General features: G+C 46.1%; 1 long non-coding RNA gene across 1 annotated transcript; it reads right to left on the reverse strand.

The window, feature by feature from the left end:
* Window positions 1–10,003: 10,003 nt before the first annotated feature.
* On the reverse strand, window positions 10,004–30,271 carry LOC144248276 (uncharacterized). The gene is made up of 2 exons (XR_014951649.1): window positions 29,406–30,271; window positions 10,004–29,032 (listed from the first exon to the last, which is right to left on the reverse strand). It is a non-coding gene; the product is annotated as an uncharacterized LOC144248276 (long non-coding RNA).
* Between the last annotated feature and the right edge of the window lie 41,818 nt (window positions 30,272–72,089).

Here is a 72,089-nt window from a genome sequence, read left to right on the forward strand (position 1 = left end):
AGAACAAGTTTGGGGTTTTTTTAAATCTCATTTTTTCTACTTTGGATAGCTTTACCTCAGCAGTCCATAAATTATTTTTGCTGTATTAAACTAGTGAAACAAGGATATTTAGTCTAGATTTTTAAATTCCAGAAGGAAGTATTATGCAGTGTTACAAATGAAAAGCTACGTTAGATTCCTAATTTATCAGTAAAATACCTAACTGCAGAATGATATCAGCAAGAAATTCTATTATTTTGGAAGAGCAGGGTAGTATGTTAGAGAACTCTACCTTTCCAGACACTGGAGAAGAAGGAGTAGCACAGGGGCTGGAATAGCTACTGCTGTCTGCAGGTTTCACTGAGGATTGAGCTGATCTGTCATCTGAGCATTGTCCGGAGAGCAAAATGTCTTTTTCTTTGTACTTCTTTGGCTGGTGGAGTGCAGGAGAAGAAGATTTCACTGAAATCCTACAAAGGACATACCTTGAGTTTCACAAGCAGTCACTGAACAATTTACATCGACCTGTCCACCTACAGCATGACCACATGTATTACAGCAACTACAACATCTATTAAACCTAACTAAAAACTCATACTGACCATTCATTGCTTTTTAATGCTACTGTTAAACTTCTTCTGCTACTTCTCAAACATCACAATTCATGGACAATATTCCTGACTGCTCTCTCAAACAGCAGCCCCAGGTATGAAATACTTCTCTTTGGGATTACAATGCAGCATACAACAGTATAACACCTTCCAAATGTACTTCCACTGTTTTCACCTCCTATTACTAGCAGAAACTTAAGTGATACTCGTATACATAAACTGCAACCTACAGTAAGCAGAAGACCTCAGCATCTTACTTTTCAGCATGAGAGGAGTCAGATAATTCTGTTTCTGTTGAGCTTTTTCTGCTGCTGGTTGACTTCCATGTAGATGCCAAAGGAAGTTCTTCACAAGTCACAGGCCTTGGTCTCTGGCCAATTCCTGAAGGCTGCTGCAGATCTGCAGACTGTTCTTCAGCACTCAGAACAGCTGTAATTGCTCTTACAGTTGTTTCATCAACCTGAGACCACAGCTTAGAAGGAGCTCGCATACGACGCAGAAACAAGCTGTGCCACTTCTGCCTGAGCTGCAGCAGCATACCAGCAGCCTGCAATGAATTCCAATTCTGTTAAATACTGATGAAAATTAGATCACACAGGTAAGAGAACCCTGTCTTTTCCCTATCAAGCAACACCTGGCATTCCAATATAAACAGAGCCCAGAATTGAAGGCAAGACTAAGGTCTTGGGGAAGGGGAATAATCCATATTTAAACTATGATGTTAATTTGCTTTCTTTTCCTTGGGTACAAGGTCATTTTGGAAACATTTCATTTAGCTCTGTACTAAACTTAGCTTTGTATTGTAATTCCACAGACTTTTTTTTTCCTTCTTATCTTTCAAGAAAACTCAATCCTTTCATGCTTTATGCCCTTCCTCTCAAATCAGTCTCTACTCATGCATTCTTCAGTATCGTTGATGGAAAAGAGCTCTAAGTGATATTTTTCTTACATAGACACCTGGTCAAATGTGATGACTAAATTCAGAAGACTATTGTCTAATTCTGCTACTAGAAACGCTTCCATTACAATAAATTTTTAAAAATCACTCTTCTGGACATGACTAGGAGAGAGAGTATTATTATTAGAGTTGGTAAAGTTGTGTGTTTCATGACCCATAAACTGCAGCCACAGCTCCTCAATGACATAAAGACTTCTATTTCAAAGAGGATTTGAAATGTATCCTTCCAAAATCTGACAGCAACTTTCTCTCAGCAACTTCAGCTTCAAGTGCTCCTTTTTTGATCTGATTTTGGTTATCCTCTCAGAGAAAGAAGAACACAATATGCCAATGTGACTGTTCTCTCAGCTCCTGTCCAGATTTTAGCTTATCCCAGCTTGTGCTATGGCCTGATGGAGCACCATGCAGGCAGGACAGGAGGCCAGAAGGAGCAGAAGGGCCCTTATGCTGTCACTGTCACCTGCAGCTTGCTGTCCCTTGCAGTCATCATTTTTTGTCTGCCAGTTTCTTCAGAATCTGCTGACTTGTGGAAAGGGACAAAACTGCCAAGCTCAGATATAAAACATCATATTGCCCAGAAAGTTTTTGAAACAGACCCAACAGAATCTGGATTGCTGAGGCTTTCCTGCTCCCTTTTGTGAGAGACAGGACACCCACACCAATATGGAGGAAGAGGGATGAGCACTCTCACTGTTGACTTAGGTGACTATTCTCTTTCTTTCTGCTGACAGGTAAAAGAAGAGAAAGGTATGGGTGATAGGTGATCAAACACTGCAACTTGGATTTTGAATACACAAATTTATGCAACAGACAACTCTGTGCCAAAGGGGATTGAAGCCGTTTAATTCTTAATGAACTTGTGAAGTAAAGGTTAAATCACAGAGTACCTAGTTGGAGAGACCCAAATGGACCATGATATTCTTGGAGAAAATTCTTGGCTACTCAAATGTTACAAAAACCTTTTCACATCTTTTTACAATTCCTCTACATGAAGCAAACCCAGGAGTAATTTCTTACTTACTTCAGGGTCCAGTTTAAGATGGAGCCATTCATCCAGCTTCAGCAGTGCCAGATCAGCAGACGTCCTGTCCTCCATCTCACTGTCGCTGCTATCATTAGACACCCCTCCCCCTGAATTAAAGACAAAAGGTTCATCAGAATTTCCATATTTTTTCTACTATTATTTCTATACAAAAACCCGCATACTACTGTATTACCAGCAATATTTTTCCTTCTAAAATTGACTTTAAATGTAAACATTTGTAAAACTACCTCTTCTTTTCTGCAAATACACTGCAAAGTCTTTGCTCCAGATAGCAGCAATCAAGTAGCCAGGCCTGCTGAAGGTCCTACTATGTAAAAATGTGGATTGATATGATGTGACCCAACTCATGTACCTTCACCAGTTTTCACAGGCCACTATACAACTTTTGCCTAAAGCTGTTGGCAAAATCACACATGCCTCTATTTCCTAGTAAAACAGCAGATTTAAAGACCTAGTAAGAAAAAAAAAATATGTATGACTACTAATTAGGATTCTTTATTTTTCTTAAGTGCAATTCAGTCAGCATGAGCACTACTCTAAGGTTCACAGTTTAAAAGCAAGACAGGAAAGCTTTAGAAATAAGTTGGACTTTTAGTTTGATTCAAACTATGACAACTAGAAGCAGTTATTTTTGCTTCCATTCCAACAGGACTCAATTTAAATGAGAAAAAAAGAAGGAAATGTAAATATATTCTCTATTACTTATAGTTAATAGTACAGTTAACTGAAATTAAAAATTATCAGTAGAACATATCTTGAAAATGTATGTGTTAGCTAGAAGCAACATAACTTGTTTGCCATACTGATTGTTTCTAAATTATTCTGTTTGAATAATCTGGTTCAATGTATCAAATAAAGTAGTCTGCAGAAAGAGAACATGCATACTACACTTCTCAGTACCAGTACTACAGTTCTCATTAGATATTGTGGCTGCATTCTTTCCTTACAAACTATACTGCAGTTTCTGAGACCCTACGACTGTGTAATTTATGGACTTGAATAGGTAAGGAATTCCAAAATGGAGAGATTTGTTACAGAACCAACAAACTCTTCCTGAATAGCTACAGGAATTATAACAGCGCTGTTTCCAGAATCAGCCAATATATTTATTAAATATTACTGAAAAATAAGCTCTGCATGTCACACGCTGATGTATACCAACGGAAACATCCCAAATCCAGACTCCAGTGTACCTTGAAAGGATGAAGATGCCTGCAAGGCATTACTTTGCAGTCTGGCTGGTCCACAGAAGAGGGCCACGGTGACAGGTGTCACAACAGAGCAGCACCTGATGTTTGCTGTCTTGTGAGCTCTCGTCATTTCATCATATATAAGCCAGTCTGTAGGGAGGGCCTGGATGGCTGCAGCTTGTCCATTTGCTGGGGCAATCTGTGGAAGAGCAGGTAAAACCAGGCTATTGTACCCTCTACCTGTAATTAATGTAAATTTGAACGTATTTCTCATTTTATCCAGAGACACTGTGGGTGCCTCAACCTGGCAGTGCCCAAGGCCAGGCTGGATGGAGCTCTGAGCAACCTGGACTAGTGGAAGGTGTCCCTGCCCATGGCAGGGGCTGGAATGAGATAAGCTTTAAGGTCCCTTCCAACACAAACCATTCTATGATTCTGTATTTTGAGAATTAAATACATGTACAATTATATACATATAAAAATATACATGCATGTTGCTATCATGCTGGCATGGTAGTGTGGAGGATTTGTTTTAGAAAGGCCTTGGAAATGAGAAACTGAGGGAAAAGATACATTTATGTATGCTCCATTGTTTCAGGAAAGTCCCGCTTCAGCATTCCTCTGTAAACCCCCTTTCTCCCCACCCCTGAGCAGTTCCTATTGGACCTGGCCCTTGGGGTGGTTCTGATGTGCCTAAGCTGGACACTGTCTCTATTGTTTAGACCTTAACTCTTAATTTTGCTGTATAAAACTGTATCTGGGCAATAGCCCGGGGCCTTTGGTCCCTGCAATGCTTCAGGCAATACAATCTCTCTGGACAAGCATACCATTGGTCTCTCTTGGTCTCTTTATCTCGAATCCTAGTGGCGACCGAGGCAGCGCCGCAGCTCGGACCGTGCTAACCCAGCCGCTGCCTGGTGAGCCCAGGGCAGTGGGACCGCGGAAAACCCCGGCCCCGAGAGGGGACAGCTAGCCAGAGGGTCCCGGGGGGCCAGGGAGGGACGGGGGACAGCGGCGAGAAACCCCCGAAAGCCGCACATGCACATAAAAAAGTGTGAGAGAATTCAACCAGATTCATCAATTATCCTACCATGGTAAAACAAAATATGTTGCTTTAAAAAGAAATGTTAAAAATAAGTTTCAGAGAAAAACTTGCTTTTAAGAATAGGGATCATTATATCTTTAAAACAATTTTATAGCAGGGCAGTTTTTTTGCCTTTTTGCCTTTTCCATCTAGAGAAAGGACTAATTGAAACGATAGAAAAATGAATCAACTCCAATTCTATCAGCTGGGTAGAACAGTATTTTCTAAAGCTGTAGTGTTAAATGCCTATACTGCTTTTGAAGTACTGACAAATAGGAAAAGACATTTCTAAAACACGAGACAGATTTTAGTACCCTTTTTTTTGAACTATGAATTCAAAGTGTCTTTACCTTTTTATACTGAGACTGACCAAGAACAGAGGTAGGATGAAATCGCACTTTCTTCTCTTTTGGTTCCGTCAACACCAGGCTGTCTCTGTCTACATGCACAAGATTGGGATACATCCCAGCCACTAAGGCACCTTTAATTACAGCCCAGTTCTCAGAGTTAGCATTAACATCTCTAATATCAGCTCCTCCTCTGGCTCTCACAAAACCTGACAAATGAAAGAGACAAAACAGTGCCATGTTACCTTGTGTTTGGCTCTCAAAAGGAGTCAGAAACTAAAGGTGAAATAAATGACTTCTTTGTTGCATTTTTCACCACTGCCAACCTTAACAGCACCAAGAAGAAACCATTACACTGAAATCCTTCCTGATAAGGGGTTTCATACTGACACAGGATACCACTATTTTCTGCAATATAAAGACATTTCCTATGGGAATAATTCATTAAAACATGAAATGCAGTGGCATGTGGAGATGAGGGTGCTTTCAGTTTGATCAGCCACAATTCCTCATCTGCACCATACCCTGCATGAATGTGTGCATGACAGTGTATTTCAAATTAAGGAAAATTACACCAGTGAACATGATTTTTGTTACAATTTCTATATGCTTGACTTTAAAACAACGTTAAAATTGTTTCCAACTTCTCTACCTGAGGCTCTAAGCTGGCCAAGCACCTGTGTTCTCATTCCTGTAATGATTTCCATTGTGGCTCGGGATAGGAAGTTCTTTTCACAGAAGGCTCTCTCCCAGCCGTCACTGCGTGCCTTCTGCCATGCCTGAAAATGTTTTTACATTTGCCTATTAATTTGAAGGACTTAAACTAAAAACTGCAGGTGTTTTTTTAAAGATTACATTTATGTCAATAAAATGAATGCAAAACCCACTCTAAAAGTTAATGTATCAAACCAGATTATTTTTTCTGTTCAACAATTAGATTCTCTTTATGTGCTCACTCCAGTGATGATTATGTCAAATTAAAACAATAAATAAAGATCATTACATTAAGATCATGATTCAAAGTTCAGTGTAGTAGGATGCAAAGAGGCACATTGTTGAAACATTCAAAATTTTCTAGGGTTTGAAACAAAACATACTACAAAAAGGGCTCCCTCACAAATTTATGAGTCCAATACACAGGAAAGGCACTAGGCAAAAAGAAAGTCTTCTCTGAGGACTTAATCACAGTCCGCCACTCTACATCCAACTGGTACATCTGCATTTTGCTTGGGTGATGTGCTGTGATTAGTACTTTCTGAAATGAAAGACTACCTGGAAAGCCCTGAGCAGGGCCATGTGGTCACTGAATGTCCCGGCAGCAAAGCGCTTCCTGCACAGCACGGCTGCACGCTTTTGGGAGGCCAGCGTGGGCAGCACAAAAGGGTCTTGGCAGGCAAGAGCACAGGCAATGGTCAGAACAGGATCCAGGCACTTCAGAACTACAGCATACAACACCATTTTACCGAGGTGTGGCTCTACAGGTAATTCAGTCAGCTGATAACCAAGCTCAGTGAGATCTTCCCAAGGGTCCATGGCATCTATGGTCTGTTCATAAACAAGCAAACAAACAAATAAAGGAGAGGAGGATGGGTACAGTGGACAAAATCAATTTACAGTGAAAGCAAAAAGGATGTGAATAATGGACATTAACTAGACTTGTTTCCAAACACTGAAGAAGCAAGTCAGACTATTAACAGAGACAAGACTTTGAAGCACTCTCTTCCCTTGACATGGAAAAACACATCCCCACACACAAAATGAAAACAGACAACAAGCAAAACTTCAAAACATCCTTAAGTAATTAAAAACAGCTTCAGTACAAACTGAAGTCAGTAAACTGCTACACCACAAATTTGGGATCAAACACAATTACCATCTAAACCTGTTCCTTTTCTGACCTTAAGCATATGCACAGCATTTCTCACAGTTACAGCAGGCGGAGGATCAGGAGCTTTCATAAGAAAGTCTACAATTGGACAATTAATTGGAGCCAGAAGTTTTGTGTACAAACAGATCTCCTGCAAGGTAAAAGGCAGAACAAAAAAAGATTACCAAGATTTGGAAGCAGCTGCCAAACACATGATTTGTTGCAATTAGTAGTATGGTTTGAGGACATTGTATTTTTTAAAGTTATCGTTTCTAACTGAACATGCACCTGAAGCGGCAGTCTTAGAAGTTCTGGAGATTGAAATTCCAACATATTCTGAAATCGGAGCCTGCTGAAGAGACGAAAGCAGACCCCAGGCTTACAGCGCCCAGCCCTTGAAAATAAAATATGGGAAGTTGTGAAAATGAGGATTTCTTTCTAAAAACAAAACCAAAAGCCAACAAACAGACACAGAAACTCAGAATGGAAAAGAAGAGGCACTACCATGAAGAAAGTGTTGTTAGGTCACATGCAACATGAGAATTTCCTAATCATTAATTATTTTTGAGAGTGTGGCAATTTTTTACTGTAATTTTAACCCAACACTGAGAAATCTGGAGAAAGAAAAACAAGGCTTTTCTAATGTAAAGTGCTGTGGGTTTTTTGCTAACCTAAGACCAGTCCAAATCTCAATCATCCATTGTTGTAAGGAACCAGTTGCAAACTTTCTTGCTTCCCCTCACATCCCCTAAACAGAAGTGATGCTTGGAGTAAAAGGTAGAATAAAGATGAAGTAACTTGTGAGTGAATGAGGGAGGAATGAGCAAATTCTCTCAGTCATATACATCTATGTGCATACATGCAGCTTAATGCCAATATGATTGATTAAACAGGCATTTGTTGCTACATAAACTTCTGAGCCCTCCCCCACAGTGCTGGGAAGAATATAATCATGGCCTGTTAAGTCATGGATAGCTTGGAGAAAGTGAAATAGGCAGTCCTCTGCCCATAGACATGATGTGAAAACATCCCACTGGACATTGTGACTGCGGGTGCTACGTGGGAGAAAGAGGAAGGAGAACAAATTAATGGGGGGAAAACAACCCAGACCTTTGGGAAATGCCTGAGCATCACTTTTCTACAACTTGGGAGATTATTCCAAGGAAATACATGCTGACGCCTACTCGTCTGCAGAGAACCAGTGTTGGCCTCTATGCAACACAACACCAGAATAGGCCAGAAACAATTACTGTGTTGTGTGGTTTATTCTAAACATAAAGGACTGTGCATATCTGCAAAATGGGAACCGCTATGAGGCATTTATTACCTGCCTTTTCTCTGGATAGCACTGGCTTTTGAAATCCACCCCATTTTTAGCACTGTAGCACAACTCAGTGCATCAAAAGACTTCTAGAAAAACAAAGAAAGGAATACAAACTGAAAACTTAATAGGGTACATGAAATACAAGTTACTAGTTAGTTAGATTACCAACAGGAGTTTTCTAAAAAGTATGAAATAGTAATATATACAGCAGCTTCTGAGACAAAGCTACCTTCTCAATTTCAAGTGAATTAATGAGGGTATCTCCTTTCTAGTATCTCAATGCTCCGCAATTTTTGAAATTCAAGATTTTCAAGGTTTTTTAGACGGATAGTTTACAGTATTTGTCTTAAAACAAATGCATGTTGAAGCCTTTCAGAAAGGACTGTTGCCTGACAGGCACTAGGTCTCAGCTAGTAAAAGCTTTTTCTCACTTTACTGTAAAGTAATAAAAAAAAAAAAAAAGTTCTCCAAAATTTATACACTGTGTGTTTTAGAATCACACTAGGAAAATTTAAGGCAGTCCTACCTCTTTCACCTTGCCTGAGTCAATGACAAACACCACATCATTGACTGTTATGCTGGTTTCTGCAATATTAGTAGAAAGAATCTGCAAAGAAAAAACCCAAAACCACCAAAACTATAATAACTGCAAAAGCAATGGCAAAATAGGTCATTGTGGCATTGGAAAAAGTCCTCTAATACTTGCAATTTTGCGGATGCCAAAAGGTGGACTTTCAAGCACTTTCTTCTGGTCCAAAGTCTGCATACTTGAATGAAGCACGAAAACTTGGTATCTAATGCAAGACAAAATGAACATTTTAAGGATCCTTAAAAGAAGCAATGAAAAGCCACAGTAACTAAAGGTTTTACCTGTGAGCATTATCAGAAAATCTCTTGTCATCCAAAACAATGCGGTCCCTCAGGCTCACTATCTCATCATACCCAGGAAGAAATATTAAAATTGCTCCTAAAAAAGGAAGTGGGTTTGCAAAGTTAAACAGAAAATTCAAATACATGCCGAATAGCACTCAGAAGGTTTTAACGTCTGTGGATTGCTGAAAAAAGAGCATGATTATCAGAAGTCAAATCCACAACCACTGGTTAGGTATTTACCTACCTGCATCAGAACTATGACAGATGCTGTGAAGTAAGTGCATTATCAGATCCAGATCCACTTTTTCATCATCAAAACTGTGATGGTAAGCTGTCAGTAGCTCTCTGTCCTCTGCACTAAGGTCACTAGCACTTTTTTGGACCAGGGAACTGGAACTTTCATCCATGTTTCCAAATCCGAATGAAGCGCTGTAACAGGAAAATACACCAGAATCAAGGCTGCCCCTTCGGGTTTGCATTGAGCCATCAACTCAAACTTAGATCAAGACCAACATGACTATTGGTCTTGAATTCTGATGTTTAAGTGTAGCAGAAGGGAATCACCATACTATTACTGTTTACTGATTCCAATGTTAACCCAATGAAGGATGCCACTTTATTTATTAGTGGTAACTTTAGTTTTCTTCAACTTCATTGAAACACAACCATAAGCAAAGGAAAGTATAAAGATACTTCTCGTTTATCTGTTCAAGTAAAAATATTTGAGAGATACGTCTTCTCCAAAAATTTCCCACTAGCAGAAACTACACTAAAAGAAATTATAGTAGAGATAATCTTTACAAAACACTACCACAAGTATGATAACTGTAAGTTAATCAGAAAATCATTCTTGAATGGCCTAGTGTACACATTACTTCTGCAAATTTTCTTTAATATGCCTATTGCATATAAAAAATATAGATAAAAACACATTACAGATTTGTTTCCAAAATAAGCATGTGAAAAGAAAATGGTACATAGTATAGAATTAGCAAGTTGTGCAAGCATAAACAATATGCTATTGAGTATAAACTTTTTTGCTGTTTATTTTTTGAAATACTCCTATTCTTAAAAAAAGGTATTGCTATTAAGTCCAGATTTTAGAGCATGAAAAGCTAAAACCTGTTCTGATTAGAAGAACACAAATCTCAAATTTCCCATCACAACTCTATGTATATCATATACAACTCATTCTGCAAAACAGTTACAGCTTACCTGTAGGATTCCAACAGATGAACAACCTCTGTCTGTCCAAAGTGCCTAGCCCAGTCCACAGCCATCCTGAAATAGTTGCACAAGTATTTTTATTAGACTTTTCACTTCAAAAGATGCATATGAAGAGCACATCAGGAGAGGCAATTGACATCAGACTTTTGTACCCATTTCTGTATTGACATCAGTACTGTTATTGCTGGATCTGCAACTTCCCATTTGAAAGTGCTTCATAGGTGTTAACAGCTGACTTTTAGGTGACTACAGTTCTTTACCACAATAGAATGTCAGTTTTACACAGGAGCAAACATGTACAAGGAAGTGAGGAGGAAGAAGGTGCCATTCCTTTAAAAATGGTGCAGAGATCAGACCTGCCTGTTTGCAGTATCCTTGAAGTCATCTCAAAAAGTCACACCCCAGGCATAACATCTGGCTATTTCATGTCTTTCAGAAGCTGTCCTTCTCACTATGCAGTTCACTCTTTTATCTTTAAATTGCATTTCTTCCCCAAGTTATTCAAATGTTAGTACCAAATATCAGACCCCTGGAATCCTAATTCTTATCATTCCATACTACAATTATTTACTGTACTTCCCTGTTTATATGAAGACATACTCCATGACCACAAAACCTGAGTTTCTACAGATTCACAAATATTTTTACATGCTACAATATATTTAGAAACATAACAGAAAGATCTTCTGATATGTGTAACTCCATGAAAATAGCAATTGCCAAATATTTTGGTCCAATTCAGTAGATTACAGTTGTTCTACTAACCAGTATCTTAAATAAGACCTACTGAAGCAAAGTTTATAGCTCACAATCAAGACCATGTAATTAAGAATTCAATTTAGAATTTACAGAAAACAATGTGATTATCAGGAGTTAGAAATTGTTGAGGCTGTCAAAATCTATAGTTCTTACAGCAGTGTGATAAGTTAGCAAATTAATTTAGATGATAAAAAATTTTCTTCCTCTCTCCTATATTGACAAATAAATCTATCTTTTGGTTTCTCTGTTTTTACCAGCCATTAGATGATTTGCAGTGGATACTTGCTCCCATGCTGATCAACTGTTCTACTTGACTCAAAAAGCCTCTCCCTGAAGAAATCATCAGAGCAGTCGCACCAGTTTCACTGTGCCGATAATCAACTGAGAAATAAAAAAAAAAAAAAAATCCAGCAAACCCAGTAGAAATGTTATTTTTTCATCTAAATATAGTACAAATATTGCTTTCAAATTCCAGCCCAAAGAGAATTTGTTTCCTCACTTTATCTCTGAAGTTAGTTCATATGAATTCTACACTGTTTTAGAAACACACTTCTGTCAATACTTCAAAACAACAACTAACTAAACAACTCATTATTTCTGCTAGCCCTATCATTTTTTCAGTCAGCATCAGAATGCAAAGGTTAACACCATTTGAAACTGGAGATAAAAGTAGCCATAAAAATCTAAGTACATCTGAGGTTGCTTTTTTCTTATGTAATAACACATGAAACTTACCACTGACATTTTCAGTTAAAATAAGATTTAACAGCTGAGCAAACGAATCAATATCTTTATGCAACCAGATGTCAGAAAGACAGGAATCCATTTCTTTTACTATCCACGGTTCAAGGCAATTCACATCTTTTTCAGTCTGAAGATAAAAAACAATATTGAAAGTTTAATCTTTTCCAAGAGTTGTCTTTATTCTCATACATTACCCACAAAGAATTGCAATGGTTATTTTTCCCAGCAGCAACAGAAACCCAGCACTCAGGTATCAGTTCATGCATTGATTTTGTCATACGCAAGTACGAACACAATGGCAGTCGAGCCATTTGATCTGAGGAAAAGCTGTGTGCAACCACCCGAACTGAAGAGCACACTTCAGCTAGAGCCGTTCATCCTCATCAAGTAATCTTTAAAATACGTTAATGTCCTGAAAGACTCGACAGAACTTTAGAAAACAGATTTTAAATGGCTAGTAATACAACACAAATATAAACACCTGTAACATCTCTTCCGACTAAAGAAAAAACTTACCAGTTGATTAAATACTGTGTCACCGCCATCATCCAACCGTTTGTACTCCTCATTTGTCCTTGGAACCGATTTTTGTCTCCGAGATGTCCCTTTGTTAGTGTTATCTTGAGCTGAACACCACTCAGCAAGAGTGTTCTTCTGTTTCTCTTCTAGAATGCAAAGTATTCCCCAAGAAAGTTTTAGAGTCATATTTATTATCCATTGTCTTCTACTAAAAAAGTTAGTCACAGCAGGTTTTACCAAGTTTTACCCATTCAACATCTTTTTTTAGTCTAGAATGCTCCTACCAGTCCAACATAAATGACATGTTTAAGGGTACCCACTGCACCCGGGCTATAAAAACAAGGTAAAACCCAACACTTTGCTGTTTAACCCCCCAAACCTCCATTATTCCAAACTACTGCATTCAAAGTATCTTCCTTAAGTAATCACCTTCTACACAATCTCAGGCCAGATCTTTTTCCACAAATGGAATTCTGAAGACAAGTGATATAGTCCCTGCATGTAACAACTTACTTTTCTACACTAGTGGAAGAAACATCAGAAAACACCAGTGTCCTAACTGAACTTTTCTGACCCCAGTGATCAGAGATGAGCACTGTGATCAATATCCAGTTAGGACTGAATATTGAATGTTATAGCTTTGGGGTTTGCATTTTCTACTTTTTCTTTAAATAATCACTGGGATCATTACTTTCAGTTGCCAGGAAAACTTCTGAAGCAGTATCTACTTAATTTAAAACCAATGATGTTTAGCTCAAGAGTGTTAACACTTAAAAAAATGCATCCATGCCTGAAGAAAGCAGTGAAAAATGTTACTGAAGGGAATACCTTGTCCATTTAGTGCAAGATGTACAAAATCATGCCTGCTTTAATAGCTGCACTTTAATTTGCACCCAAAGGTACAGACATCCTATGCTTCTTTAGTATTCATGTGGGCAGAGCCCCCAGTTATATATAACTCTACAGCATAATAATTAGAAAAAAGATGACATTTATCAACTGAGTGAAAACAGAATGCAACCACTGAATCAAAGTGATTTTTTTTTCTTTAATTGCATAAACTATTTCCATAATGTAAATATTGAGAGCTTAAAGATACTTGCTGTCATCTAAATTACACTCATTTAATCTCCTGACTCTGGAATTTCAACAGAAAATATCCTGTTAATTGTTTGTTCAATCGATGATTCTCATTGCCAACCCTTAGAATTAACAAGTCCGCTGACCTTGCTGCTTCTTTTCTTTGTACTTCACCATCTCTTTGTTTGTATACCCAGTGCTTCGTAAAATGTCCTCCAGAAACATCTCTTTAACTTCAAAAGGTCTCCCTTGGACTAAAATAGAAAAAATCCGTAAAAGATCATATATTCACCAGCTTCACTTACAGAATTAATTTTTTAAAAAACTACCTTCACTGGAGTTTATTTTTCTCAAAACTGTACAAAACAAAACATTTCCAAAATCAAATGCCACCTTGTTTCTCCATAACCTCTTCCATTTTATGAAGTGTTCCAGCAGGAGATGTTCGGAAGATTGACAGTTATTAACTACAATTTTTTTTTAAACGAGAAAAAGAAAACAGCTGTTTTTGTTTAGGCTTACAAACAAGAACTTGCCATGTAAATCTGCCATCTGGATTAAAAATGTAATTAATTAATAAGCAATTAATACAGCTTTTTGCAAGGTTCCACACAGAGACAGTACATCTTTGTACTGAACTACTTTCTTTTCATGAGAATCATGTGAGAAGGCAGCCTTATATCCATGTCCTCTACTAATTCAGCAAAGCTGAGCTTTCTTTACTGAATACTTCTTGACAGATGAGACATCCCAGTGGCCTTTACCTTCTGATAATTTATCCTGATTTCTTTTTCAACAGGACTGTTTTTTAGACCTTATCTGTCAACATTGCAGGATGCTTTTTGCATGAAGATTAAAATCTCTACATTTTGATTTCTTGTTCCTTAACCTCACTCAGGAACACTCAGGATTTTCCTTCAGAAAGAACAATCCACAATTCACATACTTTTAGGAGCTGGTCACAGAGGAAGCCTTCCAACACTGATCACAAACTCTGTGTACTACAGCGATCCACAGCTACAAGATGTGGTTTCTGTGGTCAGGATTTTGTCAGCTGTATTGCTGAAGGAGACTCAAACCTTGTATATTACATTAACAGAAAAAGCTACTTCTTTTAATTCTTAAATTAACAAAAAAAAAAAAAAAAACAACGGGAAAAAAACATCTTTTGAATTGTTATTGGCCTGTTACATAACCAGCACAAACACTGTGGTAAACTGGAAAGATTGGGAGAGATTGCCAGCAGATTTTCCAACACAAATTGACCGATCTGAAAGAACAGGAAGCTGCAAAAAGACTAAACTGGAAAGTCATACAACAATCACAACTGAGGCACTCCCTTGCAAAAAAAATTCAGAGAACATGAAATCACGTGTAATTTCCAGATTCCTGTCTCCAACAAGCTGCAAACCTTATTCAACTGGGCAAAAATTCGAAACTGAGAACTAAACAGTTCCATCTGCAAAAAAAGGAAGGAAAAAAAGGTTTCCTCCTCACAAACATTTGCTAAAATAAACCAGTAAGCAATCCCATTTCCTAAAACCATTGAGATTTTTTTTTAAAAAGGCTGACATGCAGAGAGTCTACCTGATTGCCAGATAAAGCATTTCTCTTAAAAGCTACCTTTCAAAACACATTAAAGTTGGACATTACTGTTGAAAAAGTAAGAGGATTGCAAGGTGCCAGAGGAGGTCACCCATGCAGAAAACCTGCAAGCCAAGAGGGTGGGGCAAAAACCGCAAACCCACAAAAACCCCCCATCTCCCACGCATTTACATTTTGCCTTTACTTAAGATCAGTCAAATGAAATTAAACCAGCAAATAATGGTAACTTTTCTTTGCATTTGAATGTAGTCTAACTGCAGGTAACTGAGTCTGCAAACAAACTAAGCAAAACTGGATGTCTTTTCTGAATATTTACCTAGATGAACAACTACTAATTTTCCTTAAATCAGAGAATCATGTGATTCTTTTTTCATGTGAAACCCAATCTGCCTAAGCCTGTATTTCTGAACTGAACTGGTACAGTTATTTGTGTTTTATCCAGTAACCAGTAACAACCTTCAAAAAGCCTGAACAGTAAGATCCTACTGGAATGCACTGATATATATCACACTCATGTAGCTCCTAAGTCCTGTATCAGCATGAAGACAGAACTTCAATGACCTCTTCCTCCTTCTTCAATTAAGAGTGGAGGGGGGCAGGATGTACCTGCATTTACAGAACTCCCAGTGACTAAAACACTTCACTTTGAATGAGGTGCAAACAGTCAAGAAACAAGAAACCTGCATACAGAAAGAACAAGGATTCCTGGAATTCTCAGTGTATTAATCATGTGCCTTTACTCAGAATAATTTGCTACAGTTTAGTAAGATCTGTGAGTCTCAGGGCAGGTATACTCAGACTTAAGAGTTAAGATCAAGACTTACTATGTATTACTGGGCAGCTTCCAAAATACCTAATAAAGAGATTTGCATCTAGAGCAGCACTAGAGAGAATTAGTTTTAAATTATTCTGGTTTTGCAGCACATCTCTCAGTTTTATTAGCAAGAAGTCGCTGAACCTATCCCTCTCATGTACTTCATCCTGTAACAAAAGGGGAAAAAAAGAGATAAAAAACCATCACAGATTCACAACTTCTAACAAAAACAAACTTCTCTAAAAAAAAATACATGTTTTGGTGGCACATTACAGAGGCCTTAATATGTGTGAGTCTAGTTTAAGTAATAGGTTTTTTTAAAAAAACTATCCATAAAGAAACAAAAATGCCTCAAAAAGTTTTTATCAGCGCTGAGTGCATTACAATGCTGAAGCTGTAAGCACCTTAACTTTAGAGGCTAAAGTGAGTATCTGAAACCTCTCTGATTTTGTATTTGAAGCCAAATTTCAAGAAAACACCACAAACTACAAATCTTATTTTAATAAATTCTCACTTCACCACTGATAAGCATTTAAAAAAATGTATGACACCACATAATCAGAAAAACAGACAAATTGCTTAGACAAGTCATACACAAAGCCTGTAAGTTAAGGCACATAACTGATTAATCATCTTTTTCATTCTTCTGTTTTGATTTATATTATGAATGAAGGAAACAAGGACTCAAAATACAAAGTTTGTAGGCTGACATCAAGAATGTATAAATCATTCTCATGCTTTTTTAACTCTGATAAACAGGCAGGCACCTAAACTTACCTTTTCATCTTCAGTACTTAAGTCTTGCCAAAAACATTCTAGTTCCCTTTACTTATTCAATTCCATCATAGGAATATTGACATAATCACAAATGAACAATCTGAATACTTTGCTAGCAATTAGACTCCACATTATCTAGAAAACTCTGGGCAAACAAATGGACTGAAAACCTGTATTGCTAAAACAAATGGTAAGAGAAAATCTGACACAATCACATTGAACCACATCAAGGTAAGCCTCCCTAAGGATTTTCTGCTGACCATGGAAGTTCAGAAATATTTACACTTCTGTCCCTCTCCACTCCTCCTGATTCCACACTTAACCATTGGCATGAAAATAAGATATTTTCACAGGAAAAACGCAAACACACAGAAAAACACCAAACTGCACAAAACATGCATTCTACTCTGAGGACTCAGAAAGTCTTTGAAGTTGATTCAGATTCTACCAAACAAAAACACCTAAAGTGCTCAGCAAATTTAAGTAAAACAAATGAAGACCTCATTTTCCAAAGCAATACATATTGCTCCACCCCACATGAAAGACCACAGGATGCTCACCACAATAACATGGGTCACGGTGGAGAGAGTGCTGTCTCCTGCCATCAGCGTGCCAAGGAGCATGTCATTAGTGCAGAATGTTACCAGCGTCTTTGGAGAAACCCTATGGATCACATCACAGAGACAACTCAGGGGTTTGCACCATTTAAAGCTTTCCATGGATCAAAAATTAATGCAGCTGCTGACCAGAAGAGAAATTACAGTTCCCTCCTCAAAAGATTAATGCACACCACTTGTTTTTAAACTATGCCTTTTCCCAGACATTTCCTAACAATTTGTAGTGCTTGCATCTCAAAACTCTGGACAATGTATTAAATGAAAGAATAAGATTCAATTTTAATAAATAAGGAAGTAAAAGAAAACTGTGAAGAAACCCTGCATGTCATTCATTTTACTAGAAAATTCCATGTGGAAAACCAGGTTCCAATTCCTCAGCCTGTGCTTGGATATAGCCTTTGTACTTGTCTACATGTGGTGGGATGAGCCAGGTGCCTACCCAAGCCACTCTATCTGTCCTCTCCACAGGCAAGGGAGAGGAAACATAAAAAAAAGACTCCCAGGCCCCAGAGAAAGATAAGGAGAATGTGGGTCTCTCCCACGGGAAAGTGGGCTCTCCACGAGTTTCTCCAATATGGGTCCTTCCCATCGGCTGCAGTTCTCCAGGAACTGCTGCAGCACAGGTCCTTTTCCACAGGGTGCAGTACTTCAGGAACAGTTTGCTCCAGTGTGAGACCCCACAGGGTCACAATCCTGACAGCAAACCTGCTTCTGTGTGGCTCCCTCCCTGGGGCCACAGCTTCTGCCAGGAGCCTGTTTCAGCACAGACTTCCCAGAGGATCACAATCTCCTTCAAGCATCTACCTGCTCCAACACAGAATCCTTCACAGGAGGATCCCTGCTGCACCACGGACCTCCACGGCCTGCTGGGCCACAGCTGCCTCACCATGGGCTGCACCATGGGCTGCTCTGGCACCTGGAGAATCTCCTCCCCTCCTGCACTGACCTTCCTGTGTGCAGAGCTGCTTCTCTCACATGCTTTCACTGCTCTTCCGGAACCGCTGCCTCTGTTGTGCAGGTTTTCCTCCCCCATTCCCCACTGTCCCAGAGGCACTATCACCATCGCAGATAGGCTCAGCCTTGGCCAGAGGCAGGTCTGCCTTGGCTGGCACCGGCTCTGTCACACACGGGAGAGGCTTCTGGCACCTCCTCACAGAAGCCTCCCCACAGCCTTGCCTTGAAGACACAATTCATTACAGCTGACTAAATCACAGAGGCATCTGCTTGATCCTCTGGTTTTTCAGGAGGTGAAAATACTGAAACGTTACAATTCTATACCTGGGGCACAGTTAGCTGTCCCAATAACAACAGCAATTCTCACTACTCCCTCTGCTACTGCCATCCTAAAAGAGCTGAAAAGTTCCTCTGTACTGTACTCTACAGCTTTTCTCTGGAGGACAGTTAAGAAAACCTTAAAAATTACGTTTCTGTGTTACTAGAAACACCTCTCAACATCTCCACTCCAAATTTCTTTTGTCCACAGCTCAAAATATTGTTATCTCCCCCTTTCAGTGTTTCCCTGGAGTAATTGTATTGATTTTTCTCAAGCTGGATTTTCTGCACTGCTTCCAGTAATTCTACCATTTTCACCTGACTTTGCTCTTCTTCTGCCAGCATAGTACTTCCATATATTAATCATCCAGCTTATTTGTAACACATCTTCACCAGCTCTTCTAATCTCCTAATATCTATGGAGAGTTTTGTGGATGAATGGCTTCGTGAGAAAGGACATGACTACATGCAGTTAGTGAAGCAGTAGCTGAAAATTGCACAGTGCAGCAATAGCAGATGTAGCAATAATATCTTATGTCCTTGGCTAAGCTGGTTCCCAACAGTAGAATGTTCAGCAAAAGATAAATGTAAGGGAAAACAAAGCAAGCTTAGAAAGCTCCAAAGGCGGGATTGACCTGTTTTTCATACACCAATGATGAGCTTAAATTTTGCAATATGCATAAGCTTCATTATAACGGGTATAACTGTACATGTGTGCTTGAAATAAACTGAGACTTGTTGACATTATAGAATGGACTTGTCTCCCATCATTTTTTCCACAAAATGGTGACCCGATCGACGTGATAGGCACCACGGTGGAGTGACGAAAAAGGGTTCGGGTCCCGATGCAGCCAGGACGGCAAAAGTGCTGAATTGAAATAGAGTGCACCGTGTCCCAGGTGACTGCAGAGGCAAGCCTGGCCGATATGTGCTGCCGACGACCTCGGAGGGCTGCAACAGCGCTGACAATATAGGTATGGAGAGGCAAGCAGCATATGATTTATTTACTGCATTCTTGCAGAGAAGGCAGATTAAAGGCATTGATTTGCAAAAAGATCTGCCAGGGTTATTAACATATGGGTATTCTAAGGGGTTCTTTGTAAATCCTCATACAGTACATGAGTTGTCTGAGTGGCGTAAGTTCAGGGATAAACTGTGGGAGGAAGTTTTAGATGATGATAAGACAGCTAAAAAGTTGGGAAAGTGGTGGAAGGTAGTTCACAATGAGTTATTATAACATCAGGCAGAAAAGAAAGCTGCCGGGCAGAGAACTTCAGCACTAGAGAAAAATAGAGGTTTTAGCGGGGAGGATTGGTTGCCTGGTGTTTCCATGCCACCTGCTGTGTCTACAGTGGAGTTACCTCCATTGCGACCTGTGCCTGAGGACACGGAAACAGAGTCACGTTGTGAGCCCACGGCTCCTCCAGCCCCCTCAGAACAGAAATCGACAGTTTGTCAAAGTTTGTCTGTCAGTAAGCCGACCCCTAGGGCAGAGTCTGACCTAACGGAGGCTCTGGCCAGGGAACGGAGGGAAGTTTGGGCGACTTTGGCAAGAGAGGAGCTGGACAAAGGAGATGGGCAGGCTTTGGAACTAGCAGCAGAACTGGCTTGTCCTGTAATTTTTCAGCAGCAGGCAGGCGGAGGGTTAACAGGTCAGATTACACCGTTTAGATTGGAAGTTGTTGTCACAGTTGCGAGCTACAGTGAGTCAATTTGGAGTTACTAGTGAACCGGCTAGGCAGATATTGGATTATGTTTGGAGTACTAATATATTGCTACCAGGAGATTGTAGAAGTCTTGCTAAGCTGATTTTCTCGACACATCAGAGGCTTTTGTTTGGTGCACACTGGCAGGCAGAAGTTAATGAAGCTGTAGCTATACAAAGACAGCCTGGAGATCCCCTTCATGGAGTAACTGTAGATTAATTAATGGGCTTAGGACCATATTTTCACACTGAGGCACAAGCTATGCTAGGACCTGAGAAGTGTCGAGAGGCAATGCGACTAGCTCGAAGGGCTATAGATAAGGTGAAAGACCCAGGAGGTTTGCCAGCGTATATGGGAATTAAACAAGGAAGGGATGAGACTTTTGGAGCGTTTATTGATAAGGCAGCGGCAGCAATAGAGAGAGCTGGAGTGCCTGAGTTTATGCATGGATCATTGTTGAAGCAGTGTGCTTTGCAAAATTGTAATGCTTCTACAAGAAGTGTGTTAAACACATTAGGAGCTAATTGGACTATAGAAGATGCACTAGAGAGGATGGCTACTATACCAACGGGGCAGCAGGCATTTTTAGTTGAGGCTATTAAAGAGCTGGGGGAGGGATTAAAAGAGCAGGCAAAAGCTTCACAGACACAAGTGTTAGCTGCTCTTGCACCCCTCCAAGCGTCAGTAGCAACCCAGGGAAATGTTTACAGCAGCCGTATGAGATGTTTCCGATGTGGAGGGACAGGACACGTTCGGCGAGAATGCTCTGCTGCTGGAGTATGGTGTCCTAAGTGCAAATCGGATACTCATAACATTGCTGCCTGTAAGAGGAGACCGGGAAACGCCCGAAACAGCGCGAACAAGAGCAGCCGCGCTCCGACACAAATAGCTGCTCCAGCCTTTCCAACAGCGACACCTTGCGTCCAGCCACAAGAGGGAGCCTCGGGATGGACTTGGCAGCCGCAGTAGAAGTGACTTTAATGACACCACAGCCGCAGAAGGTCCCCACTGGAGTTAATGGACCTATTATAACAGAGGGCAGGACAATGGGAGCTTTGTTATTGGGAAGATCATCGGCCTCTATGCTTGGATTATTTGTGCTGCCTGGTGCATTGATGCAGACTATACTGGTGAAATTATAATTATGGTTCACACTCCATTTCCTCCTATTCGGATTAATAAAGGACAAAGGATCGCTCAATTGGTTCCTCTGGAGCAAGTTACTAAGGCTGTATCCTCACGGAAAAGCCGTGGAGGAGATGGATTTGGATCTACAGGAGGCTTGACTCTATTAACTTTGGATCTGAATGACAGACCAAGAAAAGAGGTTTTGTTGGAGTATAAGGGACAAAATGCATGCTTACAGGTTTGCTGGACATGGGTGCTGATTCAAGTATTATTGCACCACAGTGTTGGCCTGCACATTGGCCCTTACAGCCAGCTGCTACAGCAGTAACAGGAGTTGGAGGTTTAACTCTTGCAAGTCGCTCGCCACCTCTTACTGTCTCAATAGATGGTAAAGTCATAAAGGCAATATTTTCTGTTGTTCAGTTACCACCTACGGTGCAATGCCTAGTTGGGCGAGACATTTTAACACAGTTAGGGGTTGTCCTGACAAAGGAGCACCCTTTGGGATAATAGCCATTGCTTGGACTTTCCCAATTCCCATAATTTGGAAAAGTGATGAGCCTATATGGGTAAAGCAATGGCCTTTAAAAAGGGAAAGTCTGCAACATGCTCATGCCTTGGTCACTGAACAATATCAACAAGGGCATCTGAAATTGTCTACAAGTCCTTGGAATACCCCTATCTTTGTAATCAAGAAAAAGTCAGGGAAATACCGCTTGTTACATGACTTGCGGGAGGTTAATAAACAGATGGAGCCAATGGGTGCACTACAGCCAGGTCTGCCTAATCCAGCAATGCTACCTGAAGGATGGCCTCTATTGATAATAGACCTCAAAGATTGCTTTTTTACAATAGCTTTGCATGACAGGGATACAAAGCGCTTTGCATTTACTTTGCCAGCTCTGAACAGAGAAGGTCCAGATCAAAGATTTGAATGGACGGTTTTGCCTCAGGGTATGCGTAACAGCCCTACTTTATGTCAACTTTACGTAGATTCTGCATTACAACCATTGAGGCAACAGTGGCCACAAGCTATCATTTATCACTATATGGATGATATTTTGATTGCTCAGCCTAAATCATTTACGAGTCAACAGGTTAAACATGTACAAAACTTGCTGGGACGTTTTAAGCTTGTTGTGGCCCCAGAGAAAATACAGTTATCTCCTCCTTGGAAATACTTGGGATGGATATTGTCTCAAAGCTTGGTAACGCCTCAGAAATTAGAACTGAAAACTCAGATTGTTACTTTAAATGATGCTCAGAAATTACTAGGTGATTTACAATGGCTTAAACCTATAGTGGGCCTTCCAAATGAACTGTTAGATTCTCTTAGACCCTTAGTGAAGGGCACAGACCCAACAGCACCAGTGACCCTTAATCCTCAGCAGAAAAGAACTCTTCAGCAAATTACAGACTGTGTGGTTCAGGGTCTAGTACATCGGCGAATACTGGGAATCCCGCTTAATCTCACTATATGGTGTGGTGAAAAACATTTGCTGGAAGCTTTAACCCAGCTAGAAACAAAAACGGGGGAGATAAGGGTGTTGGAATGGCTATCCCCTCCACTTCAGCAAACAAAGACTTTAATTCAAAAAATTGAACTGTTAGCAGCTTTGATAAAACGAGGTCGTGAGAGAATTTTGCAGGTTGATGGGCGAGAGCTTGAACTAATACAGATTCCTATGAAAAAGGACTCTTTACAATGGTATTTGGTTAATAGTGAAGAACTGCAGGAAGCTCTGCTAGGAATAGGAGGTGCTGTCATAACTGAAAGTATTAAAAATCCTCCATTACAGTGGATTGGAAAATTGAGTTGGATGGTTCGGCCACAGAGAGAAAAGGAGCCGATTCCTGGTGCAATAACAGCATACACAGATGCAGGGAAGAGGTCAAGAACAGCAGCAATTACATGGCAGGAGCAGGGAGTCTGGAATCATGAAATTCTTACTGCAAATGACTCAGATACCCTTCAGACCTTGGAGTTAGCAGCTGTGGTTTGGGCTCTAACAGTCCTGAAGGGGCCTTTGAATATTGTTACAGATTCCTTGTATGTAGTTGGTGTTGTGGAAAGAATAGAGGATGCTGCTATCAAGGAAGTACAAAATCAGAGACTATTTGAACTGTTCATACAACTTCAAAAAGCAGTAAAAATCCGAGAACATCCTTATGCTATCATTCATATAAGAAGTCACAAATGGGAAATTGGCTTAGGAGAGGGTAATGCCCGGGCAGATAAGCTCGTCACAGTGACTCAAACTTCTCCTTTATCAGGGCAAATGCTTGCCAGGGAGGCACATTCTATGTTTCATCAGAACGCAAAAGGGTTACAACGGGAGTTTGGAATATCCCATGCAGATGCCACTGCTATAGTGAGAGCTTGTCCTATCTGTAGTCATCATAATGGGGGTCATGGCATGGGATGGGGAGTTAACCCACGAGGTCTTTCATCTAATGAACTCTGGCAGATGGATGTTACTCATGTAAATAGTTTTGGTCGCTTGAAATATGTTCACGTTACTATAGATACATATAGTAAATACATCTGGGCAACAGCTCAAGCTGGAGAAAAAGCATTACATGTTATAAGGCATTTGTGTAGTTGTTTTGCAGTAATGGGAGTGCCAAAGCAGATTAAGACAGACAATGGTCCTGCATACATTGGTGGCAACGTGAATAGATTTTTAAAATCATGGGGAATTAAGCACATTACAGGAATAGCACCTTCTCCCACTGGACAAGCAATTGTAGAAAGGCAAATGGAACTTTGAAGAGATATCTGGAAAAACATAGAGAGATTGGAGATGTTCAGGAAAGATTAATGAAAGTGCTCTTTGTTCTTAATCATTTGTGTGTATTTGGGGATTCAGAGGCACCACCTGCAATGAGACATTATGGACAAAAAGAAATAAGCAAAAAGGGCAAAGAAGTATGGGTCAGGTATAGGGACCCTAAAACAGGTAATAGTGGCAACCCTGTTACCAGGAGAAGCTGCCAGAAAGGCTATGGTGTTAGCTGAACAATTGGGATGCTGGACTAAAGATGAACTTAACAAAACATCAGAGGTTTTAGCTATGCTTGCTATGGATGTACAAAGTGTAAATCATGCTGTACTACAGAACAGAGCAGCAATTGATTTTTTGTTGTTAGCCCAGGGACATGGATGTGAGGAATTTGAAGGAATGTGTTGCATGAATCTCTCTGATCATTCTGTATCAATACATGCTAAGATTAAAGAACTACAACAGGGCCTTCATCAATTAAAAGAAGAAGATGGTCTGGGGATAGAAGAATGGCTTAAAAGTTTAGGGATCGGTCCTTGGCTAAGAACTTTTATCATGTATGTAGTAGGAATCTTGATTGTTGTTTTACTACTCTTGCTGATTTTGCCCTGCCTGTTTAACTGTCTTCAGAAGCTGGTAGAACGCATGGTTCAAAAGATGTGGACAACTAACTTAATGGTCCAAAACAAAAACGGAGGAAATATGGAGAGTTTTGTGGATGAATGGCTTCGTGAGAAAGGACATGACTACATGCAGTTAGTGAAGCAGTAGCTGAAAATTGCACAGTGCAGCAATAGCAGATGTAGCAATAATATCTTATGTCCTTGGCTAAGCTGGTTCCCAACAGTAGAATGTTCAGCAAAAGATAAATGTAAGGGAAAACAAAGCAAGCTTAGAAAGCTCCAAAGGCGGGATTGACCTGTTTTTCATACACCAATGATGAGCTTAAATTTTGCAATATGCATAAGCTTCATTATAACAGGTATAACTATACATGTGTGCTTGAAATAAACTGAGACTTGTTGACATTATAGAATGGACTTGTCTCCCGTCATTTTTTCTGGATTTTCTGCACTGCTTCCAGTAATTCTACCATTTTCACCTGACTTTGCTCTTCTTCTGCCAGCATAGTACTTCCATATATTAATCATCCAGCTTACTTGTGACACATCTTCACCAGCTCTTCTAATCTCTTAATATCCTTGTGAGCTTTCATACACATATTTGAATTCTTATTGTGGCTTCATTGTTCAAGTGCATTCATTTTCACCAGCTATGTGTTATCTTTGTTCACTCAAGCAACACAACCTTTAGCCATCTTCTGGTCACTCATTATCTCAACTGCTGGCCTTTCCCTTAAATGTCATTTCGCTACACGGTGCAAAGATGTAAAAACCCCAAACAATCCATTCATGCTCTGCTTTACAGACAAATTCATCAAGTGATACTGAAATCTCTACTTTTACATCACTTCATGTTTTAAACACAGCAGCTGAAGAAGAATACATTTAATCCAGACTAGACTGATAAATAATGCTCAGCTTCATCAGTCACATTCCAATTTTTTTGTTTTCCCTTTTATGGCCCCTATCAACTCTCACTACATAACATTTGTTACAGCATGCTGGTTTTCACACCTACCTTCAAAGCTTGCAGACCTTTTGAATCCACACATGTTAAAAGCAGAGGGGGGGGGAAAGAAGAAAGTGTAGACTTGATCTGAAAATCAGACAAGGATTTCCATGCAGAAGAAATCAACAGAAAATACCTGAGATTCAGTTCTGTAAGACAGCCTTCTACATCAAACTGCAAAACACAGGAAGAAAGCCATCCTTTTCACCCTTACGTATTCCTTACCTGCAGTAACATATCCCACCTGTGAGGCTGCAGTTTCAATGTACACAAGATTCATAAGACCAATACAAGATCAACCGACACTTAGAAATATCATTGGTACCTGCTCTCTAACCGGATCTGGTAACCAATTGTCTGGCCAATCTTCTCTCTTCTTTCTGCTGCCACTCTTTCAGCCACTGCAACAGCTGCTAAACGTCTTGGCTGAGTACAAAACACACGACAGGGAGTTCCATTCTTGTAGCAGTCATCAAGGATAAATTGAGGGATCTGTAAAGAAGTGGTTCAAATTTGCTTTTTGAGAAAGTCACAGCTTTGTTAGCACAGGGAAACCATTAACTGCATATCAATATTGCACATTGCAAAAGACTTTTCATTACAATTATCATAGCAAGCATATCTGAATCAGCAGAAAGTAAATTTCTAAGTATAACCTATTTAGGTTTTTTTTAAAGAAAAACCTTACAGTTCCTCCCTCCTTCTTCAGAGAAATCTAAAAAAAAAACCAAAGCCCTGCAGATAATCTCACATTTTAACACAAAAAATAGATTACTCTGGATACTAAGAACAGAACTAGCCTTAGAAGAAAAAGGGTTATACAAACATCACAGCTACTTTCCCTTCAATATTTTGTATTATTTTAATGAAAAAATGGTATCTACCAGAAAATTGTAAGGAATCATTTTTGCTTCTAGTACCTATCTAGAGGCTTAGTGTTTCAAAAGCAAGAAAATAAATTGGAACAACATTTTCAATCACACAGGAAAAGGAAAGCCTTGAAATAGCATCAAAGTACCCCATATCACAAATGTTACACAATTGGCATTAGTTTAGAATAAATACTGTTATAGTTTTTATTTCATTGAAGCAACATACCTGCGTCGTTTTTCCTGATCCAGTCTCTCCTATAATCAAAACAATTTTATTGTCCTTTATGGTTTGGACAATTTCTTCCTGTTTTTCAAGAACTGGTAGTGACTGCCTGAAGGAATCAAACTCTGATTCCCCTCTTTTCCCTGGGACCTGGGGGATACCATCATTAAGTCGACCACTTGTCTTGTTTACTTCTTTCTTTTCTGTGAAGACAAGTTAAAAGGTCATTTATGCAGACACAGAGGAAGGTCACAAAAACACTGCTCAAAAATTGTACTTAAAAATTAACATTGCTGGCTTTTTATGCATCCCTGTGGGTAAAGTGACAAACCCATCACACATTTAGACGTCATATTTATAGCATGTCCTGCAGTGCTTGCAATAGATATTTTTCAAAACAGATATTACTTTCATAGGTATTTTGAAGAAAACCAGACTCTTCCAGAGCATTGCTCCAAGTCAAAAAAGCCTACAAAGAGCAAAAGGAGAAACAAACTAAACCAGAGAATATCAGCCTGGCGTATTTTGGTGGCCTTTGTATCTGCGCCCACATTTCACACCTGCAGTTCCCCCTAGAAATACACACTGACAGAGTTAAACCTTTAAGCTATTCCACACATTTGCCTGAAATCATACCAATGCAAGCATGCTGTATCAAGAGCCCTGGCCCCCACGCAGCAGTGCGATGTGTTAGAAAGCAGTGCATAAGTAGCCAAAAAACAGGCACATCTTCTGAGGGAGCTACTTCACATCCATCATTGCAAGTGCTACTCTATAATTCCTTGAGAATTATTCTCTGGCAGAATGAAAAGTTTGCTGTAAACTCAGTTATACATATGTAATGCCATTAACAGATTCATATTCTAAATTTCAAGCTCTGTTGTACCAAGACAAACAGACTAAAAGATCAGGAGAACTAAAAATACATTCTTGAGATGCAGAGAAAGGCAAATATTAGACTGTTCATTAACTTATCCCTTACATTCCTAAGACATTGCATTTCAGTACTTTTATTACAGATTCCCTCTGGTTCATATAACAATCCTATTAAACAACTAAAACAATTGGAAATAACAGCAAAGAAAGCGCTTCAAGAAGAGACACCACGTATCAAAAACATGCAATTAAACAAGGCATACCGGTACAAATGTTTTCTGTTCACTACACCCATCTCTGCACACAGAAACACAGTGCAACTCTTCCACTTGTAGCTGCTAAAGCAATAATCTAGATGAAAACCTTGCTTTTAAAAAAAACCCCAACATTTCGACAGAAGTTTGTCTTTCCGTGAACTCTTCCATATTCAAGAAATCAAGAAGTCTGGACAGTAGTCTCTTAAGGACCAAATCTATTTTGTAGAGATGAAGAAGTAAAAACTGAAATTTTTGATTTATCAAGGACATTAATTTCTATAAGCAGAACAGACAACCTCATTTTCTAATATAGGCATTCTTATGGCATCACAGTAACACTGACTCTTCAACCCCACCTCATAGTTACTTCTGTGAAGCCACATTTCAAAATGTGCTTCCAAAAAGATTTGGCTGGAACTGGCTCAAAGATTCTAAATTAACACAACACAAGGTGGACATCTCAATGTGCATGATATGACTTCCCAAGTTCCTCACAGCACCAGTTATAAAAGACCTTAAAAGTAAGGAAAATTAATGCATTTGTTTGAAGGTGTCTGTTAGGACACCAGAGCGGACAGAGCAGGAAGAGGTTTGTTTTGTCACTGGGTTGCAGGTAGTTTCGAGTGGTGTCGATGGACAAGTCCAAATCAGAACACATGCTGAACGTACCAGATTCAACAGCACAGGCACTTCCTCGCTCTGTCCTTGGCAGGAGCTCCGCGCGTTCCTTATTTGTGACGGGAAAGCGCTGAATTAGGCTCCGAACGGCGTGTTTCGTACAGAGAGCCAAGTCACAAGTCATGACTGCGTGTGCCTCTGACACATCCTTCTTCCTTACAGTCAGGTATCGATTGGCTCCTTTTCTGTCGGGGGGAGGGGAAACTTATTTTAGGAAAAAGGAACCTACTCTAGGTTAACTTTTATCTGTCAGGGTATGAGATGCTAAGCAAAATCTTTGGAAAAAAAAACAGAAATCACAGTGAGAACCTTTTTTAACGGAGCCATTAAATCCACAGAGTATAAAATCAAGCTGTCCCAAAATGCATGTCACAAGTTTTTTCAAGCATGCATACAGCAATGAACAAAGATGCTCATATGTGTAGCTACTTTTACACTTTTTTCTCTAACACTATTCCTTGTAGCAAGTTGAGGATGTTGAAAACATCAATCAGGTTATCATTAGTCTTGAAATTCTATCATCTGCACCAAAGAACTGAAAACTGTACCCCGACTCACCCTTTGCTTTTAGATACCAGTCCAAGAGACTGACAGAGCCGGTGAACAAATGCTCTTTCAGTACTAGTGAAACTAGAAGGAAATTCCATCTCTAGAATGATAAATAATAATGAAAAGACAGTAACAATGCAACAGGCAGTAATCTTGACAACTCAATGTTACAGAACCACAGAATTCTTAGGATTGGAAGGGAGACCACCCAGTGTAACCCCCCTGCAGGGTCACCTGGAGCAGGTGACAGAGGAACACATCTAGGGTTTGGGATGTTTCCAGAGGGGGAAATTCAATGCTTTCTCTGGGCAGCAGTTTCAGTGCTCTGCCACTCTCAAAGGAAAGAAGCTCTCCCTCATGTTCAGGTGGAACTTCTCTTTGAATTTATGGCCATTGCTCCTTGTCCTGTCACCAAAAAGCCTGCACCGCCTTCCTGGGACTCATCTTGGAGATATTCATATGCATTAGTGAGATCCCCTCTCAGTCCTCTCTGGGCCAAACAGGACCAACTCCCACAGCTCTCCTGATGAGAGACCTCTCATCTCAGTGGTCTCTGCCAGACCCGCTCTATCAGCTCCCTGTCTCCGTGCTGGGAAGCCCAGAGATGGACACAGCACCCCAGCCGTGCCTCACCAGGGCCGGGCAGAGGGGCAGGATCCCCTCCCTGACCCGCTGCCAGCGCCCTCCCCACACCCGCAGCTGCCCCCGGGCCGGGCCGTGCCGCGCACCCGCCTCGTCCCCGCTCCGGAACCGCTCCAGGGCCAGCTGCGCCGCTATTGCCACCACCTCGTCCACGCCGGCGGCCCCGAGGGGCTCGGCCCGGGCGCGCACCGCGGCGGCGGCAGCCCCGTCCCCCGCAGCCCCGCCGGGCTGCCGCCGCGGGACCCGCCTGTGTCGCGACATGGCCCCGACACGGCCCCGACACCGCCCGGACCCGGGGCCGCAGCCGCTCGGCCCGAGGGGCGCCGCCGGGGCGGGGCGGGGCCGGCTGGAGCCGCCCGCAGCCGAGCCGGCCCCGGCGGGAGGAAATTGGCGCTTTTCCCGCCGCTCGGGGGGCACGGCTGCCCGAGCACCGCGCTGCGCGTGTGGCTACGGGCAGAACGCGGCCCTGCTCCCTGTCCCGTCATAAATTACCTGCTTTCATGGCATGGTGTGAAACGTAGCTGCGGCGAGGGTCATCTCGGGCCTCAGCCTCCTCGCTCGGTAAAGTGTTACTTGCCCTGCTTTTCCTGCTGTCCTTTGACTCCACGCTGAAGACACGAGCTAGAAACTTAACCAAATCCACTTGGGCCTGACACAGGCCTCGGTACTGAAGGCTGCTGCTTCGGAAACATCATTAGGTCAGAAGGAGAGTACTTGGAAGAAGAATAAGCTACTACTCCTCAGTTGAAATGGGCAATTAAATAAATAGAAAATAAACACTGTCTGATGTAGCTAGCTGAAAAATAGCTCTTAAGCAACCTCCAGCAAGGCTTTTACAAAGCTAACTTCAGCATAATTCTGCACTGAGAGATTACACTGGAGCGGAACAATTGATCTGTTCTAAGGTTACTTTAATTTTTTTTTTCAGTTTTTCAGTTCAGGTATCTGACTATGTATCTTCAATCAAAGTACAAAATGCTAGTTCCTCATAGCTGTTCCTGAGACATTCAGTACTGCCACCTCAAAGCACATCACAGGGAAAATTAAACACGTCAGCTGAATAAGATGAGCATTCCTCTTATCATCCTTGGTATCAACAAGGAAAAATGAGAGTTCATAACTAATTTGAAAGAGTCACATCTTTACTTAAGAACCCAGATCTCTTAACAGTTTCTACCTCTTAACAGCATCAGCTTGCCTTCCTACAGACAAAAAGCCCCATGATTCTGAAAAAAGATTCCTCGGCTCAATTCTGCTCTCAGTTTGCAATCCTGTAAATACAGCAGTGCACAGAGATAACTGTTGGGTTAGGGCTCATCTGTATGGCTAAATGGTGTGAAGCCTGAGTGCATCCTGCATAACAACTTCCTTAATACATGCCCTTCTCTTTTCATTGCTTTTTTGACTCTCCAATGCTATTAGAAGGGTGAAAAAATAGGAGAGTGTGGTCAGGCATGCACTGCCTGCTGCAGCCCTGCTGAATACTGAGTCGCAGTCTGCACTCAGCATATGAATGAGCAAAGAATTGTGCCTGACCAAGCTCTTAGACATGGAGATTGTATTCTTTATACGTATTCTCCTAGTAAAAATTACTAGCTGTGGATTTTCGTATTAGAAATAACAACCTGTAAGTATTTAAAAATTCTGCTTTCATGATTGGCCTCAGAAATACCTTCTGGCTAATGTTTACTCAAAACAAATAACCCCTGGAATAAGAATTATTTTCTTGTATTAACATACGTCAAATGCCCATGTATTTTTTATAAGAAGAATTAAGAGGCAGCACAGTTTTACGCAAAAAATACATCTGCATGTTTAAATACAATTAGGCATTCTTATTTTACCTTCCCTAGAGTCACTTTTGCTGACTTCTTTTCAGTTTGCAGAACATTTTATCTCTTGTAAACACTCTTATGTTCCACAAAATATGCCAGTTCTAAGAGAAAAAGAACTGCAAAGGATGTTGGTGAAAAAGTAGTATCTATTATGCACTGTGTTAGACTGTGTCAGGTTTGACTGTAAAATAATTAGTCTTTCTGGTTTTTGTTTGTTTGGGATTTTTAAAATATTTTAAGTGGTGTAAGACTTGCTAGCTGTTGAAATATGATGCAAGGATCACTGGTAAGCCAATTCTTCAAGATCAAGTTAATGAAAGAGCACAAGATATATTTATCTTTTCAGTTCCTTGAATAATAAAAAAAAAACCCAAAAAACAAAAAGAAGCAGAAAACCCATAAAAAACCCAAAACAAACAAACAAACAAAACCCCCAAACAACCCAAACAAAAAAGGAATTCCAGTATGCAGGTGTTATGAGTGAGCACAAGAGGCCATCTGATCTGATTAATAGAATTTATTTAATTCATTTAATAGAGTATATGAGAGTAAAGTAAAAAGCAGCGCTGCGGCGACAGAGGGGAGCAACCGCTCTGCCAAACTGCCGCGCCTGTGATCCCCTAGTTCGCTCTTTTATCTTCCTCCTTAGTTCACTCGTTTTCTTCTGCGCAGTCGCATTCTGTTGCTAGGTGGTCGTTTTCTGCCTTTTAGTGGTCGTGGGATGAAGGCTGGTTGTCTTCCTCACAGGTGTCTTTTGATCTGGGAATTCTCACAGTCTTAAGTATACGTGTTATCTTAGAAATGCGTGTTATCAGTTAAGCAATGCAAAGCCTATTGCTTACTACCGCTGTAAAAGCTTAGGAATGCGTGTTATCAGCAATTTACAGCTTGTTGCCTATTACCGCTGTAAAAAACAAACTTCCTTGAAACAAATTACTATCTGCAGCTGCATCGAACAAAAAGGTCACCCTTCTCTTACAATTTCCCCCCTTTTCTTTTATCCTTCTTTTTGTTCATTGAACTGCATTAATTCTTTTCTATTAAGTTTTAGATAGTTTTTGGCTTTTACTTGAGTGAGTGATTCATATTTTGATTTTACTATCATTAAATGAGCGGCCTCTAACTTACTTTTTACTATAGCAATAAGCTTATTAAAGATGCAGGGTCCGAAAGTTAGCACTAAGATGAGCAGAATTGCTGGTCTTGCAATGGTAGACAAAAGAGTTGTTAACTAAGGGGAATGAGTAAACTATGATTCATACCAGTTTTGCTGAGCTTCTTGCTTTTTTTTTCTTTGCTCTATTTGTTTGCGTAATTCAGTCATAGTATCAACCACAATTTTTGTGTGGTTTGCATAAGTGCAACATTCTTTTCGTAAGGCAACGCAGAGCCCCCCTTGTTGTAAAAATAATAGATCAAGTCCCCGTCTATTTTGTAACACAACCTTAGAGAGGGATCTGACTGATTTTACTAACCCATCTATGGCTTTTTCGATTTTGCTTAAGTCTTTATCTACAGATATTCGTAAATTTTTCATACCTTGTTGTTGATTTACTAGGGAGGCTACCCCCGTTCTTACTCTAACTCCACCCACATTAAGTAAGACTGCTACTGTTAATACTGTGAGTGGTTCTCTTTTGACTAGATGGTGTTTGGGAGTTATTTGATGCTCTAGTATATATTCCTTTGGGTGATATGATATGTGAGGGACAATTAACACCTGTATACAATAATCTGAACTTTCATTGAAAAGCCTTATGGATAAGCAAGGGGTGGTTTTGAGTGTATTATATACTCATTTGGTGTTGGGCGCTGGCAGGAGCCATTCTGCTAGTTTATCTTTTCTCTTGATGCTGATTGTCGTCTCACACAAGTGTTGCATTATTGCGGGTACCTTTCCCACACATTTCCCTTTCCCTCTTACTTGTGCTAGGGTTATTCTTGGGGTGCTATTTTTTCTCTGTTTCTACAGACATTCTCTTGGGTTTGTCCCATTAATTCTTCTGGTTTTGGCAGAGGATCTTATCGCCTCATAAAAGGGTGGATTCATCATGTAACAGAGCCAGCAACCCTCTGTTAGATTTGGGTATGTATAATTTAAAATGCCAAATGTGGCTTGCATTATTTTCTACAAGGTGGCATGCTCGGGTTTAGGAACACTTGACTTATCTATGTTAATATGGCTGGTAATAACCTCTGTCTCTGTGTAGTTAATTGTTTTAGTTTTAATGTCACTTATTACTTTGTTGGGTCCAATTGGTGCAGGGTCATAGGGAATAGGTTTTTTCTTAATAAGTATTAGGTTTCTCAAATTGTGTCCCTTTATTTAATGCCTAATTCCTCATGTCTTTCTCAATAGCCACCCTGGGTCATTTGAATGAGTAACATTGAGGTATATGAAAGTACAGTTCTTCAGTAAATCTTTCCCTGTCCATGGCTATTCTTGTGGCTTTACACATTTAGCTGGTCCATATCCTACCCTTAGGTATTTATCCGACCCTCCTCCTGGGGCCCATGCTGATGCTATTGTCTCACAACCCCAATAACCACAGTAGTAATGCCCGGGGAGGTTGCAATATGACCTCCCTAAATTTGAAGCAGGGCACATATAGAAACTTGTCAAATTTAACAGCCGCCTACAGCTTGGATTCTTGGTTATGTTACATACTCCAGCTTTAAAGCTTGGTGCCCCAGAGGTTATCACAGTCTGCAGGTTATAATGAGTATTATGATTTTCCCACTTACTTATTGTCCATTTAAAGGGTTCATGGGTTTCAGTAGCAACACTTTGGAGAGGAAAGCATATCATCACAAATGTAAGAATCTTTAGGGCTGAGTAGTACACACTGCAGGGGATGTTGCTTATCATACCTAATTTTACATTCCTACTTTTTTTTATTCTATTGTCATCATTCTTGTGCCTATGGTGGTCAGGGTTTTTTCTTACGATTTGGGAGGGTCTTTCATCCCCACTAGCTACCTCTCTGTCTCGCCTGTCAACTTGGTTGCTATAAGCTATAGGGTAGGCCATCTTCTTGACAGCAGAGATATTCTTTAGGGGCGGGATTATTTCCTCTCTCCCACTTTGACCTCCGGGAGTTCTAATTTTTCTCATTTAATTGTGGGGTGTCGCACCTAAGTCTCTTGACTAGCCTGCGACACTTGACCTGGACTATGTCCGTAAGAAATGGACTTGAAAGCTCGTTGGAGTGGTAGCAATGGAATTCAGGGTTTATTCCCTTTACAAAAATTTCCCACCACTCGGGAGATTCTTTAGTCAATTCCCGAGTGGCGACCTTATAATTCAATATTTCAGAGGTTAACTTGCGTTGCTCTAGCCAGCAGCGCTGACACACACTTTTTGGAGCCCTCCCCTTTCTATAGTGAGCCCACTACAGCTTTTTACAAATTTTACAAGAAAAGCAAGCAAAAGGGAAACAATCACAATTTAACCAGCTACATTTTATTCTAATATCTTCATGCTTGGCATGACCCTCCCCTTCTCAAGGTCTCTGCTCCCTTTCGAGTCGGATGGGCCGATAATAGGGCTGCTGAGCTAAGTCTTCTAAATGCTTACAGTATCCTGGGGGTTTTGTTTCTCCTATCAGTTGTGTTTGCAATCCCCAGTCATTCCCGACCCAAATGTCCCCGGAACTGGCAGTGTCCATTAAGATTACTTGAGGGTTCTCTTTACTGTTAGCTTCAAATCTCCCGGCTTCCCATCAATCTTCCAGCTCGTCTTTCTGGAAGTTGCATGGAATCGAGTCGGGTCCACTGGCCCCTTTATTCTGCTAGCATGGGTCCATCCATTTTCTGCCGTACGAACTGCGGAATCAGTGGTGATTAAAACCAGATACGGTCCGTCCCACCTTGGGGTGATTGAATCTTTCTTCCAGCTTCGGATGAGAACCCAGTCGCCGGGTTGTACCTGGTGTAATACAAGATCTAATGGTGGTCTTTGGGCCCACATCCCCTTTTCCCATAACTGTTTCTTGTATTTCATTAAAACAGTTAAAATATTTGTTAATACTTTGGTCAGTGATATTAGGATTAGATTGAACTTTCTCTAGGGAGTAGGGCATCCTATATAACATTTCAAATGGGGAAAGCCCTATGTCTGATCGTGGTTGAGTCTGAATATTTAATAATGCTAGTGGCAGACATTTTATCCAAGATAACTTAGTTTCTAGTACCAATTTAGTGAGTTGTTTTTTAATTTCTTCATTTATTCTTTCTACCTTCCCGGAACTCTGGGGGTGCCAGGGAGTATGTTGTTCTTATTTTATGCCCAGGGCTTCTGCCAGCAGCTGTGTTATTTTTGAAGTGAAGTGGGGGCCTTTATCGGAGTCTATTGTTTCTGGGACCCCATACCTGGGTATTATTTCCTCTAGCAGGGCCTTTGTCACCATTCGGGCTGTCTCCCTAGCGGTGGGGATTGCTTCCACATAATGTGTTAGATGATCTATTATAACTAAAAGATATTTTATCCTCCCCACTTTGGGAAGCTCTGTAAAGTCTACTTGTAAATTTGTAAAAGGCCTCTTTGTCACGGGTCTCCCTCCCAAGGGTGGCTTCCTTAAATTCTTCCTATTTACACGTAAACAGGTTGGGCAACCCTTAGTAATACTTTTTGTTAGATCATGGAGACCCACAGTCATATAATGGGTGGCAAAGCGGTCTACCAGCCCTTGAGCGCCCCAGTGTGTTTTCTGGTGTAATTTAGTAAGCATTTGCTGGGCTACGGCCCTAGGCAGAACTTCCCTCCCATCCGTTAACAGCCACTTCCCCGATTCTTCTTTTATCCCCAATTTTGCAAGTTTCTCCCGCTCTTCTACAGTAAATACAAATTTATCCTGGGTGGTTAACCCAGGATTCTCTGGGGTATTTGTAGGATCCCTCCTGGCTCTCTCGCTCAAGGTCAGTGCCTTGATAATTGCAGCCTTCTTCGCTTCATGGTCTGCCGCGTTGTTACCCCTACTCCGGTAATCCATTCCCCGCTGATGCCCTTTTAAATGAACTACAGCTATCTTTGCAGGGCCTCTCAAGGCCTTCAGGAGGGCTACTATTAATCTCTGATGCACTAGGTTCTTTCCTTGTGAATTCACAAGGCCCCTTTCCTCCCATAATTTTTCAAATGTATGTACTATTCCGTACCCATATTTAGAGTCTGTATAAATGGTTCCTTCTTTTCCCTTTAATAATTCTAAGGCTCTTAGGATGGCGTATATTTCACAGGCTTGGGCTGACCATGTTTTCTTTAGGGCTCTGGACTCAATTACTTCTAGGTCAGGTCCCCCTACTATGGCATACTTTGATTTTCTTTGGCCCTCTACTATTCTGGATGATCCATCTACAAACAGCTTTTTTCTAGTCTCTAACTCCTCTTCTTCTAAGTCAGGTCTAATTTTAGTTTGCTCTTCTATAGTGATCACACAGTCGTGAGTCAGTGGGTTAGTCTCTGGCTCTCTGAAGAGGAAGGAGGCTGGATTTTGCAATGAGGTGGTTTCTAAAGTGAAATTAGGGTTTCTAATAGAATCCCCTCATACTTTAGGAGCCTGGCATCAGATATCCATTTGTCTGCTTTTTGCTGCATCACACTCCGTATGTTATGTGGAGTTAACACCTTCAGAGTGGCATTAAAGGTGATTTTCTTTGTTTCTTCTACTCACTCTGCACAGCCTGCAATTATTTGTAAACAGCCCGGCCATGCCCTACTTACAGGGTCTAGAATTTTAGATAGATATGCAATAGGTTTCTTTTTCCCCGCCCAGTCCTGGGTAAGTACTCCATAAGTTACCCCATCTGTAATATTGACAAATAAAAAGAAGGGCTTCTTTAAATCTGGGAGGCTTAGGACTGGAGCATGGAACAGAGTTTCTTTTAATTCTTGGAATTTAGATTTTTCCTCCTCTGTCCACTTAAGGTGCCCATCTTGGGTAAGTTTTTGATACAGAAATCTTGCCTTTCCGCTATAGTTTTCAATCTACTGCCTATAATACCCTGTAAGTCCTAATATCTGACGAATTTGTCGTTTATTTTGCGGTGAAGGCAGGGATAGGATTGCTTGTACTCTATCTGGATCAATTTTCTTTTCTCCCTTTTTCAAATAATGTCCTAGGTATCTAACTTCTTCTTTTACAAATTGTAGTTTTGCTTTAGAAACTTTTAATCTTTTCAGTCCCAGGAAATTTAATAGTTTGATACTTTCTTTCCGGACTTTGTCTTCTTTTTTACCTGCTATTAACAAATCATCCACATACTGAACTAGCTTTACCTCTGGGTCTGTTTTATAATTTTGCAAAATTTGTTCTAGGGCTTGCCCGAATAAATTGGGAGATTCCGTAAATCCTTGAGGTAATACCGCCCACCTGAGTTGCTGTCGCCTCCCCGTGTCAGGGTCTTCCCATTCAAAGGCAAAATAATCTCGACTGGATTCGTCCAGAGGGCAGGCCCAAAAGGCATCTTTCAGGTCTATGACACTATACCACTCGTTTTCAGGTCCTAATTTACTCAAAAGGGTATAGGGGTTTGCCACTACTGGGAACCGAGCCACGGTTCGCTTATTAATTTCCCTAAGGTCATGCACCAGCCGATAGGATCCGTCTGCCTTTTTAACTGGGAGTATGGGGGTGTTAAAAGGCGACATACATGGTTCCAATAATCCTTTATTTAGTAATCTTTCAATTTCGGGTTTCAATCCTTTCCTTCCCTCTAGTGAAATAGGGTACTGTTTTATTCTCACCGGGACCTCAGGGTTTCTGATCTTTACCGCGAATGGAGTCATATTCAATTTGCCTACGGTTCCCGGATTGTACCATACTTCAGGATTTATTTTCTCTTCATCTTCCAATCGTAGAGGGCAAAGCCTGATTTTCAATTCTTTTTCTACTACTTCGATTTGAATTCCCAATTCAACAATTAAATCTCTCCCCAATAGGTTGTAGTCTGTTTCAGGGACTAATAAGAAGTCACCCACCCCCATTTTAGTTTCTGATTCTACCATTACCTCTTTAATAATTTGTACTTCAAATGGTTCCCCTTTTGCCCCTACTACCATAGCTGTCTGTTTTGACAGGGTACAGCCTTGGGGCAGGAATTGAATGGTAGATCTTTCCGCCCCTGTATCGACTAAGAATTCTATTTCCTGGCTTTGGGGACCTACCTTTAATTTTATCAAGGGCTCTTTTTGATGTCTCCGGGTCCCCATAAAGTAGAGCCCCTGACCCCCCTAGTCGGCCTTGAATTCTTTCTCATCTCTAAGCCGCACTCTGCACTCTCTCTTGAAATGTCCCTTTTTGCCACAATAATAACAAGTCTTTTCTTCTGTTCTCCCCCCCCTTTCTTTATTACCCGCTTTGTCTCGAGTAGACTTCTTCTGTCCTGTCTCTATGTTCCTACTTTCCCTTACCGCAGCAACTATCATTTTAACTTGCCTCTTCTGACTCTCTTCCTCTCTCCGGACGTACACTTTCTGCGCCTCCCGCAGCAGCTCTGCCAAATCCCTATCCTGCCAATCCTCCATCTTTTGTATCTTTTTTCTAATATTGTCCCAAGACTTGGATACAAAATGCACTTTTAATATTGCCTGCCCCATTGGATCATTCGGTCTTAATCCTGAATATAATTGGAAGTTCTTTCGCAGCCTCTCTAGCCACTCAGTGGGTGTTTCATCTTCCCTCTGTCTGTCATTGAATGCCTTATTGATATTTTGACCCCTGGGGACTGATTCCTGAATACTATTAATTAATATGGTTCGGAAGTCCCGCATATTGACCCTATGATCTTGGTCTTGGTTATTCCAATTAGGATTTTGAAGAGGCCACTTAGTGTCAGCTGGGTGTTGAGCATGTGCCGGCTGGGCATCCCAGACCCGCATCCCAGCTGCCCTAATTATGTTCTTTTCTTCAACCGTAAATAGGATATTCAGTATGGACTGCAGTTCTTCCTAAGTGTATATATTGGGGCCCAAAAATTGATCCACTCTTTCTGCCACACCTAAAGGATCTTCTAATAAGTTTCCCATCTCCTTCTTGAAATCTCTCACATCTCCCGAGCTCAAGGGAACAGAAATGAATCCTATTCCTGGTTGTGGCCCTCCCATGGGCATTTCCCTCAGGGGAAACAGTTTGCCTTTTGCCCTGCTCCGGGTGACTGGGCCAGGCTGTTCAGAATCTGAGTCAGACTCATCATCCGATGAGGGGAGAGGGGGTGCTCGTGGTACAGGAGGAACATAAGGGGGTGGGGCTACTATTAGTTCCTCTGGTCATCCCTTTCTTTTCCCCTTAGGTTTTTCGGAAAGTTTGAACACAAGCACCTCTGGTCGACTCACCCAGGTCTTAGCATAGTCACTCTCCTCTGGGTCAGGGGGTTGTTTAGTGCTCACCCAGATGTTTAGAGCTTGTCTAACCTATTCTTCTGAGGACCCGAATATGGGCCAGAATGTATTTTTGGAAACTTCCTTCCCTCCTTACACTTCTATACAGTAATGTATCATTTTTGCTTTATCCTTTCCCCTCGTTCTTGGGAAGTGTTCCCAATTGGTCAACATGAATCCTAGGGGACTGTCCTTAGGAATCGAAGGGAGTTTTACCCCCACTGGGGAGGGGGATTTACTCTTCCCCTGCCCCATTCCTCCAGAGTGCCTTCTAACACACACAAATAATCAAAGAATCACAATCACTTCCCCTGGTTTGTGGCCCAGGCCCTCGCGGGCTTTGGGAACCGCACTACTGAGGGTCTGCGTTCACTTGGGGAGTCCGGCTGCCGGCTCCCCTCTCATGCAACTCACACACTCGCCACACTCCGGGATCCCGACCCCGCCCGAACGGAACCCTTATACTTACGCGTCCTGCGTCTTCGTTCGGATTTGTGCACAAAATTTAAGGGGTATCTTGGGCCCGCTTCCCTTTTTTTGCTTTCCTCTCAAGGCTTTTGGGTTCGTCGGTCGGGATGAGGACAAGACCCCCAGTCTGAGTCCGCTCGAAAGAGCGGAGTTGTGGCGCCTCTCCCAGAGAGGGGTCCTCCAAATCCGCAATCCGAGTCACGGCACCAAATTGTTATGAGTGAGCACAAGAGGCCATCTGATCCGATTAATAGAATTTATTTAATTCATTTAATAGAGTATATGAGAGCAAAGTAAAAAGCAGCGCTGCGGCGACAGAGGGGAGCAACCGCTCCGCCGAACTGCCGCGCCTGTGATCCCCTAGTTCGCTCTTTTTATCTTCTTCCTTAGTTCACTCGTTTCTTCTGCGCAGTCGCATTCTGTTGCTAGGTGGTCGTTTTCTGCCTTCTAGTGGTCGTGGGATGAAGGCTGGTTGTCTTCCTCACAGGTGTCCTTTGATCTGGGGATTCTCACAGTCTCAAGTATACGTGTTATCTTAGAAATGCGTGTTATCAGTTAAGCAATGCAAAGCCTATTGCCTACTACTGCTGTAAAAGCTTAGGAATGCGTGTTATCAGCAATTCACAGCCTGTTGCCTATTACCGCTGTAAAAAACAAACTTCCTTGAAACAAATTACTATCTGCAGCTGCATCGAACAAAAAGGTCACCCTTCTCTTACACAGGGGTTTAAGCATTATGGTACATTTGTAACCAGACAGCTGTTTGCTGCTGTGATCATTAATGATCCCATGAATTAAGTTATGTATTTATACACATTTAGGGAAGTAAGGCTGATGTCAAATTATATTGAGAGATATTTGTTTAATAAATTAACTGCAGTGAAAATGGGCATTTCTTGCTTTACTGACATTGATAGTTCCCCAGACCTTTGGCTGCTGATCCGGGTGATTGCCACTGCCCCCTTTCTGTAACCTCTCCTATCATCTGCTGACGCATCATTTCTTACTTTTCTGTCTTTTCCACTTCCACTTCCCTTACTTCAGTTCTATTTATTTTTGAGACATCAAAGAAAAGGCCTTTTGATCAGTTCTGTCTTTGTAAAACAATCTCTCTCACGTCCTCACTTGCCATGGTCCAGAACTTGGGCTTTGTCTCTACAAATCCATTTCCCACATCACTGTTGAACTGAACTGAACTGCAGCCCTTCAGTGCCCTCAAGGCATCCATAGTATTCAGCAATTAATCCAGAATGAAGGCTGGGAAGAGCACGATTCCAACAGACATTGTGTCTCTCACTGCTTCCATTCAGGCATTGGCAGAGCCACTCTGGCTGCAGCCTGAACTCTACTGAGCGAGAGGTCACGGCCGAGAGGATCAAGCCAGGCCTCTCTGGTGCTGGGCACAGCCTGTTCCTGGCAGACCTTGGTGCCAGGCACGGAGAGGATGTGACTTGTGCACTGCTTTGTCACCACCACTTCTGCCTGGGCTGCATCCAGCAGTGGGCACACAGGAGTCCCTCGTGCCCACTCTGCAGGACACCCATAGAGACCGTCAGGCTTTCTGAGCACTCAGACGAGCATCAGGACACAGCCAGCACCGCCCCCAAGCAGCTGCCAGTGGCCACCGGCCGGGCAGGGAGAGCTCCCGGCTGCCTGGATGAGAACAGCCCCATGGCCCTGTGGTGTCCTGTGCAGCTGCGCCACAGGGGACACTGTCCCCAGCTGAGCAGGGCCCCTCAGGGCCGGAGTTCCCGGGTGGCCTCCTGCCCGAGGTGTGGGCCCGACTTTTCCGTGGACAGCCGCAGCTGCTGGAGCCCCTGCGGCACTGGCTGCGCCGCAGGCTGGAGGGGATATTCCGGCTCTGGTGGTGGCTGGTTGAGGCCGCAGAGAGCTCCATCTGCCGCGCTCCTCAGTCCCAAATGCCCACTGATCTCACGCTCAACCCCAGCTAGCTCTGCACCTGGGGTGAGGACGGGCAGTGAGGCACCTCTCTCTGCTCCCTAGCGGGGTTCGAGAGGTGTCCCCGTGGGTCCTGATCTACGCGGGCGAAGCCCCGCAGGAAAAGGAAAGCCTGGATCCAGCCTGGATTAAATGCTTCTTTAATAAGTGGCCAACGTGGCCAAACGCAGAGAAGACAAACTGGCAGACTGGAACCCCGAGTGGGGTTCGGGACAGACTTTTATAGGGTTTGGGAGGGGAATGAGAGTGGTGACCAGGGAGTGGGAACCAATGGGATACGGGGAAAGGAGTGGCTCCAAGGTGGGGTGATTCCACCTGGTCCAATGGGAAGGGGACATGGGAGTGGCCCCAGGCCCTCGTCCAATCACTCGGTGCCCTGAGTGGAAGCTTCTGGAGAGAGGGGAAGGAACACCGAGTGACGGACAAGGCACCTGGGAGGGGACAGGGGAATACTGACAGGTGTTGGGAAGGCGGGAAGGGAGGACCAGGCGGGAAAACAGAACAAAAGGATATACCAACTCAACAATAGGGGGAAACAGGGACAAACTATTGAGAAATACAAATTCTTAAAATCGTACATAAAATATATAAAAACGCACCACCACATCTCCCCCTTTTTTGTTTAAAAAGAAAAGAAGGAGAGGGAGGTAAAACGTAAGTCTTTAAACTGGGGGGTCAAAGTCTTTTGTTTCTTCTTCAAACCAGACATCGTTCTCAGTTTGGTCTTCTTTTTGCTGCTCTTTGGTGTTGAGGGGCTGGAGCTCACTGGGGTCGGACATTGCGGTGTGGTTGACTCTGATGTTGCTGTCGAGGGCTCTCATCAGCAGCCTCTTGACCACGCTGAAGCCTATAGCAAAGGCGATGAGCCCCAGCAGCAGCACGATGCCTGTTTGTACTAGAGAACGGATCCACCCAGCGAGGCCCCATCCTTCAAAGAGGGAGTCCAGCCATCCGGCGGACTCCTTCTGAATGTGGTGGATCATCTCCTGCATTCGCGAGATGGAAGTCCAGACGTCCTCAGCCTTGGATGATAGATTCATACAACAAAGTCCTGCAAATTCCTCGCAACGATGATTATGTAATAATAAAAGAAAATCAATGGCCGCTCGATTTTGTAAAGTGGCTTGTCTCGTTGTTTCCTCATCTGTAAGGAGGTTGCTAAGGGCGGCTGATGTAATGTTGGCTTGTTTTACGACCCAGCATTCAAGTCCGGCCAATTCATTGAATGCTTGAGCTATGGATAACCACGGAAGAAATGCGGTGGTTACTACGCTCTTGGTTTTTGACCAATGAGTGACCTCGTCCTTGCAGTTTTCGTCCAAATCTACGAGATCTGTATCTCTTTTTTGTCGTGCCAATTGACCCGTCGAATTTAGCTGTTTCCAATGAGCTATTTGTGTTTTGTTAGGTGTAAACAAGCTCAGCTGCCCAAAAGTGCACGGCCCTCCAACCAGGTGAGGGGGGATGCCTGCCCACGCTCGGTTGCCACAAATTAAAAACACACCTTTGGGGAGAGCGTGGGGCTGGTGGTCTGGGGTGGAAAAGCCAGGAATGTGTAGGACTTGGTCACACCAATTCTTTGCCAGGTATTCGGGGATGGTTTGAACTATTTTTCTTTGAGGGTGAGCAAAAGGGTTATCGGAAACGAAAAAATGAATACACATGTAGGCTAAGGAGGACCCGAGCAGCTCCAATTCCTCGGGGTCCTTTTCTAGCAGGGGGAATGCTCTCACCCACTTCCTCCAGAGCTCAGGCTCCCTCATTGTGTGAGTGAAGAAGATCCTGGCCCTGGATTTAGAGGGCAGAGCGGAGGCGTTGGGAGGTAAGGTAAAGGGGAAACTCTTTAGGGGAAACGGGATCCCCACGAGACAAGACAAGAATGGGTTAGCGGCTGAGGAGGTGGACAAGCATAGGTGATCTTGATTCAGGGATTTGGCGAGGGTTGTCCACACGTTGGCAGGCGGCTGAGGAACGACCCAGGAATGCAGGAGATGAGGGGCGATGGAGAGGCCCAGAAGGATGAGGCATATTGGTGGAATCATGCTGGGTGGACTGGTGGTGGTGGGCGCAATTCTGCAAAATAAACTGAAACGAAAATTAATACTTAAAATTAATGGGGAGGTCCATCCTCCAAAGAAAAAGGGATTCTGTGGAGCCAAGGAAGGGGAACGGGAGGTCATATAAAAACGAATCGGAATCGGGGGAAAGGGACCTCCTCCGCCTGCGGAGGGCTGCATGTCCCACCTGAGGACTTGATGGTCTCTTTTCGGTGTTTTTTGGGACATAGGGCCGGACGAACTTGGAAGGGACCCATCTCAGGCCTGAGGGCGTGGATACGCAAGCGTATCCCCGTCCCCAGGTGACTAAGTCATAGGGTCCCTCCTGCCGCCAGGTCTCTGGATCTTTAACGAGAACTGGCGGCCTCTCCCTGACCTGGCTCTGCTCTGACGCCCCGAAATGCCTCACAATGGGAGGGTTGAGGCAGTCAAACGAACAATTTAAAAAGTTCAAGGTGAACAGGGCTCGCGACAATTGGACCTGGGGGGACTCGTGCCTGGATGCTGAAAGTTGTTGTTTCAGCATCCTCTTGATGTTTTGATGAGTCCGTTCCACCACCGCTTGACCTGAGGGGGAATAGGCGATGCCGGTCTTGTGTTCTATCCCCCATTGTTGCAGGAAGCTGGCAAATTCTCTGGAGGTATACCCGGGGGCATTGTCTGTTTTGATTAATTTAGGGACGCCCAGCATAGAGAAGGCTTGGACTAGATGTTTCGCAACGTCCTTTGCCCTCTCCCCTGTGTGGGCAGAGGCGAAAACTGCCCCAGAGAAGGTATCCACTGAGACATGGACGTACTTTTGCTTCCCGAAGGAAGGGACGTGAGTAACGTCCATGTGCCACACCTCACAGGACTGGAGACCCCTGGGATTAGTCCCGGCGCTCACCGATGGTAGGGGGAGCGACTTACAGGATGGGCAGGTTGCCACAATGGCCTTGGCCTGGTCCCGGGTTAGTCGGAATTCCCGGACCAGACCAGGCGCATTCTGATGGTGGAACTGGTGGCTGATTTTCGCTTGTTGGAACTTCTCCGGGAGTGGTGCCAGCTGCACGGGGGCGGCCGCAACGGCATCGGCATGCCGATTACCCTCAGCTAAGAAGCCCGGCAGGTCGGTGTGGGACCTTATGTGCATTACATAAAAGGGTTGCTCTCGGTGGGAGATTAGCCTAACCAGTTTTGAGAGCAACTCATTGAGGGCCTCGTTGGAAACAGCCTGCAGGATCGCATCCTGTGCCCTAGATACTACACCTGCTACATATGCCGAATCGGTGACCAAATTGAAGGGTTCAGAGAACCTCTCAAAAGCCCTGACGACTGCGGCCAACTCAGCTAGCTGTGGGGATCCCTCCACCACAGCGACATCAGACTCCCACCGCTGAGTCTGAGGATCCTTCCAAGTCACCACTGACTTGTGGGACCCTCCGGACGCGTCAGTAAAAACTGTCAGAGCCTTTAGGGGTTTTTTGCTCTGAATCCGAGTTACTTTGAGCTCAAATTGGACATCCGAATCAAAAATTTTGTGGGCCGGTCTCAAAACAGAAATTTCGCCCGTGTAGCTATCTAAAGCAAACTGCAAGGATTCATTCTCTCGCAGCAGGTGTTCCAACATGGCCTTGGTGAATTGGCCCGATTCCAATTTTAATGGTATGTAAATGCACCTAAAGTCCTCACCTGCCAACTCCCGGATCCGCATCCGCGCCTTGCGGATCAGTTCTGCCACCAGCTCCTGTGGCTTAGTTAGTCTTTTGGACCTAGTGTGGCTCAGGAATACCCACTCTATGATTAAGAGTGGGTCCCTTTTGCCCTGGTCCGCGCCCTTTCCCGGGGTCTCTGCCCACTGGAAGATGATGCCATGGAGGTGTGGCAGTCTGCCCATGATGATGAATTTGAAGGGCAGGCCCGGATCACACCTGTGGGCCTGCCTGGCAGACATGGCCTCCTGGACCCTCTCTAAAGCAGCTTTGGCCTCTGGGGTGAGCTCCCTGGGAGAACTAGGCTCATCCCCCCCTTTCAATAAATTGAAAAGAGGGGCTAGGTCTTCGTTGGAAATACCTAACCAGGGTCTCACCCAATTCAAAGATCCACACAGCTGCTGGACGTCTGCAAGATTCCGAATTGTGGTTTTGATTGCCAATTTTTGCGGCACAATGGTCCGCTTATTAATTTCCAAACCCAGGTATCTCCAGGGCGGCATCTTCTGAATTTTGTCTTTGCGCAGCTCGAACCCTGCCGCAAGCAACGCACTGGTTGTCAGTTCAAGCGCGTGTGTAAGCAGATCGTCGTTGGGGGCACAAATCAAAATGTCATCCATATAGTGATGGATGATCACGCCAGATGTGGCTGCGCGCACAGGGGACAACAATGAAGAGACGTACCATTGGCAAATACTCGGGCTGTTCTTCATGCCCTGTGGAAGTACTTTCCAATGGTACCTCTTCATTGGGGCTTCTCGGTTGATGGAGGGGACCGAGAAGGCAAACCGCGGCGCGTCATCAGGATGTAGGGGAATTTGAAAGAAACAATTCTTGATATCGATAATGGCCAAATTCCAATTTTGAGGTAACATCGCCGGGGACGGCATTCCAGGTTGGGGAGAGCCCATGTCTTCAATTACTGCATTAATGGAGCGGAGGTCGTGAAGAAGCCGCCACTCGTCCTTGCCCGGTTTCTTAAGGACAAAGACGGGGGAATTCCAAGGAGATGTAGTTTCCTGGATATTCCCTTTGGCTAACTGCTCCTCCACGAGCTCCCGGAGCGCTTTTAATTTTTGTTTATTGAGCGGCCATTGCTCCACCCACACTGGAGTATCTGTGAGCCAATTTAGTTTTTGGGTGGGACGCTCCTCAATGGTCACTGCCCGAAAAACCTGGGGGGTCGGTATGTCAATTGTGACCCCCCATTGGGCCATTAGGTCTCTCCCCCACAAGGGCTCCGTATAGTCTAAAACGAATGGGCGTAGATATGCCGATTGCCCATTCGGCCCCTCAATTTTGACGATGTTCTTTGATTGTTTCGCTAATTGGGTGCCCCCTACTCCTTGAATTCTTCCCGCCACGTTCTGCAGCTCCCAACGCGACGGCCAATCCTGTTCGGGAATGACCGTGACGTCTGCCCCTGTGTCCAGGAGTCCGTTGATATGCTTGTACTCCTGGCCGTTCCACATGTAGCATCCTAACTTCGGCCTTTCCTTCCCGATAACCTGGGCCCAGCACACCTGGTAACTTTTCCTTGCTGACTTTTTCCACAAATCTTCGGGATGCACCTGAGGCCCAGATATAGGAATTGCTTGGGCGATGATTTGGCCCTTGGGAAGGAAGACCGGAGGATGGGAGCAATGCAGCCACAAAATTACCTGATCAGGGTCTTTTGATGTCAAGCATGGAGCGATAGTAATGTCAAGTGGCGTGTATTTTGTGTCCCCAAGGACGATGTACTTACTGCGGATGTTCCTCCAGGTCCCTGGGTCGTTGGTGTTGACCGTCACGAAGTGCCAATGGTCGTCTTTCAGAAACAGAGCCTCAGTCAGGGCCAACCTATATGGGGAGAAGCCGGAAGAGGTGTTAAGGATGGGCTTGGGATGGTCGGGGCTCCGGCCAAGCGAAGTGACAGGGATAAAGTCGACATCTTCCCGCATATAGGTTGGTTCGTTCGTCCGGTTTCTAGGTGTCTTGTCCTGTGAAAGAGAGTCCTCAGGTGGGGTGCAAGTGTTGTTATTGTCCCTCCCCTCCTCCGATGTTACATTCCCCACCACACTTTTGTCCACGCGCAGGGAGGGACTGCGCTCTGGGACTAGTTTTTTGGTCTAGCCCCCAGGTTGGGGGTAGACCTCCCCTGCTGCTGTTTGTAATGCAGAAACTCTTCCCTCAGGGGACACTTGGTGGCCCAGTGTCCCCCCTGCCCGCAGAGGTAACACTTATCCGGCTGCGGGGGTCCTCTCGGGGGAACTCCTGGCTGGCGGCGGTTGGCTGATGGAGTAGCCGGCGGCGTCGGGGCAGCGGCGAAGGACACCCTCCTGGATGGAGCTTGAGGGGTCCTCCGCAGATCCTCAGCAGGGACCGTGACCTTCTTCGCGCACACCTGCAACATCGCCTGCAGGGTGGGCTCAGGTTCCAGAGGGAGGCTCAGGATTGCCTGCCGACAGGGCTCGTTAGCGTTTTGCTTGGCCACTGTGGCAAGCATCCCCTCCCTCAGCCGCTCATCAGGAACCTGAGCCTCCATCGCCCGATGCAGGCGGTCAACGAAGGTCACGAACGGTTCGCCTGGTCCCTGCTTAATAGACAAAAAGTCAACAGCCGCCCCGCGCGATCTTAAAGTTACGAGCGCCTTTTCCGCTGCCCTTGCGCTGACTTGCAGCGCGCCCCTCGGGATCTTCTCCGCTTGTTTGGCCCCCTCTTTCCACTCCCCCTCCCCACACAGATGGTCTAGGGAAATAACTGCCCCATCCCCATCCCTGGAGGTCTCTGCAGAGGCCCAGAGGTCAGGGAGAACATCCCTTATCTCCCGCTTCCATTCAGACTCCCATATCAGAAACTCCCCATGCGAGATGAGGCATGATATGAGGGTCCGAATGTCCGCGGGGACATATTCGGCCGCAGAAAAGGTCGCTTTTAGCAAGCCCCGAAAATATTCACTTTCCCGGCCAAATTCCCTCTGTGCCTTGCAGAGTTCCTTGATAACGTGTTGCGGGATGGGGGACCATTGTGCGAGGGGCCCGGCCCCCTGCCGCGGTGTGTAGGTGACCGGCGCGGCAGAGAAGGCCGGAAGGGGCGGGGATGGTTCCGGGTTCCCACGCCCCCCCCCTCCGGAACCGATGGCGTGGGAACCGGAAGTCGGAGCGTGGGAACCAGGGGGCGGGGCGGAAGGGGCGTGGCCAGGAGCGGGGGGAGTGGCTGGATGGTAACTCCCCTCCCCGGAGGTGGAGTCAGGGGGCGGGGTATTCCCCGCGTCACCAGGGGCGTGGTTGGGGTAGGGTGGAGGAGGGACATGGGCGGGGAGATCCAGGGAAGGGGCGGAGTTTCGGGAGGCGGGAAGGAAGGGGTTATGGGAAGGGGGAGCACAAGTGGCGGGAAAAGCCATGCGGCCTCCGCCATCTTGTGCCCGGGGGGGAGAAGGAGAAGGGCGGCCATTTTGTGCCAGCCCGGGAGAAGGGGCAGAGAAGGGAGGATTTTTGGGCTTTGGGGACAACTGAAACTGAATAGAACTCCTACGGGACGGGGCTGTACAAGATGGGGAAGAAGGGGAACGGGAAGAGGCAGAGACGGCGCCAGTCCCGCCATGAGGGGAGTTAGGGGCAGAGTGCGAGGAAAGAGGTTTAGGATTGCGAATCCCACCCTCAGAACTGGGGAGCGGTTTGTCTGATGGCTGTGGCAAGTTTCCATAATTATTTTTAACGATATCTCGAATTTGTAAGGCCAATAAGGTAAATTTTGCAAGAGAGAGATCCGACCTGCGTAAGATCTCTCTCCCGACTTGGTCCCAAAAGGGGACTTGATATAGTTTTGCAGCCGAAACATCAGGGAACGCTTGCGACAACCATTTGACAAAGCGCTTAACTTCATTCTTTTTTACCTTAACCCCTCCCACTAAGAGGATTCCCGCAACTTGGATATAAAGGCTTTTCTGGGGCACCGACAGCCTCGCACCCATTGCTGTCAGATGTTATTTGATGCCCCAGGAGGTACAACCAGAAAATAACCAAAGAAACCAAGAAGACTATCCCCCCTGCTCTTCCCCTACCCTCGAGCACTCCCGCCCGGGAAGGGAGGCAACCAAACCCAGTGAGGGATAGGGGAGAGCCGGACCGTCCCTACGCCGCCCGCACGGCGAGGGCCCACCAAGGGAGGGATAGAAAAGAAAAAGCTGATTGTACCTGTCCCGACGAGGCGGAGACCGACGCCGGTGGTGCTGCCGACGCTGCCGGCTCCGTCCCCCGGGAGCGCAACTCCTAAAACAGAGCCTGCTCCGACCGGGGGTGGTTGACGGCCACGAGGGTCTTCTGCAGGGGTCCGAGAGACCCTGAACTCCTCTTCCGCAGGGTCCTAGACGTAAATCCAGGGCCCCACGTTGGGCGCCAACTTGCCGCGCTCCTCAGTCCCAAATGCCCACTGATCTCACGCTCAACCCCGGCTAGCTCTGCACCTGGGGTGAGGACGGGCAGTGAGGCACCTCTCTCTGCTCCCTAGCGGGGTTCGAGAGGTGTCCCCGTGGGTCCTGATCTACGCGGGCGAAGCCCCGCAGGAAAAGGAAAGCCTGGATCCAGCCTGGATTAAATGCTTCTTTAATAAGTGGCCAACGTGGCCAAACGCAGAGAAGACAAACTGGCAGACTGGAACCCCGAGTGGGGTTCGGGACAGACTTTTATAGGGTTTGGGAGGGGAATGAGAGTGGTGACCAGGGAGTGGGAACCAATGGGATACGGGGAAAGGAGTGGCTCCAAGGTGGGGTGATTCCACCTGGTCCAATGGGAAGGGGACATGGGAGTGGCCCCAGGCCCTCGTCCAATCACTCGGTGCCCTGAGTGGAAGCTTCTGGAGAGAGGGGAAGGAACACCGAGTGACGGACAAGGCACCTGGGAGGGGACAGGGGAATACTGACAGGTGTTGGGAAGGCGGGAAGGGAGGACCAGGCGGGAAAACAGAACAAAAGGATATACCAACTCAACAATAGGGGGAAACAGGGACAAACTATTGAGAAATACAAATTCTTAAAATCGTACATAAAATATATAAAAACGCACCACCACATCCATCCTGCACGACCTGTGCCTCAAGGGGCTGAACGCCGAGGTGTTGGTGCAGGGGCTGCAGCCTGTCCTCGAGCAGCACACGGCTCCACTGGTGCATGGCACCATCAGCATCATGGTGGGCCAGTGCAGTGAGGAGGCCCAGAGGCTGCTGTGCTCTGGTGCCATCAGGGACAACAACAACAGCCCTGTGGCCAGTGCCAGCTCCACCACCTCCAGCAGCTCCCAGAGCAGCAGCTCCTGGACGGGGGCTCCTGCCCATGGCCCCGAAATCTGTCATGTGGAGGAGGAAGCTGGTACATCGGAGGCTGCTTTCCCTGGGGGTCCCAGCTGCCCCCCACCTGTGCCTGTCTCCGTGGAGTGGGACTGGCCCCAGGAGGAGCCATGGCAGGAGGTGGTGACAGTGGCAGATCCTTCTGCCCAGGGCAGCAGCTTCAGCCCCTCCACCCCTCTCCTGGGCTACCACCGATTGCCATGGGCACCCTTGCACCCCATTAAGAGAAGGGACTCAGCCCCCAGGACTCTCCCCAGCCCTGCAAGAGGCCAACCCACTGGCAACTCTAGCAGGGCTCTCACAAATCTTCACTGAAGGAAAAGGGAATAAAGAGTTATTTCCCACACATGCTTTCTCCCTGTAGGGCAGGAGTGACAGGAGTGCTGGGTCAACTTCTAGCTAGCCCCTTCCCTGACCACACTGAGAGTGGCCGCCCGTTGCCTGGATTGGCCTGGGTGGCGGTATAGCAGGGCTGCTAGAAAGCTGCAGCAGTGAGGCTGCTGCCCCAGAGCACGAGCTGTATCTGCAAAAGGGTCAGGACAAAGAATAGGGAGGGGTCTTCCAATGGTTTCTCAGGGAGGTTTATTCCAGGAGAAGGGTCAGGGAAGGAAAGACACAGAACAAAGGTGTGCACCAATTTATATACAGAGGAGGGTACAAGGGGAGGTTACAGACTTTGTCAAGGAACCTGGGGAGGAGCAGAAGGTAGGGATTACAATACTCAAACCCATAGGGAATAACAGGGAAAGAGTACAGTTTGAATGAACCAGTTAAGTCTTAGGGGATACAAGATTGCCAGGGAAGGATCTGGAAGTAAAGACGGGATTATACTGACAGACAAAGGAGGAGGGCAGAGTTACAGTGATGGACATGGAAGGTACTGGAACAAAGAGCATCTTCGGGGAGATGGACAAGGGAGGTGAGAGGATAAGCTTCAGGGACAAACCATCTGCACAGGGATAACAGAACCAACTTATGGAAGAAAAACACACTACCACCCCGGAGAAGCTAAAGGCAGAATGGACAGCTCAGGCAGCTGGTCTTGACGCAGGACCCAGGGTGGGCTTAAAGATAATTTTAATGAACATGCAATGCTTGATGAGGGAGAATATGTGTTAAATGGAGTAGGTGAATTGGGAAGTCTGTACTTTCTCACTACCTCAGACAATGGGGAAACAAAGAGGGCAAGATAAAATTGGGAGTTTAGGATAAAAGAGAGACTGTGACTTCCAAAAATTCAAGACACATCCCACAGAGTTATGGCCCAGTGGATTCTCTCCCCTTATTCAGATCCTTATTTTTCTATTGACTTTGGCATTGCCATGTTGTTTTCCCTCAGATGTCCTCACTTCTTCCTCTTCTCTGACTAGAAGAAAAACTGCTCCTCTGGGGTACCATTGCCAAAAAGTTTTACTATCTCCAAGATTATTGCAGTATATCACAGCACCAAAATGTTGATCTCATCTAGGCTCTGCTCCGGAGAACCGCTCATTACATTTCTGCTCCCAGCCACGTGGCCCTGCCACCACCATGGAGGCAGTGGTGGCCACTTCGGGGCTGGCACTATTGAACACCTCTCTTTATGTGGATGCTGGGAAGGAGAAGCTGCTGCCATCGCCCCCCTGCCCTTCTGTCCACAGTGCGGCTGGCCAGGAGCAGCCAGGCACACAAGGCTCACCACAGGTCGTGCCAGGATGGCAGCAGCCGTGGCAGCTCATCGCCACGTGCTGCACCTGGATGGCCCCTGGCAGCAGTGCCTCGCCACCCCTGGGAAAGAACCACACATGGGCTGTTTTGCTTTTGTTCTTCAATATGTCATCACAGAGATGTTACAACCTCTCTAATTTGCCCAGCAGCATGTCCCTCTTCAGAGCCATCCCAGAACGGCTCTGTTGGACATGGTGGAAGCTTCTAGCAGCCTTCCAGAGAAGCTACCCACATGGCCCTCCCCTGCTACCCAAAACCAAGCTGTGCCAAATCCAACACACCCAGGTGCCTTTTTCCAGCTCTGTCTTATTCCTTCTTTACTTCCTGAGAGATTCCTAAAAAAAAATCCTCAACAAAGTGATTACAGCCCATTGCTCAATCAAAAGCTTAGCAGATCTTGAGGGCTGAGGGCCCAGGCTGGACAGTCATGAGCCATCATAAACTGAAATGAAAAGTCATCACCATCTCAGCAGAAAATGCCTTCAGTAGCCAGAGCAGCTGCCAAAGGGCTGATCTGCCGCGCTCCTCAGCCCCAAATGCCCACTGATGTTCCACTCGACCCTGGCTAGCTCTGCACCTGGGGTGAGGACGGGCAATGAGGCACCTCTCGCTGCTCCCTAATGGGGTTTGAGAGGTGTCCCCGTGGGTCCTGAATTAGCGCTAGCGACCCTACGGCGATGAAGAAAAGCCGGGACCAGCTTGGGATAAAGTCTTCTTTAATCCAGGGCCAACGTGGCCAATGCAAAGAAGAGGCAATGATAAACTGGAACCCACAACCTGGAACCCCCCCAAGCTGGAACCCCGAGTGGGGTTTGACACGAACTATTATAGGGTTTGGGAGGGGAATGGGAGTGGAAACCAGGGAGGGAAAACCAATGAGAGACGGGGAAGGGAGTGGCTCCACGGTGGGGTGATTCCGCCTGGTCCAATGGGAAGGGGACATGGGAGTGGCTCCAGGCCCTCGTCCAATCACTCGGTGCCCTGAGTGGAATCTTCTGGAGAGAGGGGAAGGAACACCGGGTGACGGACAAGGTACCTGGGAGGGGATAGGGGAATGACACAGCACTTCTTGGGTGGATTGACAGGTGCTGGCAAGGCGGGAAAGGAGGACCAGGCGGGAAAACAGAACAAAAGAATGTACCAACATAGGAAACAGGGGGAAACAGGGACAAACCATTGGGGAGAATACAAAATTCTTAAAACCGTACATAAAATAAATAAAAACGCACCACCACATCTCCCCCTTTTGTGTTTAAAAAGAAAAGAAGGAGAGGGAGGTAAAACATAACTTAAACTGGGGAGTCAGAGTCTTTGGCATCTTCGTCGAACCAGACATCGTTTTGATCTTCTTTCGGCTGCTCACTGATGTTGAGTGGCTGGAGCTCACCGGGGTCGGCTACTGCGGCGTGGTTGATTTTGATGTTGCTGTTGAGGGCCTTTATCAGCAGCCTCTTGACCACGCCGAAACCCACAGCAAAGGCGATGAGCCCCAGCAGCAGCACGATGCCCGTTTGTATTAGGGAACGAATCCACCCAGCGAGGCCCCATCCTTCAAAGAGGGAGTCTAGCCATCCGGCGGACTCCTTCTGGATGTGGTGAATCATCTCCTGCATCCTTGAGATGGACGTCCGGACGTCCTCAGCCTTAGATGATAAGTTCATACAACAGAGTCCCGCAAACTCCTCGCAACGATGATTGTGTAACAATAAAAGAAAATCAATGGCCGCTCGATTTTGCAAGGTAGCTTGTCTCGTTGTTTCCTCATCTGTAAGGAGGTTGCTAAGGGCGGCTGATGTAAGGTTGGCTTGTTTTACAACCCAGCATTCAAGTCCGGCCAATTCATTGAATGCTTGAGCTATGGATAACCACGGAAGAAATGCAGTGGTAACCACGCTCTTAAGTTTTTGACCAATGGGTGACTTCGTCTTTGCAGTTTTCGTCCAAATCTACGAGATCTGTGTCCCTTTTTTGGCGTGCCAATTGACCTGTCGAATTTAGCTGTTTCCAATGAGCTATCTGTGTTTTGTTAGGTGTAAACAAGCTCAGCTGCCCAAAAGTGCACGGCCCTCCGACCAGGTGAGGGGGGATGCCTGCCCACGCTCGGTTGCCACAAATTAAAAACACACCTTTGGGGAGAGCGTGGGGTTGGTGGTCTGGGGTGGAAAAGCCAGGAATGTGGAGGACTTGGTCACACCAATTTTTTGCTAGGTATTCGGGGATGGTTTGGACTATTTTTCTTTGAGGGTGGGCAAAAGGATTGTCGGAAACGAAAAAATGAATACACATGTAGGCTAAGGAGGACCCGAGCAGCTCCAATTCCTCGGGGTCCTTTTCAAGCAGGGGGAATGCTCTAACCCACTTCCTCCAGAGCTCAGGCTCCCTCATCGTATGAGTGAAGAAGATTCTGGCCCTGGATTTAGTGGGCAGAGCGGAGGCGTTGGGAGGTAAAGTGAAGGGAAAACTCTTTAGGGGAAACGGGATCCCCACGAGACAAGACAGAAACGGATTGGCGGCAGAGGAGGTGGACAAACATAGGTGATCCTGATTTAGAGATTTGGCGAGAGTTGTCCACACGTTGGCGGGCGGCTGAGGAACGACCCAGGAATGCAGGAGACGAGGGGCGATGGAGAGGCCCAGAAGGATGAGGTAGATTGGTGGGAACATGCTGGGTTGACCGGTGGTGGTGGGCGCAATTCTGTAAGATAAACTGAAACGAAAATTAATACTTAAAATTAATAGGGAGGTCCATCCTCCAAAGAAAAAGGGACTCCGTGGAGCCTAGGAAGGGGAACGGAAGGTCATAACAAAATGGTTCGGAGCTGGGGGAAAGGGATCTCCTCCGCCTGCGGAGGGCTGCATGTCCCACCTGAGGACTTGATGGTCTTTTATCGGAATTTTTGGGGACATAGGGCCGGACGAACTTGGAAGGGACCCATCTCAGGCCTGAGGGCGTGGATACGCAAGCGTATCCCCGTCCCCAGGTGACTAAGTCATAGGGTCCCTCCTGCCGCCAGGTCTCCGGATCTTTAACGAGAACTGGCAGCCTTTCCCTGACCTTGCTCTGCTCTGATGCCCCGAAATGCCTCACGATGGGAGGGTTGAGGCAATCGAACGAACAATTTAAAAAGTTCAGAGTAAACAGGGCTCGCGACAACTGGACCTGGGGGGACTCATGCTTGGATGCTGAAAGTTGTTGTTTCAGCATCCGTTTGATGTTTTGGTGAGTCCTTTCCACCACCGCTTGACCTGAGGGGGAATAGGCGATGCCGGTCTTGTGTTCTATTCCCCATTGCTGCAGGAAGCTGGCAAATTCCCTGGAGGTATACCCGGGGGCATTGTCTGTTTTGATTAATTTGGGGACGCCCAGCATAGAGAAGGCTTGGACTAGATGTTTCGCAACGTCCTTCGCCCTCTCCCCGGTGTGGGCAGAGGCGAAAACTGCCCCAGAGAAGGTATCCACAGAGACATGGACGTACTTCTGCTTCCCGAAGGAAGGGACATGAGTAACATCCATTTGCCACACCTCACAGGACTGGAGTCCCCTGGGATTAGCCCCTGCACTCACCGATGGTAAGGGGAGCGACTTACAGGATGGGCAGGTCGCCACGATGGCCTTGGCCTGGTCTCGGGTCAGGTGGAATTCCCGGACCAGACCAGGCGCATTCTGATGGTGGAACTGATGGCTGATCTTTGCCTGTTGGAACTTCTCCGGGAGTGGCGCAAGCCGCACGGGGGCAGCCGCAAGGGCATTGGCACGCCGATTACCCTCGGCCAAGAACCCCGGCAAGTCGGTGTGGGACCTTATGTGCATTACATAAAAGGGTTGCTCTCGGTGGGAGATTAGCCTAACCAGCTTTGAGAGCAACTCATTGAGGGCCTCGTTGGAAACACCTTGCAGGATTGCATCCTGCGCCCTAGATACTACACCCGCTACATATGCCGAATCGGTGACCAAATTGAAGGGTTCAGAGAACCTCTCAAAAGCCCTGACGACTGCGGCCAACTCAGCTAGCTGTGGGGATCCCTCCACCACAGCGACATCAGACTCCCACCGCTGAGTCTGAGGATCCTTCCAAGTCACTACAGACTTGTGGGACCCTCCGGACGCGTCAGTAAAAACTGTCAGAGCTTTCAGGGGTTTTTTGCTCTGAATCCGTGTTACCTTGAGCTCAAATTGGACGTCCGAATCAAAAATTTTGTGGGCCGGTCTCAAAACAGAAATTTCGCCCGTGTAGCTATCTAAAGCAAACTGCAAGGATTCATTTTCTCGCAGCAGGTGTTCCAACATGGCCTTGGTGAATTGGCCCGATTCCAATTTTAAAGGTATGTAAATGCACTTAAAGTCCTCACCTGCCAACTCCCGGATCCGCATTCGCGCCTTGCGGATCAGTTCCGCCACCAGTTCCTGTGGCTTAGTTAGTCTTTTGGACCTGGTGTGGGTCAGGAACACCCACTCTATGATTAAGAGTGGGTCCCTTTTGCCTTGGTCCGTGCCCTTTCCCAGGGTCTCCATCCATTGGAAGATGATGCCATGGAGGTGTGGCAGTCTGCCCATGATGATGAATTTGAAGGGCAGGCCCGGATCGCACCTGTGGGCCTGCCTGGCAGACATGGCCTCCTGGACCCTCTCTAAAGCAGCTTTGGCCTCTGGGGTGAGCTCCCTGGGAGAACTAGGCTCATCCCCCCCTTTCAATAAATTGAAAAGAGGGGCTAGGTCTTCGTTGGAAATACCTAACCAGGGTCTCACCCAATTTAAAGACCCACACAGCTGCTGGACGTCTGCAAGATTCCGAATTGTGTTTTTGATCGCCAATTTTTGCGGCACAATGGTCCGCTTACTAATTTCCAAACCCTGGTATCTCCAGGGTGGCATCTTCTGAATTTTGTCTTTGCGCAGCTCGAACCCTGCCGCAACCAACGCACTGGTTGTCAGTTCAAGCGCGTGTGTAAGCAGATCGTCATTGGGGGCACAAATCAAAATGTCATCCATATAGTGGTGGATGATCACGCCAGTTGTGGCTGCGCGCACAGGGGACAGCAATGAAGAGACGTACCATTGGCAAATACTTGGGCTGTTTTTCATGCCCTGTGGAAGTACTTTCCAATGGTACCTCTTCACTGGGGCTTCTCGGTTGATGGAGGGAACCGAGAAGGCAAACCGCGGCGCGTCATCAGGATGTAAGGGAATTTGGAAGAAACAATTCTTGATGTCGATGATGGCCAAATTCCAATTTTGGGGTAACATCGCCGGGGACGGCATCCCAGGTTGGGGAGAGCCCATATCTTCAATGACTGCGTTGATTGAGCGGAGGTCATGAAGAAGCCGCCACTCATCTTTGCCCGGTTTTTTGAGGACAAAGACGGTTGAATTCCAAGGAGATGTAGTTTCTTGGATATTCCCTTTGGCTAACTGCTCCTCCACGAGCTCCCGGAGCGCTTTTAATTTTTGTTTATTGAGCGGCCATTGCTCCACCCACACTGGAGTATCTGTCAGCCAATTTAGTTTCTGGGTGGGACGCTCCTCAATGGTCACTGCCCGAAAAACCTGGGGGGTCGGTATGTCAATTGTGACCCCCCATTGGGCCATCAGGTCTCTCCCCCACAAGGGCTCCGTATAATCTAAAACGAATGGGCGTAAATATGCCGATTGCCCATTCGGCCCCTCAATTTTGACGATGTTCTTTGATTGCTTCGCTAATTGGGTGCCCCCTACTCCTTGAATTTTTCCCGCCACGTTCTGCAGCTCCCAACGCGACGGCCAATCCCGCTCGAGAATGACTGTGACGTCTGCCCCTGTGTCCAGGAGTCCATTGATGTGCTTGTACTCCTGGCCCTTCCACATGTAGCATCCCAACTTCGGCCTTTCCTTCCCGATGACCTGGGCCCGGCACACCTGATAATCCTGTTTGGCCGATTTTCGCCACAAATCTTCAGGGTGCACCGGTGGCCCGGGTATTGGAATTGCTTGGGCGATGATTTGGCCCTTGGGAAGGAAAGCCGGAGGATGGGAGCAATGCAGCCACAAAACTATCTGATCCGGGTCCCCTGATGTTAAACAGGGAGCGATGGTAATGTCCAATGGCGTGTATTTTGTGTCCCCAAGGACGATGTACTTACTGCGGATGTTCCTCCAGGTCCCTGGGTCGTCGGTGTTGACGGTGACAAAATGCCAGTGATCGTCTCTCAGAAGCAGAGCGTCGGTCAGGGCCAACCTATATGGGGAGAAATTAGAGCTGGTGTTAAGTATTGGCCTGGGCTGGGTTGGGTCTCGACCCAGCCAGGCAGTGGAGATGAAATCCACGTCCTCCCTCATATAGGCTGATTCGTTCGTCCGGTGTTTGGTTGTCATATCCTGTAAAAAAGAGTCCTCAGGTGGGGTGCAAAAGCTGATATTGTCCCTCCCCTCCTCCGGTGTTACTTTCCCCACCTCACTTCTGTCCACGCGCAGGGAGGGACTGCGCTCATGGTTCAGTTTTTTGGTCTAGCCCCCAAGTTGGGGGTAGACCTCCCCTGCTGCTGCTTATAACTTAAAAACTCCTCCCTCAGGGGACACTTGTTGGCCCAGTGTCCCCCTTGCCCGCAGAGATGACACTTTTCTGGTTGCGGGGGTCCTCTCGGGGACGCTCCTGGCGGACGGCGGTTGGCTGATGGTGTAGCCGGCGGCGTCGGGGCGGCGGCGAAGGACACCCTCCTTGATGGTGCTTGAGGGGTCCTCCGCGGATCCTCTGCAGGAACCGTGACCTTCCTTGCACAGACCTGCAACATCGCCTGCAGGGTGGGCTCAGGTTCGAGAGGGAGGCTAAGGATTGCCTGCCAACAGGGCTCGTTCGCGTTCTGCTTGGCCACTGTGGCAAGCATCCCCTCCCTCAGGCGCTCGTCCGGAACCTGAGCCTCCATCGCCCTGTGCAGGCGGTCCACGAAGGCCACGAATGGTTCAACTGGTCCCTGCTTAATAGATAAAAAGTCAACGGCCGCCCCGCGCGATCTTAAAGTGACAAGCGCCTTTTCCGCCGCCCTCGCACTGACCTGCAGTGCGCCCCGTGGGATTTTATCGGCCTGTTTGGCCCCCTCCTTCCAATCCCCCTCCCCGCACAGATGGTCGAGGGATATAACTGCCCCATCCCCATCCCTGGAGGTCTCTGCAGAGGCCCAGAGGTCAGGGAGAACATCCCTTATCTCCCGCTTCCATTCAGACTCCCATATCAAGAATTCCCCATGCGAGATGAGGCATGATATGAGGGTCCGAATGTCTGCGGGGACATATTCGGCCGCGGAAAAGGTTGCTTTTAGCAAACCCCGAAAATATTCGCTTTCGCGGCCAAACTCCCTCTGAGCCTTGCAAAGCTCCTTGATAACATGCTGTGGGATGGGGGACCACTGTGCGAGGGGCCCGGCCAACTGCCGCGGTGTGTAGGTGACCGGCGCGGCAGAGAAGGCCGGAAGGGGTAGAGATGGTTCCGGGTTCCCACGCCCCCCCCCTCCGGAACCGATACCGTGGGAACTGGAAGTCAGAGCGTGGGAACCAGGAGGCGGGGCGGAAGGGGCGTGGCCAGGAGCGGGGGGAGTGGCAGGATGGGAACTCCCCTCCCCGGAGGTGGAGTCAGGGGGCGGGGTATACCCCGCGTCAGCAGGGGCGTGGTCGGGGTAGGGTGGAGGAGGGACGTGGGCGGGGAGATCCAGGGAAGGGGCGGAGTTTCGGGAGGCGGGAAGGAAGGGGTTATGGGAAGGGGGAGCACAAGTGGCGGGAAAAGCCGCGCGGCCTCCGCCATCTTGTGCCCGGGAGAAAGAGGGAGAAGGGCGGCCATTTTGTGCCAGCCCGGGAGAAGGGGCAGAGGAAGGATTCTTGGGGTCCGGGGACAAACGAAACTGAACAGAGCTCCTACGGGACGGGGCTGTACATTTAGGAGAAGCAGGGGAACGGGAAGAGGCAGAGACGGCGCCAGTCTCGCCATGAGGGGGACTAGGGGCAGAGGGAGAGGAAAGAGGTCCAGGGTTGCTATTCCCACCCGCTGAACTGGGGACTTGTTTGTCAGCTGGCTGTGGCAGGTTTCCATAATTATTTTTAACGATGTCGCGAATTTGGAGGGCCAATAAAGTAAATTTCGCGAGAGAGAGATCCGATCTACGCAAAATCTCTCTCCCGACCTGGTCCCAAAAGGGGACTTGGTACAATTTGGCTGCCGATACGTCAGGGAAAGCCTGCGACAACCATCTGACAAATTTTTTAACTTCACTCTTTTTAATTTTCACCCCACCCACTAAGAGGATACCCACAACTTGGATGTAAAGGCTTTTCTGGGGCACCGAGAGCTTAGCACCCATAGCTCGTTGATAAGTGGTGCCCCAGGAGGTAAGATCTGAAAATCACAAAAGAACCGAGAAGACTACCCCCCCCGCTCTTTCCCTACCCCCGACGCACTCCCGCCCGGGAAGGGAGGCAAACCCAATGAGGGCTAGGGGAGAGCTGGACCGTCCCTACACCGTCCGCACGGTGAGGGCCCACCAAGGGAGGGTAGAAAAGAAAAAGCAGATCTCACCTGTCCGCCGAGGTGGAGACCGACGCCGGTGGTGCCTCCGATGCTGCCAGCTCCGTCCCCCGGGAGCGCAGCTCTCTAAAACGGAGCGCGCTCGAACCAGGGGTGGTTGACGGCCACGAGGGTCAATCACAGAGGTCTGGGAGACCTCGAACTCCTCTTCCGCAGGGTCCTAGATCTAATTCCAGGGCCCCACGTTGGGCGCCAACTTGCCACGCTCCTCAGCCCCAAATGCCCACTGATGTTCCACTCGACCCCAGCTAGCTCTGCACCTGGGGTGAGGACGGGCAATGAGGCACCTCTCGCTGCTCCCTAATGGGGTTTGAGAGGTGTCCCCGTGGGTCCTGAATTAGCGCTAGCGACCCTACGGCGATGAAGAAAAGCCGGGACCAGCTTGGGATAAAGTCTTCTTTAATCCAGGGCCAACGTGGCCAATGCAAAGAAGAGGCAATGATAAACTGGAACCCACAACCTGGAACCCCCCCAAGCTGGAACCCCGAGTGGGGTTTGACACGAACTATTATAGGGTTTGGGAGGGGAATGGGAGTGGAAACCAGGGAGGGAAAACCAATGGGAGACGGGGAAGGGAGTGGCTCCACGGTGGGGTGATTCCGCCTGGTCCAATGGGAAGGGGACATGGGAGTGGCTCCAGGCCCTCGTCCAATCACTCAGTGCCCTGAGTGGAATCTTCTGGAGAGAGGGGAAGGAACACCGGGTGACGGACAAGGTACCTGGGAGGGGATAGGGGAATGACACAGCACTTCTTGGGTGGATTGACAGGTGCTGGCAAGGCGGGAAAGGAGGACCAGGTGGGAAAACAGAACAAAAGAATGTACCAACATAGCAAACAGGGGGAAACAGGGACAAACCATTGGGGAGAATACAAAATTCTTAAAACCGTACATAAAATAAATAAAAACGCACCACCACACTGATCTTTACTGATCTCCTTAGGATCCATTGGGGAAATAGCCTGAAAGATTGTTCAGCACATTTAGGATTCCTTGGAAAAGCAGTCAAAAGCTGTACAGACTGGGAGCAATAGAGCCCTTTTGAGAGGGGATACCAGGTCAAACACTGGGAAATAACGACCATGAGGAAGAAATGAGCAGCTGGATCTCAGGGGAGGCAGTGCCACAGCCTGGCTCTATTAGTGTGAGTGTAGATCAACTTTACAGCCCATACTTGAATGTATGTACATATCAATTAAAATAAATACTTTTTAAGAAGAAGAAATCCAAATTCCAAATCCCTTCAGAAGTTGAATACATTTCTGGAATAGACTTTTCTATGTGTTTCCTGTGATGTTTGAGCCAAGGCAGGAATAGAGCTCTGCATCCCAAAGCCCCATTCAGGAGCCTAACCAATGTGTTTGCATTCTTGCAGCCACAGCAGACGCTTCAGCCCCCAGCGCTCCACCCGGCAGTGCTGGTTGTGCAGCACTGAGGGCATCCAGCTCAGCACAGAATGCACCTGGAGAAGAGGAATCACCACCAGTAGATCTGGGCCTTGCTGCTGAGAAAATGATTTGGGAGAGCAGGAGATCCCTGCCTGAGACATCTCCTTCTGTTCAGGAACCTGCATTGGACAGGGATGAAAGGGGCTGGACTGAAAGCATTTGAATGTTGTTGCACGGCTGAGAAGCAAAGGCTTCTTCCGTTCAGCTGTGAATGGACAGGGCAGGATTTGCTTCGTAAAGCAAGATTTCCTAAAGAAGAGGGAATGAACAAGGGGCTAGCCCTTAAGTGAGGATGCAAGGTGTTGGCCAGGTTTGGGTGCTCATTTTCCCAGGAAGAATCCCTCCTGCAGGGCCATTTGTGGTGAGGAAGTGGAAGCTCTGTAGGTTCTAAGAGGCTTTGTTTGATGGGAAAGAAGAGAAGAGTGTTTGGAGAATTGCCACTGAAGGCAAAGTGTCCCGTGCAGGGAGGGCCATGCAAGAGGTGCCTCTGTTCCAGCAGCAGATGTGGAGGTGTGGGCTCTGCCTCTTTTGGGTGGGAAGGCCAAGGCAAAGCAGGACTGGGCTGCAGCAGCTGCTGCTGTGAGAGCCCTGCTGTGCCTGTAGGCGCTCCCAGAGCCATGGGTGGGGCTGGGCTGGAGTTGCAGCTTTCCTGACCTCTCAGTAACCTGGTGCCTGCAGTCCAATTTCCATCTGGGAAATCCTCAGCTGGGCAAACTGGCCAGTCTTGCTGTCCATGTTGCAGAGCTCAGTCGCCTTGCTCTTGGGCATCTCTGTGGGAAGAGATGTGTGTTCCCACGCAGTCCCTGCCAAGCTGCAGCCTGGATGAGACTGCTGTGCTCAGGGCTGTGGAGGGAGGAGCACATCCCTGTGCCAGGAGCTGGCAGGACTCCTTCCTTAGCAGCCATTCCATGTGTTCAGTGTCACGCCCATGTCCAACACTGTCAGCTTTGACAGCCTTTGGACAGTGTTTGAGGAGTCAAATCTTTTTGACTATTGAAGGACTTTGGTGCCCAGACTTCTTTTTAGGAGCAAGGGATTAAGAGTGTGAGCCACAGAGTTTTTGGACCAGGTGTTCTGTGTAACTGCAGAGAAGGGTTTCTTTCTTTCTGTTTCTGTTTCAAGGAGAGTGTTATTGTTGCCCCTGAGTCTTCAGGAGAGGAGCCTGTGGACAGAGCTGCAGCAGAGGGAGCTTTGCCCGGGACCGAGAGCTGCTGGAACAATTCCCAGGAGCCTGAGGAGCCTGGTGAGGACAGAGCCCCATTGGGTTAGAGAGGTGTGAGATAGCTGCTCTGAGCCTGCCTCTGGCAGGAAGGGAGATGAGAAGAGCTGAGTTCTTGTCTGCAGGGTTGGTGCTCCCCGGTGCCTTTAGTTCAGATCCTGCACTGGCACAACCTCCCTGAGCCCTGCCCTCCATGCTTCTGCAGAGGCTCTGACACTGAGTCCTCTGCTGTGGCAAGAGAGCAGGGAATAAACCTGACCTTGTGGGAGTTGTGTCACCATGTCAGGCGTCCCAGTTTTGTGCTGATGCCCATGGATAAGTTTGCTGCAGTGTGTCAGTGCTCTGGAGGCATCACTGAGTGACTCTTGAAGCAAGAGTGCAAAACCGCAGGAAAAAGTCAGTATAGAAGTCTGAGCTTTCTGTCTCCAAGCATTAAATCGGTGTTGTGCCGGTGTGCTGGTAGCTGTAGTGAGATACATTAAAAATACAAGCAGCAGCAGAAGCTCTGAGGCCAAACAAATCATTAGTCTGAAATCCAGTAGCTCAAGGCAGAACTGAAATGACCCCAAATTTGCGAGAACTAGAGGAGAGATAAAGCACTTTGGGTCTGCATTCTTGTGCAAAGCTAGTGCAGCCTTCAGGCCTCATAGGGAGCTCTTTTCTTCCCAGCTGTGAAAACAGAATTCACTGCTTAGTTTTAAGACTAGGATAAAAAAAGACACTATGTTCTGTGCTGGGTGCTCCTGGCCAACAGCCAAAGAACACCCAATATATGGAGACAGTCTTATCTTTATACTGTTACATTGCTGAGAAACATGCATATTCGTGTGTTTCATGCCTTATTCAAACATTCTGGGGAACTTTCTGATGTTTTGGGAACTCCTTGTTTCACTTCTTCTTCCAGCTTATCTGCATGACATCCTACGTGTCAGGTCAATATTTTTGATTGATAATTTCATGTCTTCTTGTGTCTCCATCCTGCTGTTTCACATCCTCTGATAAGGGTTTAATATGTCCTCTATAAATTTAGCATGGTATTCTCTGATTGTCCTCTGGTGCTCTGGTTTGTGTCAGGGTTATCACTTGGACAGATTGGTCAGTGGATGCCTTACACTGCTTATAGTTACAGAAAAGCATTTTGTTTTCCCTTATGTTTTGCTAAGGTCTATAACACAATACATTCATCACACTCTTGTTTCCGTAAGTGATACTCAGATGTTATATTCATTACACTACTATTTCTATGAGCAACACAGTGCACACTTAAGCTGATGGATTCTATTCTATTAATGTTAAAAACAGGTTAGAAACTGTTGTAAAGTAGTTGATAGTAGTTAAGCATGCACTCTGAGTTTCGTTATGGTAAAAGGGGTTTAAAGGGGTAGTTGTAAGAAATACAGTACTCAACGTACCATGTTACACCTGAGTGAAGTGCACCATCCCCCAAGCAAATGGAGCCAGCCTGGACAGAACTCTGATGGGCAAATCGAGCACCTTAAACCTTAAACCTTCATGCACATGAAGGATCCAAAAAGAAACCAATCCAAAAGGAACAAAAATCAGGATAAAAAGGGGGCTTCTGACCCACTGAACCTGTGCCACTCCATCTGGGACGGCGGGGACCTCGCTACATCGCTGCTGAGAAGACCCAGTGCCAGCGCTGCAGCATCCTCCATGGGAACCTGCCGCGCTCCTGCCCCAGATCCCTGGTCTCTCTAGCCCCGGCTAGCTCCTCCTGGGGCGAGAGTGGGCAGTGGAGGCACCCTCCGCTGCTCCCAGATGGGGTTTAGAGGGTGCCTTCGTGGGTCCCTGGGTGGCGCAGGCAAGCCTCGTCGGTGAGAAAGAAAGGGCGGATCCAGCTGGGGGCCAAGTCCACTTTATTCGGGCCAACGGGCCAAACGTGCAGGAACAGTACCAGCCAACTGGAACCCCGAGAGGGGTCTGACACTGGGTTATAAACCTTTAGGGAGGGTTAAAACCCTTGGGGAGGGATATCGGTGAACCAATGAGGAGAGGGGAAGGGAGTGGCTCCGGGATGGGGTGATCTGACCTGGTCCAATGGGGGAAGGATATGGGAGGGGCCCCAGGCCCTCGTCCAACCACTCGGTGCCCTGAGCAGAAGCTTCTAGATGGAGGGGAAGGAACACCGAGTGACAGACAAGGCACCTGGGAGGAGACAGGGGAATGACTTTGCACTTTCCAGGATGATGGACAAATACTGGAAAGGTGGGAAGGGAGGACCAGGCGGGAAAACAGGGAACAAACCAAGTGGTAATGGGGGTGTACAGGGACAAACCAATGGATAATACAGAAATATTAAAACATATAAATTACACAACTCCACAGGAACCCTCCTGCATGCTCACGGGCCCCCTTGCTTTAGGCCTTTTTCTTATAATAAGTGTTGAAATCACTTTAGTACCGGAAGTGTGCTCTCGTTTTTATCATTAACAAGCTGCTAAAAAGAGTTATAATGGATGCTTTTTCTCAATACTTATAATGACGAACAATGTGCGTAAGCTAATACATAAATGTGAAAGCCAATATTATCTGGTCGTTTTTCACAGAGCTGTTCATCCCAGAGCTGGTGCTTGTTTTGAAGGAGCTGTTGCTAACTGTAGAGGGCAGTTTGTAGATGGCAGGGAACAGTGCTAATTCATTACTCCACTCCCAGAAGCCTTCAGCTCCAGCCATTTCAGTGAGGACTGAGGTCTCTGTGTCAGCACAGAGAAAGAACAAGGCTGGGCTTCTTTGTGGCAGCTTGGACTGTCTGTGTTTCAAGCTCTCCTGGGTGCCCTTTGTACTGCAAATACTTTGAGTTTATTGGGATACTTCAAAACTTCTGAAGTTTTGAACATTTGGAAGGATTCTGGCTCTTTCAAGAGCAGGCTTCCAACTGCCAAGTGAGATATATCACTATAGATGGGACAGAATTATATTTATATGGATGTAGTTACATTTATAGATTTTTAGATTTACATTTATATCTTTCAAGAGTAACTTTTACATAGCTACATTGACATGCATACATTTACATGCTTGGATATAGATTTAGAAATGTGCATAGTTATTCAGTTGGAGGTATGTGGAAGTTTAGATGCATAGATTGAGCTGTGTAGGCCTAGGCTGCATTTTGACCTCTTTCCCCCCTCAGCTGCCTTTTTCACCTCTTGCTTTTCCCCTGTGCCCCCTGTGTCCCCTCTCCCTGTGCTGGTCGGAGCTGGGGCCGGGCCGGGCGGAGCAGCAGTTCCAGCCCGGGTGTCCCTGGAGCGCTGGGAGCTGCCGCTGGCCCCAGGCACTGTCCCCTGAGGAGCTGCTGAAGGACGGTGACACCGAGGGGCCGAGGGCCGGTGACACTGAAGGGACGGTGACCCTGAGGTGCTGCTGGGGCTGAGGGTGTGGGGCAGCCGGGGGCCATGGTGGCACTGAGGGGACAGGGAAGTGGCACAGGCCAAGGGCGTGGCGGGTCTAAGAGATCTAGGAGATCACTCAGCCCCGAGGTTCGTGTGGCACTGACTGTTCATTTCCCAGGCCATCCCTTATACAGAGCATTTGAAATTGGGATATTCTCGTTGGTCTGAACTCCATGGCCCTTGGGATCTGGCCAGTGAAATGCTTGCAGCTTCACAAGAGATCTGAGAGGGAGAAGCCCTGGTCAGTCAATCCCAGGGCTTGGCAGCAAGCTCATCTATGATATTCGCTAACACCAGCCATTGGGTGCCTTCTTTCTGTTCAGTTCTGTCAGGTCTCGGTTTGGTTTCAGTGATGTCGAGTTGAGATTAAAGGCATAAAAAGGTTGCGATTTTTACAATAAAGGGATCTCATTTGGATGCATGAGGGGTTCTGTATTGCTTTGTTCCCCACTGCTGAATCCAAATCTACCTTTGGGGAATGCTAATTCAATAAATAGTCACTATACGTAAACAAAGCATGGGCTATCATTCTCAAAAAACTTAGAATTGTCTCAAGGTGTTTTGTTTTGCTTGGCAGAATACCTCATGTGTGGGGAGTTATATTTTATGGACCGCCTTAAGATAAGAGATACTGCAACCCTACAAAATCAGATCAACTAAAGCACTCCAGATCTATCAGTAATAATTAACAAAGTCTGAACTTGTATTTTCTATCTCAAGGCTTTGTACATCCATCCATCCATCCATCCATCCATCCATCCATCCATCCATCCATCCATCCATCCATCCACCATCCATCCATCCATCCATCCATCCATCCATCCATCCATCCATCCATCCACACAATACCACTGTGATTAACTACACTGAGACACAGGTTTGCATAACTATTATTTTCCCAAATACACTGGAATATGGTGGAGCAAAAGCAAACATAGATTGCAGCGTCTAAAGACGCTGCATGTGCTTAAATGTTCCCTTTGTGTTCACAGCTTTTAATTATAATTTACCTTTATAAAGAAAGGTACTATAAATAAAGGTACTAAAGGTTCCCATGAACTCCACAGATCTGAGAGAGGTCTTTGAAGGCTAGGTCTGTAAAAGGAGAGGTGTTTCATTCGGAGGTTTTGGTTGCAGAGTTTCCTGACTCTTGAGTATTTGCTACCTGTTTACAGTGTCTATAAAAACATTTTCATGCTGAAAATCACTGACAACTACCTTCCAGATTTATTCCTGGTTAAGCACCCATGCCAACTCCTGTTGAAGCCCAATAGCAGGTTTCTGAATATAGCAGGAATTGGATTAAAGCTAAAAGGTCTGCCACTGCTATCACTGAAATACTAATTTGCATGTTTTCTTTCTTTAGAACCAAATTATGACCATGGCATTTAATATAATCACAGAACTGAGGTCATTTGAGGTCATTTGAGGTAAAAACTATGCATGGGAAGGTAATAACAGGAATTTCTATGTTTGCGCTCATCTCGTTTGAGACAATGAGCGCAGTGTCACCTGTGCAACCCTGGATATGCCTTGAAGGTGCAATGCTTAATTTGTAATCAAAGGGGAAATGTATCTAAATTTATTAGGATAACCAGTTACTTTGCAAATAGACTGATAGAGAAACTTAGCAATATTTAAGGAGTAAAATCCCAAGGCTATCAGGAAAGTGTACATATGCTTTTCATTGCTTTATAGAATTTTCTTTGATACAATCTGACTTCCTTTCTCAGTTAAAAAGATTTTTAAAAGAGAAATATCTGGGCTTTAGCTGTGTGTCTGGATATGAAGCCACATGAGGTTTTTGAAGGGCCCCACACAAGTGTTTAAAGTTTTCTGTAAGCCTCCAGGTTCCCCAGCCCCAGGAGCACCAGTGGCCGGTTTTGTTGGTTTTGCATGGGTCAATTTTTGGGGAGGAGGAAAGAAGCCAACCGGGAAAGTGAGGCATTTCTGTGAGGAGCTGCCATAAGCTTTCCCTGTGCCAGGCAAAAGCAATCACGGAGTGGCTCTGAGAGCAGGAGGCACTGCTAAGCCAATTAGAAAAGCTGGTGCCGCCCGTAGCACAGCATTTTGAAGAGAGACAAAAAGAGAGGGAAAGAAGCCGGCTTTGTGTGTGCCCCCGAGGGTGCTGCGGGGCAGCGGGGCCCCTTCCCGGCGGGCTCGGGGCTCTTTCCCAGCAGGGCCGCCGGGCCGTGCTGCCGGGGCTCATCCCAGCGCCGCCGGCAGCTGCGGCCGAGGCCAGGAGCGGCCCCGGGGCCAGGAGCGGGAACGCTCCCGCTGCCCGTGCCGGGAGCAGCCCCGGGACGGCGCCAGGGGAGGCCGGCACGGCCCCAACTGAGCGCGGCAGGGCCAGAAGGGCCCACGCAGCCACCGCCACCTCGGCACGGCCAGCGAGAGACTTTGCCTGCCCGGCCAGCGGCAGCTGCCGCCGCAAAGCAAAGCACAGAACCTGCGCAGGGGAGCGCTCTCTTCACTGGCAGGGCCGGGAGAGCCATTGGCAGGCATTAATCACTGCACGGGGGAATAGAGGGCGCAACACCGCCTGCTACAGCTAAAGAAATGCAGGATTTGTTAGGATTAGACTTGCCCTCAACACGTTCCTTTTCTGGGAATTGCTCACAAGCATTTCCTCAATGCAACTGGCAAATGCTTTTGCTGACTGAAGCCACACTGCGTCTTTCCTTCAGAAATGAATAAAGGAAACACAAGTTGCCTGCTGAAACCCTTCTGCTCCCTTCCAAATCAGATCACTAGTCAAGCACAAAGCTCAGGCTCATCCCCCATTCCCTCTGAGAGATAGGAGGTAATATTTTGCTGCAGCCGAAAGGTCATTACAAAAAAAGAATGAAAGTTGTTGGTGCTAGGTGTTGTTAGTTATGGTTTGCATTTGTTCAAGTTCATTTGTTGGGTGTTGCTGTGAGATGGAAAAGGGCGGGGTGGGGGGGTAGGGGCGGTCTGAACACCAGACCAAAAGAGAAGTACACCCAGCTCAGCTGAATCCTTGCTAAGAAGAAGGTTCTCTTTTGCTTTAATGACTTTGTCTCCATTTAAATGTACCTAAGAGTTTATCTCTAACACCTCTCTCCCAGCAGCTCCGAGCTGCGGTGTGGCACAGCGCTTGCTGTGTGCCAGAGAGCACAAAGCAGGCTGGCCTGCCGGCCCTGAATATTTCTGCAGAGCACTCTGCAGCTCCCAGCTTTGCTGTGGCTCAGTGCAGAGCTGCAGGATCGCAGGCGCTGCCTCCCAGAGCTGTGTGAGGCACTGGCTCCTGCAGCCGTGAGCTGACAAGCTGTCCCTGCCTCCCGCTGGCCTCGGGTCCCCTGGCACAAGTGCCGTGCCCGAAGGACGCTGCCCTGTGCTCCAGCCTGCCGAGCAGCCCGGCTCCCTGCCCCGGTGCCCAGGGTGCTGCACACACTGCTGACCTTTGCCAGGAGTCGCAGGGCAGCGGCACAAGAGTGGGAATGCTGAGCCAGGCCAGCGGGCCTCGGCTGCCCTTGGCCTTTCTCTCCTCGGGCAGACTCCAGAGGGCCAATGCCTCCAGGCTGGGCTGTGCCCAGCAGGGCTCCGCTTGCCCTCGCGAGCAGCCGGCTGCGCTTGGGCTCTGAGAGCGGAGGATGCACCCGCTGCCAGCAAGAGGCACGCAGGGCCGGGCTGTGCCTCCTGCAGCTACCAGGGCCTCCTTGCAGCCTGGCCCTGCCGAGGCTCAGGCTGCTCCGGGCTCTGCCAGGGCTCTGCTGCGGCTCCACGCCGGGCAGGGCCGGGCCCGCTCTCAGCTCACACTCGCTGACAGCTCTGCACCGCAGGAGACCTTTCAGAGCACCTCTCTGATCTTTCTGCTTTCTCCGCTGAGCGAGGCTCTCCTCCAGCCAAAGACTTCGCCCTTCGTGATACAAATCCAAGTGGCAGACACCCAAATGCTCTTGAGTCACAGCTGAAGGCCTGCATCTGCACAGGATGTTTGGGCTGCACCACTTGCCCTTTGCTTTTTCCTGCAAATGCCATTGCCATTT

The sequence above is a fragment of the Lonchura striata genome, chromosome Z (genome assembly GCF_050655825.1).
Source record: "Lonchura striata isolate lonStrDom1 chromosome Z, ASM5065582v1, whole genome shotgun sequence".
In the NCBI taxonomy this organism is placed as follows: Eukaryota; Metazoa; Chordata; class Aves; order Passeriformes; family Estrildidae; genus Lonchura; species Lonchura striata.